At 39.3% G+C, this 61640-nt stretch overlaps 3 protein-coding genes across 3 annotated transcripts; all 3 read right to left on the bottom strand.

Moving 5' to 3' along the window:
• Positions 1-9206: 9206 nt before the first annotated feature.
• Positions 9207-17490, bottom strand: LOC120745763 (probable G-protein coupled receptor 21). Its single transcript, XM_040050903.1, has one exon. The coding sequence runs from the start codon at positions 15579-15581 to the stop codon at positions 14511-14513; it is 1071 nt and encodes a 356-aa protein (XP_039906837.1). The 5' UTR covers positions 15582-17490; the 3' UTR covers positions 9207-14510.
• A 26663-nt stretch (positions 17491-44153) lies between these two features.
• On the bottom strand, positions 44154-54019 carry LOC120745526 (P2X purinoceptor 7-like). The gene is given in 14 exon segments (XM_040050484.1): positions 44154-44540; positions 44542-44967; positions 45758-45865; positions 45965-46069; positions 46857-46922; positions 49294-49384; positions 49568-49704; positions 50218-50353; positions 50943-51023; positions 51554-51650; positions 52569-52641; positions 52791-52862; positions 52961-53108; positions 53696-54019. Coding segments are annotated over 14 exon segments (1743 nt in total). The 5' UTR covers positions 53818-54019; the 3' UTR covers positions 44154-44459.
• Positions 54020-58087: 4068 nt separating this feature from the next.
• Positions 58088-61590, bottom strand: LOC120745527 (glutathione S-transferase theta-1-like). The gene is made up of 5 exons (XM_040050485.1): positions 61402-61590; positions 60731-60818; positions 60068-60224; positions 59165-59341; positions 58088-58469 (listed from the first exon to the last, which is right to left on the bottom strand). The coding sequence occupies exons 1-5, from the start codon at positions 61508-61510 to the stop codon at positions 58269-58271; spliced, it is 732 nt and encodes a 243-aa protein (XP_039906419.1). The 5' UTR covers positions 61511-61590; the 3' UTR covers positions 58088-58268.
• Between the last annotated feature and the right edge of the window lie 50 nt (positions 61591-61640).

The raw sequence follows: 61640 nt of genomic DNA, 5'->3' as shown, positions 1-61640 counted from the left end.
GTTACCCAACATGCATGCTGGCCTCTCAGTTGCTGACCTCTTGCCGGCTAGCATCTACTCGAATGTGATGTCAGCAGACTGCATGCCACTGATTAGCCTGGGAGTGACGTCCATGGATGAGTCATGAGACCGACTCCTTCACAAGAATCAACTCTGCAAAATTTTGACACTCAGCAGTGAGCGAAATAGTTACACGCAATCACATTTTACCCAAAGTCTGACAAAAGTCGTAGACTGGGCAGCAAATACATGATCTACACGACTTAGCAACCCGAACCCACATTGGGGCGATAATGGAAAACAACAGATACTGAGTCAAGTCGAAGTTAGCGGAAAAGAGGTACATTCAATAGTGCAACATATCACTGTTCTGGCCAATGAAAGTGTGCGTTGCGTGCAAGTGCAAGCAACAGAATCCTGACTGCAGTTCCCTCCGCAGCCCTGACTTCCATTAAAAACAATGATTTTTCTGAGATTATGCAGAGCTCCTTTAAGTAAACCGAGTAGTTCAGTCACATTTCTTTTTGCACTTAGAAATGCAAACACAATGCTCCATTTTATGGAAGTGCTAGTCATCTTACTTGAATGAAAAAGTCAGGTTAAAAGTGTGCTTGACCAGTGAGAACAAAGACAGCCCATGTAAGCGAGAGAGCTGAAGAATGACAGGAAGTATGGATAATGAAGCTGGAGGGAAACTGGGGAATTTCAGCTTTCTGCGTGAGAAGTTGGCCTCATGGTGTTGCAGAGTTCAGACTACACTCTTTTAAAAAGAGTCAAGTCTGTAAATATTTAATCTGGACAAGGAAATTTAAAGTCCCGCAAACTGAAATAAAGTGATCTCGTTTGTTTAGATCTACGCACAAATCATTTTTCTTCTTTCCTACAACTTACAAACAACAATTAGCTGAGCCTCTCTGCATTAGTTACTTCTACAGAAATCTATGCTTACTTCTTATTTTGAAGTGTCTAACCCTTATTTTGAAGTTTAAGAGTCTGGACACTAATAAAACTTTTAAGTGAGGATTAGAAAACTGACCTCACCTTCGCCGCTCAGGAGAAAAACTGCAAGCACATACATAAACTTGTTTCCCCACACACCTTTTTCTCTCGTCTTCTGTGGCAGACAATAATAGAATTCATTAACAGCAGCATGATGTAATCTGTCTGTGTGTGTGTCTGTGTATGTGTGTGAGACCCAGATAACAAGAGTAAACATTGCTGATTATCAAGGCCTGACAACACTGTGCTGTAATAATAATAAAACTAATTTAAAGTAAGTCCTGAACATCCATAAATCAAATTAAGATCCGTATAAACAGGCGTCCCACTTCATGTTGGACTACGCAGCATTTTTACACCACATTTTAATCTCCTGGTTTAATTTTCTCTCGTTTCCAAAACACACGAGTCTCCCAAGAAACGTGCGGCCATCCTATGATCCTAAAAACTGATGCCACCCTATAAATGGAATAAACTGAATTTAACAGCCGCTGAAAAGAAACAGTAACAAGGGGACGTCATAAGTTAGCTGCTTATCATTATTGTATTTGGGAAAATTATAGTAAAATAAAATACGGGGAGGTTGTTCTGCATATGATCGTATCCAACCTCTGATCTGCATCGTTTCTGTCAGTTTATTATCACCTCTTAACATTAATACTCACACAGATATACTCTTGGCCTCAGACTTGCTGGGAACTGATCGATATGATTTTCTGCCTTTTACCCTTTTTATCTTTCACTTTGCTTTAGTTGAATATTTACTGGTTCACAGACAAACTGTGGAAACTTTCCACAGATAGTGTAAAAGATGCACGTACCCACCACGAGAAAAGCCAGAGATGGATCCGAGCTGTCAACCGCAGCTTCTAGCCACTGACCATCCTCTTTTCTGAAACTCAGAATAACCAAACTTTACAAAATGAACTCTTTTATTCAATCCGATGTGAAATAAGTGACTGAGCACGTAAACTCAGGAAAGTGTCTGCAGAGGTCAACTCTGAGGGACGTTTTCCCACAAACTTCTATAGGACTGGAAGTCTGCAGGGGATCAGTGAGCTTCCTGCTTAAGTGACAGACTTTGGGGCGGAGAGTCGCTTTACCCTGAAAAACTGTATTTGGCTGGTGTACTAAACTTAATCTCAACTCATTTCTGCCTTTCAGAACTGTTTACACAGCTGTAGTCTTTATGTCTGTGGTTTGTTCCTGTCTGTTTATACATACATCTGTCTGTGGTAACAGATATACAGTATGTAGCTGTATATAAGAGACTAATTAAAGTTGATGTAGCACAGCACTGGGCCACCTCCTCGTACTAGAACATCTTCAGTCCCTATTTATGAGGCACTGTCACCATAGAAAGGAGCTTATAAAAATGTATATTTAGCTGTTTCTTCTCTTTCTTGATGTTTTAAGTTGATTAGTCACAGTGGATGTCAAATAGCATTTTTGGTTGAAATGCCCATTCCAGCAATCCACTTCCATAATTTCTAAACTGTGCATTGCTCTGTTGTGACTCTTCACGCCAAGATGCTGAATGGACCCAAACCAAGCCAGCAGAAAAGCAAATTCCCTCCCTGCAGGGGTCGGATGTTTAGGTTTTCCTTGAATTTGAACGTGTGTGATAGCAGTCAGGTGAGTCCTCGTGACTCCAGGCTCTTTTCCTCGGTTCTAAGAATAACCACCAGCACGAACGGGCTGTTTTCACTGTGATTGTAGATAGGCCCAGCAACTTCTTATCGCTTTGGTTCCCACACATGCTCAGCTTCAGCACACACACATTCAAACACTGCAGCCACTTTCAAGACCACACTGCAAAAAGCAGCTCTTGTTTGTGTTTTTGACATACTTCTATCATGGGTACTTCTAATGATGATTTCCAGCCACAACTTCAGTTGACTCTACTACATTAGATTCACAGCAAATTCATCCGTATGTTACACTGGACCTTTCTGCAAAAGCTCAGCATGTATGCTAAATTACTCATTTTTTACTCCGTTCTCCCTCTCTTTAACTCTACGCTCTTCTGATTGGCCACCCCTCACAAAAAAATGACCTCTGTGTTCCCAGCTATACCTGTGCCTGAGACCTCAACAGTGATATCTGCTCTGCTTGTTTGCTGTTAGATGCACATTTTTAATTTACAAAATTGTTTATTTATTTTGAGACATATTTAATTAATTATTTGTGAGGACAATTTTTCATTTTCATTCATTGCCTTCTGTTATGGTTGACATATAGATGTCCCCATGATTGGACAGACTCTGACTCTACCCTGTTGGACTGCAGCAGATAGTCCTTCTGCTCTGGAGAGCCCAGGCGACCTCTGAGAAGATCATGCTAACCAGAACATGAACTCAGAGGTTGCAGAACATTTTGCAAAATACTATAACAATGTTTTTATTATCAAAACAAATAAGGTAAATACTTTTTTCATGGAAGTTTTCAGCATCCTTCTATTCATCCATTGATTCCCTACTGTGAGTACTAGATTCAAGCCCAGGAGTTATGGGAGGTTTTTTTTTTGTTTTTTTTTCCATTATATAAACTGTTGTAAAACATCTTTGGTTTAGTGTTAGGGACATCACGGCACCATCTGCTGTTTCACAGCATCTGACATTTTGATTTCAGGTCTGAAGCAAGCAGAAGAATTTCTAGAAGCAGCCACCTTCCACCACCACAGCCAGCTGCTTTCAGCTGTGGTTTAACAACGCTTTTAATGTCTTTCTGTCATTTTTAACGGGCGCCAAGAAAGGAGTCAATGCTGCAAATCTTTAACCAACCAATCATCGTGCAAGAAAAACTAACTGCATTGTCACAACAAATATGTGAGGTTCTTTGTGTAGGTACAGGTGTAGAGAATAATTTTAGCTGTTTAAGTCAATTCATTCCTATTCAATCAAAGCTTTCCAGTGAACACACCCCGGCTCAACTGTGGCCAGCGTGTGAAGTTAATAGAAAGTGGAATGGCATCCCTAGTTCAGCTCTGTTCTTAGTATGGGATTAGTTCTTTAAGAGCAGTCAGATGCTAATAAAACCCTGCAGTTCAGCTGTACACATTTAACCCAGGACAAGGGGAAACTCCTGAAGAAGTCATGGCAACCATGCATTGTCATTTGCATTGCCACAATTCTTGTATCATGACCATATTTTAAAATTAAATGAATTTAATATACATGCAAAGTTATAAAAGTTTGTCACAGTCCAAACATCCACAGCCCAGACTGTAAAACGCTACAATTAGACCTTCATTATGGTGCCAGTTCTAAAAAGAGCGTGGGTGGAAGAGACCCAGGATGGACGTTTCCAAACTAAATACATAAAAAAGTGTATGCACGTCTAACCTTAAAACTCCCTCCCTCACCTCTCCTTCTGCTCCCAGGCCTGGTCCAAATTTGGCAATGCTGGTCTCTGCGAAAAGGCATTTCCTCCTGGGGATCGTGGCTCGTGGCTCTCACGGTTTTCCCACACTAAAAGAAAAACAAGCCCTGACATAACATGTTTTTGAATTAGGGGATCAAAGCTGTGAGAGCAGAGGCTTCGTGGGAGCCAAGCATGCCACCCAAAAATACTCTACGTGAGAAGGGGGGGCTAGCCTCCGTTAGGTTTTAGGAGGGCATTCAGAAATACGGTCACATACTCAGAAATAAGTGATGCAAATGAAGTGACGCAACTATCGTGCCTGCGGCGGCAGAGTTATGATCTGAAGCTGCGTCACTCGGTCGGGTTTAGGATCAGCATGTGCCCAAAAAATGAGGCTCCCCAACTACATGAATATACTGAATGACCAGGGTTTTTTTTTTTTTTTTTCTATCAGTGGATTTATTTCTTCCCTGATGCTGCATTGATGCAGGATTCATCAGGCTCAGACTGTGAAAGAGTGACTGAAAGAGCATGAGAGATCTTTTTAGACATGGATTCATCCCCACAGAGAATCTTTGAGACCTGCTCAAGAAGACTTTATGCACTGGGCTGAATCTCCAGTGTAATAAGTAGTAAACACATAGATCACAACTCGGCACTTTGATGAAAGCTTTTGGAAATTGCTGCAAAATGTAGAAAAATCGTGGAACAACGCTGTTTAAGCAACTCTGAGTTTAAGCATGAAATCGAGTGCGAAAAACTCCCACGGTTCAGCTGGATGGGATAACAAAATACATCTGTCTACAAAAGCAATGTTACAAATGCAGTGGTGAAAACTTCTTTATGGCAATACTCGATGATTAGGATGAGATGATGAGCAAATATTTACACCGTATTTGGCAAATTCTTTTGTTACATCAGTTGAAATGATGATGAATCGATAATAAAAAAAAATAAAAAATAAATAAAAAACTTCTTTCAGCTTCAAATATGAATACTTTTACCTGGCAGATGTATTGTACTATAGAGGGTGAGAGCATGTGGTATGAACGTTTTCCTGTATCAGTGGAGCTGAAGGAGTCTGTTGGAGAAGCTGCCCCGCTGCCTGTTCAGTAAGTGGTGCAGAGGGTGTGCAGGGTTATTCATGACGCATCTACAGCTACAGAGCCAACGATCATTTTGTTGCTTACACTAATGGATCTCAGCTTCCTTAAGATTTAAAGGCAGCTAACCCTTTTTTCTATATACCTCTGCAATCCTCCTCCTGCCCATCACTAATACATCCAACCATGGTAGAATCGTCAGAGTATTTCTGCAGCGGCATGAACGGAAGCTGTGCTGAGAGTCTGAGGCATACAGGATGAGCAGGAAGATGGAAAGAGAGCAGATGTGAAATAAAGATATAGCCAATGCAAAAGAGCCTTAAACTTGCATCCTTTCTCATGGTCTGCAGGGCGTAACTCCTCTGCAGAAAGAAGTCAGACTGTGTAGTTTATGGTATACAACCCTACTTCTCACTTGATTTCTGATCTTGGCAAACACTTTCCTGATGGGGCTACGGGTTCATTCACTGGTTTAACACCTTCTTTAAAACAACAGTGTTCGTTTTGTTAATCATGGTCCCGTTAAGACTAAAGGAGATGATAAACACAGGCATGATTTAAGGTGTGGCTACAATGTAACTGAAAAATCGTGACTATAGTCCTGTTTAGGTATCCTCATTTTCTCAATTGGCTCCACCACTCACTCATCCAATTTCACAACACAAAGAGGGTGACAGCAGCTGGATCGATGATATTGGCAACTTTCAAAAAGTTTGGGCATAAAACAAAAAATATGTGATATAAGCAGGGAGACTGTTTTGATATGATTCAGTCCTTTTCTGGTAAATTTTAATGCTTCTTATTGATCAAAATCCATTTACATAATCACAGAATGTTCTCTGCGCTTTGTTTTTATCATCATAAACCAACTTCTGTACTAAAACGTCCATGTATTTGTGCTGAAGTAAACAGATCACATAAACCAAAGAAACATCACTTAAACAATCCCACATTGTATAAGATATTGATAGGAGGAGAGTACTGTCAACATCTTTTTTGTGAGCCTAATCAATCGCAAACACAAACAGTCCCTTCATGTGAGCGCAGTCAGCCAATTAGCTTGGCACAGAAGAACAACAGTGACGTGAGCCAAATAAAGCATGACTCTCCTCTGAGAAACAAACTGTAGACGGAGTCGGAGAAAGCTCAGCATGTGGGGGAATTACATTCATCATATCTGGGTTGACTCAGTAACCAAAACGTCCAGTCACACAGTAAGAAATCACTGATTATGTTTGTCCTTTAGAAATATTTTAACATTTATTTTTACATGCTTTGTTTTACAGTTGAGGGGAAAAGCTTAAACAAGCAGAGGATGCAACATTTTTTGTTTTTAAGTTTAAATGTTTAAAATATCAAAAGGCAAAAAAAAAAGATTTAATTTTCGAATAAATCTTATATTTACAGTACCTCTGTGGCCTGTGTCTAATTGATACCATTTCTTTGTCTATAATGAAGAAAAACTAAACAGTAACTATTGAAATATCACGACTATGAGTGAAGTACACGTGCTGGGGGCGTGTTCATGGTCACACTGAGCAGGTGTGCGTGCAGGAATCTAATCCAGCGAAAAATCACCACTGATCCATCCCAAATAACTACTGAGCAGACTCCGACTCCAAAAATGCAACGTGGCAGTTTCCATAAGCTTCATTTTTGTACAGTGGGAGGAACTGGAGCGAAGTCATCCATCTTTTTCTTTAAAACAATCACAGCCACTGACACAGAAGAATTGCATGCTAAACAGTAAACTACTGTTTTAAGTGGATAAGGTCAGCTAGGGCCCCAGTCACATAGGCCTAGAAACTGGTCAGCTATGCCCTGGCAACCTGCAGTTGCTAGGGAAAAATGTGTATTCCCTGACTGTTTGCGAGTGGAGGTTACTGGATGTCGTTAGGTGAAATTTGTTGCAATTAGCGTGGTAAACTGCACCAGCATCCGACTCACTGAGGTCTCACTCCTCCATCCTCCTGTGGATGGAAAGGGGCTTAAATTACTTTATAACCTTAGCTAATAAAGTAACCATTATCAAATTTGCATAACACAGCAAATGGACTGGCTCTTATATAGCACTTTTCTATAAGCGCTATATAAGAACCAGTGCTGAAAGCACTTTGCTCTAAGACTGCAGGCTTACTTGCTTCCAGGTCCCTCTACTGTGGAATCAGCACCCAGTTTGGATTCAGGAGAGAGTCACACTCTATACTTTTAAGATTAGAATTAAAACTTTTCATTTTGATAAAACATATAGTTAGGGCTGAATCAGGTGGCCCCTTAATGCTCACTTGGTTATGCTGCAATACTTCTAGGCTGCTGAGTGTTTCTGTTCCACTCACTCATTAGTTATTATTAATCTCTGATACTCTTCCACAGCATGTCTTTGTCCTGTTTTCCTTCCTAACCGGTCGCAGCAGATGGCCCCGCCCCTCCCTGAGTCTGGTTCTGCTGGAGGTTTCTTCCTGTTAAAAGGGAGTTTTTCCTTCCCACTGTCGTCAAAGCGCTTGCTCATAGGGGGTCATATGATTGTTGGTGTTTTCTCTGTTTACTTTGTATTGCTGTAGAGTCTTTACTTTATATTATAAAGAGCCTTGAGGCGACTGTTGTTATGATTTGGTGCTATATAAATAAAATAGAACTGAATTGAACTGAAATGAAAGTGATAGCTGGCTGACTACGAGTAGCTTTCTGCTTTACTAACATTATCACTCTATGATACTAAATTATTAATTTTAGCAAGGAAAAAAAAAAAAAAGATGTATACCAAACATAGCATATATGTATGCAGCTTGCATGCTCCCCCGCAGTCCAAAAGTCTGCTTTTTATGAGCCTCTCCGTGTTAGTCGTGTGATGGACTCCTCCCTGCACCTCACTCTGGGAGCTGGGAGAGATTCCAGCCAGAAGCAGTTAAGAAAACTAATGATTAGATGGTCTGAGATTCCAAAGTTATCAGTTTGGGAGACAAGTATTAAGTGTGTGTCACATTCAGCAATTGTATTATTATTGGAAGTTGGCAGAGCACAAGCACCAGAGATTATTTCTTTTTAAACAGACAAGAGCTACAACTTTTAATATAAAGCAAATATTATTCTCAAAACAGGTTAATAAGTGCAGTTTTTCCACATTTTCCACATTTCTTCAGTCTGTTGTTTATATGAACAGTGCAAGTTCAAGTGTCTCTTAAAAAAAGGTCCAAATCCTCCACATGTAGAATAAAAAGTAAACTAAAAATTTGCTTATGTATTATTTATTTATATAATGGTAGTGCAATTTATTTCTAAAAAAGTAAATTACTGGTCATTTCTGTGCAGTTTTCAAACTTTGCAAAGTCATCCGGTGAGAAGATAGATGGCTCGCTGTGCAACGTTTGAATTTCTTACTCTTTATACCAAATCTGTTGTAAAACCATAAAATTGCAGCATATTGCATCCAGTAAAGGCTTTCCTACTGCACTAGTAGTGCAATTCAAAGAATGTCATAATATGCAGTGCATATACTATATATAGACAGATAGAATCATTTGTGCTGAAGATACAGTCTAGTGGACTTTTGGATGGTGGCAGGAAGTTCAACCCGAACATGAAAACCTTGAATAAACTGGTTGCACTCCAGTTGCACTCCAATGCTTCGTTCACAGTTGTTAAGGAACTAATAACTAACCTCAGCTAGCTTAGATTTTTCCAACATTACTACAATATGGAGCATTGAAAGGATTTTGCATATCAAATCAATCCCAAACCACATAAACAGAAAATCTCTTTTTAATAATCAGACAATTACACATCTATTTACAATAATGTTCAGCAGGTTTTCAAAGTTCGGGTCACAAGCTGAGAAGCAAACAGTTCAACCAGAGTAACAACATTAAAAGCCCTTCATTCAGATTTTTTTCTGCTACCACTAGTGATTTGTTGTTCGAGGGGAAGCTGGAAGTTGCATCACACCCACTCCCACAGATGAGCAGCACTGCGAGGCTTTCAAGGAAAATATCAGGACTTCAAAAGATCTGCATGTTATTAACATATCTGTTTTTTGCACATGGAACTCGTCAACGTAATCATACGACTTCTAATGACAAAAATGTCACTTTTGGCAGATGAATGTGATCTTTTCCTGACAGCAGGAAAAGGAGAAGGTCATTCCTGTTTCCTGAACTCGTTGCCATCATCAAAAAACAGAGTGAGCCATCTGTGTTATGCAACAGTATTTAGAAGACAAGGAGCACAGTCAGTAAATTTCTCTCAGTAGCATCATGAGACAGACGCACTGATCCAGACTGAACCAGAATCATGCAGGTAAAGTCTGACGATGAAGCATCCTTTGCAATAAATAAACCGGAGCGTCCGACATGTCAACATTTTACATTTCAAAGCAGATTCTGTAGACAGAACGCCACGAAATAGCACGACACAGAAAAATGTGCTAAAAATCTAAACAGAACATTTCAGGGAAGTCTCCAGAAAGTCCTGCAGCTGAACCCTGACATCAGTCTGACCTCTGGCGCCTCAGCCCCCATGGTGAAAAGGCATGTTTGTGTTTCTATTGGGAAAACTAAGCACTGGTTAAAGTCACAATGAAATAAAAAGAGTAGTAATGATAATGATTTTAACAGTGTCACGTTTCTCTCGTTGAAACATTTTATAGTTCTCATTTATTTCCATGCACACTGTGAGAACATAATTAACAGTAAAACGACCAAATGCACATAAAAATATTTAAGACATCAAAGACAAAGACAATAAAACCGCATGTATACTCAGAGTATATGTGAAATAAAGTATTATTAAGAGCATGTTTCTAATTAGCACATTTACTCAAAAACAGCAGGCAAACTGAAGTTTAGACTATAAATATACGATGGATACAACCATAGTGACTCAGTTTTTTTGGGTCTGCATGTTAAGACCAACTCTTGAGCCTGGAGTGATTCTATTTGGGAGTCGGGGTAGAGAAGTAAACACAGACACCTGCTAATTAGCGTTAATTAACAGACAAATAAAATGCTAGAATCTCACCAAAACTGAAGCACAAACTTCTTGGACAGTCTGCAAACTATATCATTTGTCAGATTATTCCATTACAAACGTTCTTAAAGGCACCAACTCTGCATACACAGCTTAGGGTGAGTTCAATGAATCAAGCAGCTGTACAAATTAACGTTACAGGAGCCAATTCTAATCAGAATTTGTAAGATCATAAAGTTATTAAAGTTTGCAAATTGATTCTGAAATTGAGGCGCTGCAGTATTGTCTTACTGGCAGTTCTGGGTTCAAATTTCCTGGTCAGCTAGAGGCCTACCTGTGTAGTCTGCATGCTCCCTCACAGTCCAAAGGTGGGCTTTATGTGTTAACTAGTGATTTTAAAACTTGCCACAGACATGCCTCTCTGTGTTAGACTGCTCCCTGCACCTCAATCTATGGAGGCTGAGAAGCACTTAAGAAAACTGATCACCAAGTAATTGCATGCATATGCAGCAACTGTATTATTACTGGGAGGTGGCTGAGGTTTTTAACAGACAAGAGATACAACCTATAAAGCTACTGTCAAGCAAGTATCTTATTAGGCCTACTGTTATCTTTGATTACACATGACAACAGTCCTAAAGTTTTAAAAAAAAGAATTGAGACAAATGGAAAATGCAGTTACTTAAAACCACCTGTGACCAGTAAGTAATCACAGCAGGCTAAATAATCCAGTGCTTTATGTGAACATTGATAATCGTGACTCGGTGTGCTCTAACTATTAAGGTCTTTATCTTCGAGCTGAAAGTGAGAAATAAACTCCTTGCTCCTCTGTGCACAGAGGTGGAGAGCAGCTATGTAGCATCTCTGGATCAAGTGAAATTTCGTGCCCGGAGCCATGTTTAACAACCTTTTTTGCAACCATATTACAAAATTAGCAACTGACAAACATTAGCATTAACAGCTTGGATCATTCCAGTATCTCAGACAGTTTTCCAATTCAGCATCATCATTTCTCCTTTACTTTAAGAACCGTCTCCAGCAGTGAAAGCTACTTTTACGTTTTATTTTTTTGGTGCTATTTTGATTTCTTTTCTTTGCATGAGCACAGTTTCTATCTGACAGCTGTTGATGTTCGTGACAAGAATCTTTCAGAAGCTTTCAAATGCTTTAGCTTCTATTTGTGGTCCGATTCCCTCAAGAAAGGATCTTGTGGTACAAATTACATGAAACAAATGTGTCCAGGAAACCATTTTGCATTCTGTCGATGGTGTTATTCTCGTTACTGTTTCAAATTTACAATGAGCCATTACAGGAATGTGACTTCATGTTTTAGCTTTGTAGGGTTACTGCTCGAGTATAACTGCAAATATTTCAAAGTAAAAGGCTTGTTAAGAAATGGACACACTTTTATTGTAACTATTTCAAATTAAAGTATCCCCAGGTGTTATATGTATGTTATGATTTATTCTCTATTATATTTAAGGTTTTGGTTCGTATACTGTTGGTGGGGTGGATACTGGGTTTGACAACCATTCACATTTACACAAATGTGTGCATTATAAAAAGAGGAAAAGCTCAATATGATTTCACACTTCTGCCCAATAAGAGAGTTATTACTTCCTATTAGCTTAAGGCAACGTTGTATTTCAGCTGAAACAGTTGTTACCTGAAAACCATCACTTATGCTGGAGAAAAAGAGAAATAAAAAAGCTTGCCTTTCTTTGTGCTTGCTTTAAATAAAAGGCCTGTTTCGTTCAGCATCTGAGGTTATTAACGGCACCGGACACTATTCAAATAAACACAGTAAAAGCACTTGCTAATACAAACTGTGGCGAGCTTGTTTGAACGCTCGTGTAGTTTCTCATTCACAAAGAATGCAGTACATGGCACAGCCTCATTTTGGCTCATTTAAAGCTCTGTTTATTAATGTGAGCTCTTCTAAATGAGCCAATAAATTAATTAAAAAAAAAAAAACCCACTACGAACTATAACAGAGTACAGCCAGTGCAGTTTGGATTTTCATTCAGTTTTGCAAGCAATTTTCATGAAAACATACATTTCTTTTAAATGCATATGATAAAAAAAAAAAAAAAAAAAACTTTGATTCTACCTTTGAGAACAAACCAGCTAAATCCCAGAAAGACAGTAAGTAAACGTGTGTGGCTTCTGGTCTAATACTCTTATGCATGAAATACTTGTAATGTTTTTTTGTTTGTTTTTTGCCATCTAGGGGTGGCATATGAAGCAAAATGACTTTACAACAACACTTCCACATTCAGCTGTTCTCCAAAGATCACCCACCCACTCACCTGCTCTGAAATGACTGACAAGGAACAGGTTCCCAGAATTCTGTGCAAATGTTCATCAAGACCATCGATGAGTTTTTGTTTATTCTTTAAAAATTTTTGAAGACTGCAGTCACCTTCCACTTTGCATATCCATCCTACTTGTGCAAGTCACTGTGACACCCAACCCATCCTTCTACTTCTGTTGTTTAATGGTCACTGGCAAATAGCAAACACGTGGTAAATGGGTAAATTACCGGCACCTTCCTATCATTATTAAACCTATCCCATTCCCTCTTCTTTGTCCAACTACAATAAAGTCAAATTGTCAAGATGCTTTCAGAAATTTCATTGTGACTTTAAAAACAAGTCCTGCGAGTTTTTAAACGCAGCATACAAAGAAATGCTTTTCCTTCTACTCAACACTAAATTATTTTTTTAAATGGCTCCAATCCGGAGGTGCAGCATGTCAGACCTCTGTGGCAAATAAATAATCTTAAAAAGCTTCTACTGATCCACAAGATCATCTGGTATCCCGCAGGTCTACAATAAATCAATAAAACCCCCGAAGTTAGCCATTGTTTAAATATTGATACTCTACGTGTATTTACATGAAACCAAAGAACAAAAAACAGAAAAAATAGAAACGCACTCATTGGCTCTCAGAAACAGGCTTTGACCCCTGACACGGCGAGGTCGGGCTCGTAAAGCTGGGTGATATCCCTCTTGCTGGAAGAGGGCAGAAACACGAGCAATAAAGTTAGCTGAAACCAGATGTTAGGATCCTGACAGACAGCTGATTCATTATCGACACCGACTGCACTACAAGTCATGAGCTGATTACCTTACAATGTGCCTTTTGATTTAAAAGACCTGTACTCTGTCAGCCGAGATCAAAGGCAGACAGCACAGAGGCTTACAAAAAGAACCGCTGATAAACCTGAGGATGAAACACAAGAATAAATCATATCATCTATTGTTTCTTTAACAAGGATTCTTGTCTGCTGGCAGAAAAACTTTCCAGGCCATGTTTAAAAAGTAATGCTAACTTTTTCATGTGAAATCCGATGCGTTTTCAGATTTTGAGCTTCTCACTAACACCCGAGAGAAAAATCCTCTTGATAAAACACACACAAGCTCCTAAATTTTCTTAATCTCTTGGAAATAAGTCCATCTGTTGTGCATTTTGAACCCACACACGAGCCGATGATGTGACGATTTTAAGGTGAATGATTTTTCCTACACTCGTTGGCATCTGGAGTTCCCCAAAGGAAACAGATCAGAAGTCTGCTTCAAGTGTTTTAACATTTTTTGCAACACATACTTCCACCCTGAAAGAACCAAGACAATTTACAGATTTACAGTCAGGCTTGAAAAGATTAATAAATTATTTTTTGCATCTCAGTGGATTGGGCAGCCCAGCTCACACTGTGCTATACTTTTTTGCATTTGGGAGTCATTAAATCAGTGCAGTGAGGCATGTTTATCAAATCCTCTGAACTTTCTTCATCAGTATCAAACTTATTATCTCTGTGTCATCAGCCTGCAGCCATGAAAGAGCAGCATCACACAGAGAGAATTTGAGAAAGTCCCAGCAGGAATGACACAGCCTCCTTTTTCCACAAAAATCATCCTCTTAAAACGGCCAGAAAGCTTCTGCACAAGCGCCTCCCTGTGCTCACCGCAGGACCAAAAAGACCTGTGTCATGCTACGCAGTAGAGAGCAAAGCACACACAGGGGGGCCGATGCCTCCAAAGCGACCGGAGCGAATCCATCCTAGTCAAAGCTCATCAGAGCTCACACTTGGCATCGGGGATCTGGTCTCAGGCTGACGGGGGCTGGAGCCTTTTTGGCCTCCGTGCAGCCATGGCAGGAAGGAAACAGTGGGCTAAAGAGGCGGCCGAGACCTTTACGGAAGACGCTGTTGGAGAGGCTGTAGATGAGACAATTACAGAAGCTGTTGCTGATTGCCAGCCATGTTGTGAGGAAGGACGCCACCTCGTGGTGATATAGGCCGGCGCTCTCTAGGAGGAAGTAGAGGATGTACGGCATCCACAGCACATAGAAGACACTGGTGATGCGGAAGAGCACCATGGCATAGCGTTTGTCCGGGCAGCCTTCGCAACGCTCTCCCCGCTCACCTTTATCACCCTCGGTCTGCGGGCTGAAGCGGGCTTGGCGTTGGGAGATCTCCCTCGTATGCTGCCGGCAGATCCGGAATATACTCCCATAGGTGAAGCAGACAGTAAGTGCAGCTGGTGCGTAGAGCAGCGCCACAATGAAGGTGCTAAATGCCGGGTTGGTTTTCCAAGAGAGTGCGCACCACTTAAATATGTCCCCATGATAACCTGGTTTCCCCCAGCGGAAAAACGATGGCAGGAAAATCAAAGCAGAGTAAACCCAAATGAGCACGATGCACACCCTCAGGCGGCATGGGGTGACCAGCGTGGTGTACGACAGCGGTCGTGTGATGGCGATGTAGCGGTCCACGCTGATGCAAGCTAGCGAGGCCATGGAAACACTCTTCAGCACAGAAACCATGTAGCCGAATCCCTTGCAGGTGAGCTCCTCATTCAGGCCTCGAAGGTAGTGGAGGAGGGACATCGAGGGCACGAGGCAGCTGACGCCCACCAGCAGATCAGCGTACGCCATGGTTTGGATAAAGTGGCTGGTGGTGTGGTGGTGCAGCAGCGGGGCACAATGGAAGACAAAGATCACCACCAGGTTGCCAGCGATGATGAGCACAGTGAGGAAGAGGATGACAACCACCTCCAGCACGCAGGTATCCATGCTGTGGGAGTAACCCATGGAGCCCAGCAGGCAGAACGAGGGAGAGCCGCTTTGGTTCGCATCAGAGGAAGAGTTCATGTTTGGACTGGAGAAGAGGGAGGGAGGAGAAGGGGGCGGTTTCAGCTCAACGCAGCCATCATCCTGTCATCCAAGTCTCTTTATTTTTTTTAACCCTGAAGTTGCAGCTCCAAAAACAAAGCATGCCCCTGTTCTTCTATATCAGCATCTTTTCTCCCTCAGCGGGCAGCGAGCCTGTCCTTAAAGTAGCAGTAATCCATCGGTGCATGCAAAACGCAGCCGGCCACTGCTGCTGCTGCTGGGGGTGAAATGTGTGCATGTGTGCAACCTCGAGAGGCAGAAAAAAAATGTCCCAATGTAGGACAAGAGATGCCCGTCTAGTGGTGCAGTGCAACCCGTCCTCCCCCCCACACAGCTGTTTATCATACCCCCCTCCCTTGACTACAAATCCCGAGGTAAGCACTGTTCTCCAGCGGGCAGGAACCAAACAATTAAAACATTGAAAAAATAAATAAAAAGAGCCATCCACTGGCACTCTTCAAATGCCGGCAAAAGGGTAAAAACAGGGAGAGGAAAACGATCCCAAAATTCCCAGCAGCTTCTGCGTGCCGGCACTGAATGCTTCCTCAGCAAAGAAAGTCAAGGCGGTCCAATCAAACGGCACATCTGAAGGTAGACGCCTCATCCGCGGGTCATTAAAACACAGATTTTCATGAGCAGACAGTGTCCTGGAATCCTGGAGGCAGGCAGGGCAAACATCCAAAGGTGATGGATAATGTCACTGGGAGCTCTTCTTGTCAGGCTCAGTGGCGGCTGGTCGACTTCCAGTGTGTGTGTGAAGATGGAGAGATGTGTAGTCATGAGTGTGAGAGACAGAGAGAGATGAAGGAGGTAGACGGTGAACTGCTTCTCCTTTCTGCTGTAGTGGCAATACAGTGATGATGCAGCGCTGCCACTGCTGCTTTCCTCTCCTCCCCCTTCACTCACTCGCTTCCTCTCTCTCTCTCTCGCTCTAACACACACACACACACACACACACTTTGCTTCCCCTCCTCCTCCTCTGTCCGTTTTAATTTTTTTACTTCTTTCTGCCTCCCAGTGTCCCCACTCTTACTGTACCACAATTACAAAACTGAGAAGGAAACTTTTTAAATAAGCTTCAGAGCAACTGAAATTCATTATATATACACAACAAAATATCGAAAATCCATAAGAAACTCACAAATGTTAAGCAGAAATCATGATTATGGCCTGGTGCAAATTACATCGGTGTGAGGATCATTTGTTTTGTAAGGCATCTATTGGATTTTGTTGATGCTTGAAATTAAGGTTGTGAGACTTTGATTGCATGGCTGCTTGATAGACTTCACATCCGCTAATGTGAGTCACCGAGGGAGATCTTTTAACAGTGTTTGTGGTAGACGTGTCATAAGAGAAAACACAGTAACGGGAAACGGACGATTAACTTCCAGAGGGTAGCGGGTTTGTTAAAAGCTTATTTAGCTCTTAATTTGAAGTTTTGAAATAAACTCCAAATTAAGAGAAGAAAACCCATCATAAGATGCCTGCCAAGTGGTGACCTGCTTCAACTAAGAGTTTGGCTTGTAGTGTTGCTTCTTTTTAATTTTATTGAAGGAAGTAATAGGCACATATTAAGGCTTTCAGTAAAGACCACCCAAAGGTTTCTGCTTCTAAATAAAAAGCAGCTGAGCAGCAGGTGAAGCTGCCAACATTTAAAATAATAACTCCAGACACAACAACTGGGTAACATCCATCTTTGTTATGCAGTCCAAGTTTTTGCTACAGACACTAAAGCTCATCATTTTAACACTGGAACTGCCGAATAAGTCAAGGTACTCACTGCTGCACTGTTTAAACAATTAATACTACAATATACACTCACTGACCACTTCATTAATCATACCTGGCTAGTACTGGGTTGGACCCTCCTATTGCTGTAAGAACCGTTTTAATTCTTTGTGACATATAATGAAGTTCTTTTGAAGCATAAATTATTCATTACAGTCTTCATTTTCTCTAAACATCTTCTCTGCTCTCTTTCTTCCTTTGAGTCCCTTTCAGCATTACTCTAACCCCCCTGCAGTTCTCTGTAAGCTTCATTTTCATGGACCTCCATTTTGCTCCTAACAGGAAGCTCCTCCCCCTTCCACATCTGCTACCCAATAAACATCAAGCAGGATCCCCTCTGTACAGAGACCATTACTCAACCCAACCACATGCACTCCGCACTCTCCCCAACAGCTACACCGATCACATATCAACTACATATGTGCTCAGAGGCACTGCAAGCATAAATGTGTGTAAACAACACACAAGACAGTTTCTAATGGATGATTAAAATTTCTACAGATCATGCTTAATGTAGGACAAACACAGGAAAAGATGAAAGGAAAATAGGGATGCAAGAGAAACGAATAAAGACCGGCATGGAAAAAGATGAAGCATAATAGACCTGATTTTTTGGACCCAAAACACAGAAACTACAATAGCATTTCAGAAAATCTGAATCCAGCTCTAAATCAGAATTCATTTTAGTCATAAAAATCTTTACATTTTATTTTACACTTAAATTATTGTTTATATTTAATCAAAGGGTATATTAAAAAAAGTCCTATAAAATTACTAATTTGGCAAAATTTAAGTGAACTTACTCTGATGATGTCTGCTGTGTGAGCGGAATATCAAGAACACAAACTGATATGGTGTAAAGCACTGAAAGAGACTACAAAGACAAGTGAAACAATATCCAAATATTCTGGCGCAGCTCTACTATCTGCTAAAGCATTCAGAAAACAAACTAATCAACTAGTTAACCCACAAAGTTAAAAACAGTCAGTATGTATGAAAGATAATCTGAATTAATTGTTTGGCAGCCTTTTGTGACGACTACTGAAGTTGTGTTAGTGTGTTTTAAACAAATTTCTCCTTTGATGCATTAAATTATCATTACTCTTAGAGTTCACATATAAGCAACATTTGCAACGCAGAAGAGTGTGCGTGTGTGTGCGTGTGTTTTCTTACTATCTTGGTGGGGACCAAAATCTGAAATTTACTATACTGGTGGGGACCAAACTCCAGGTCTCCACGAGGTTGAAGACATTTTTCACACTTAAAATGTGTTTTTAATGTCCGGGTTACCCTAAACCTAACCATAACCCAATTGTAAGTGATAGGCATTCCTTTTATGATGGCTAGGGTTAGGGTAAGCGGCTAGGGAAAGCATTATGTCAATGGGACGCCCCCAAGAGGATAGCAAACCAGACGAAATACCACACCTGACATTAGAGAAGAATAGAATTAGAGTAGAATATAAGTGCACATTTGGAAAGATATTTCTTCATCTCATCTGTAATGTTTTCTTTCCTAAAGTTGTTTCTGTTAATGAGACATAAATGTGTCTTCATCCTGGAAATGACTGTTTCATTCTCACCTGAGCACTACTGAGGTTTTACTGTTTGAGCCACACACTGTGCATTATGGAATCTGGAAAGTCCAATCCTGGTTTCATGCTTAACTCCTAGGCTGCCCTCACCTTTTAGTTCTTTGTTGCTCACACAAAGTCACAAACACGTAAATAAAATTTTGGACACAATGTAACTGCTCTGCATATTTGTAATGTTTTACCCACAAAATCTTTTCCACTTTTTTAAGATTCTCGTTGCTGCTTGTAACTGTCACACCAACATTTGCTCAGTTGTTTTTAGGCTACTATAAAATAAGAAGCCCATGTCCTATATGCGTCATTACCAAACGGCGCAGTCTTCTGATTCACCACATCAAACCAAAGCATCTCTTGTGATATTTGGTGCAGGAAGAACTGGAGGGGTCACCGCAAGAATGTCGGCTCCTTCCAGCCTAATGGTGGGGAACAGAGACATCATTCAGACACTGTTTGTTTTCCTGGTACCATATGGTGAGCACTAGCCACCATGTTAGTGTCTATTTTTGCTTTCATTTCCAGGTCAAGGGTCAGAGGTGCCACATCTGCCAGACGTGAGGCTGAATGTCGAGGTACCTGAATAAGCACCCGCGTTATCTCAGTTGTAAAGTTGTTGTAAAACATCAATGTGAACACAGACATCAGCGCCTCGTGGGTGTTGCCAAGTCAACACAACAGCAGTAAACATCAGGGCAGGCCGACGGGGGAAAGCCACCTTGTGACTGATTGTTTGGAAAAAGAGAGCTTGTGATCCTGAGCCCGCTGGAGGCCAATTTGAACATCAGCACATTTTTCTTTAATTATGAATGCAAAGTTGCTGTTGGACAGCACCGTCAAAGACGTAAAAAACTACAGTGGTAAATGAACATGATTCATAGTTGGAGAGCACACACTACACTTCTTTGTCAGGTTACCCAACCAATACAGAGGGAAAAAAACTGGACTTCTTGCATAACAGCACAGACTTTGATTGCATTTATGATATATGAGAGAATAATGTGATCCGAAACGGCATCCAAGTTACTCACTTGGCATAAACAAGAGGAGAAAGAATTAGGCATAGGAGTTCAACAATTAACGGTAATATTACGTAATGTTTACAAGACTGATGAGACCTGCTATGATGGTTTGGAGACGATGGCACTGACAAATACACAGGAAGTGGCAGAGTTGAAGATTGTCACTGAGCAGGATGTACAAGTTTAGGAATCAGTAAATCATTGAACAGCTCAGGTTTAGCAGTTTGAAGACAAAATTAGAGTGCAAGGCTGGGATGTTTTGGACATGTGCAGAGGCGGATATACTGGGCAAAGGATGTTGACTATGGCAATGCCAGCCAGGAGGAAAAGAGGAATATGGCACTGGAGGTTCATGGATCTAGTGAAGGATTACGTCCAGAGAATAGGTGTGCTGAGAGCAAGGCAGGAGTAATTCTTGTTATAACCAAGGTAGGGCTGGGCAATATGGCCTAAAATCCATATCACGGTATAATTTGAAGCATGTGGGGTAACGATATATATCGCGATATATTCTTTTCTTCTGTATCAAGTATTTTACACACTATATGGCACACTTAAAATCCTTTAATTTTCTCAAAAATCAACAGTGCAACTTATGTATGAATTCTGGTTGTGCTTACTCACCTCGAACCGATTTTACGTGGTACACGGCGCTCAAAATTCTGTCCAAAAATATTTTAGTATAACTTTGGTAAGCTATGGAGGTGCACCGCTTGATGGATTGCCTGAGCATTACGGCTGCCTTAGTCAGGAGCCTTGCAGAGTAATCTGGGTCCTAAACTGTCTTCTTCAGGTCCCAAAGTCAAACAAACACTGCGGCATCACTGAAAGTTAAAAACTGTCTAAATTCTTTCATTTTTAATAAAATGAGCAGCATTGCTGCTTTACCAGGTGTAACAATTAAGTTTAACATCCAGGCATCCATGAAAATAGAATTTATTAAATTCAATGGAGTTAGAAGTTAGCAGGAAGTTAGCTTGCTAGTTTCCACCTAAACATGATATAGCATGTTCTGACTGAGAGATTCCCATGATGCATTGAGTATTTCTGCTTCAGTCACCTTTCTCACTCACTGTGTTAATAGACCTCTCTGCTGAATCAGATTTGTTATTAATCTCTGTCTCTCTTCCACAGCATGTCTTTTGTCTTGTCTTCCTTCTCTCACCCCAACTGGTCGCAGCAGATGGCCCCGCCCATCCCTGAGCCTGGTTCTGCCGGAGGTTTCTTCCTGTTAAAAGGGAGTTTTTCCTTCCCACTGTCCCCAAAGTGCTTGCTCATAGGGGTCATATGATTGTTGGTGTTTTCTATGTATGTAATGTTATAGGGTCTACATTACAATATAAAGTGCCTTGAGGCGACTGTTGTTGTGATTTCGGTCAAGTTTATTTATTTTGGTGTTGTATAAATAAAACTGAGTTGAATTGAAAATTGAAAAGTGTTTCATGGAAACACAACTGAATTGAAAATAAAATATACAAAAACATCGTGTAACAAATTTGTCCTAAAACTGTCTTAAAACTAAACAACCAAAAACAAACCCACTCAAATAATTAAGAATTCTGTCAACATCTTTGTTCAAAACTTTGAGTATATTTTTATTTATTAGGATGATAATAAGCTGAAGTCATGTTTTTATACTCAATTTTGAGCCAGCACACTGGACCTCTCTAAGAAGTCAGAAATTTAATTTCAACCACTAAAACAAATTTTTATGTTTAGGAATACAAGCAAATAACTGTAATTTGGGATCTTAATTGAAAAAACAGTAATGTGCTTTACTTTTTCCCCTCTGTTTTTTTGTAAGATAGTAAATTTGAAAATTACTGGATGATAAGAGTAATTATATTTTAGCATTAAAAACATACATATTCTAGAAACATAAGAAATTGTTTTAGTAATTACCAATACTGTTAATTTAGGGTAGCTTGACACCCTACATTGGGTGGTGTTCTATTTGGTGGGGAATTTGTTAAGCACTGTAAATAAAAACTGATTAGAAACTAGAAAAAAAACATAAATATGCACCAGTCTTCATAGATGTTCTTCTTTCTGTATTGAACAGGCCTGTCAGTACAGTTGCTGTGTCCGTGGATGCTTCTCTGCATGTATTAAACAGAGCCTGGTGCCTTATTTTTCTGCAGACTTTTGATGACATTACTCATCTTCTGTTGTTAGATTTATCCTTTGTGCATTGTCATATCCTGGAGCTGGAGATATATCTTCTTATATTGGCAGTGGTGGTATTATTTGATAGTCACAATACCAGTTTTGACCTTGTTTTTAAAACCTAACGACCCAGCAGTGTGACGGTAAACATCACTCCTGAGTAACCCCCTGCTGCAGCTGACCTTTTAGTTTGCACTTGAGCTGTAACAGAGGCAGGAAAATTAGGTCAACCTTTGTACATTACCTCTCATCCACCCTTGTTTAACAGCTCCTTACAACCTTTTTTAAGCTGATGAAGGGAAGGCATACGCTGCTTATTATGTTTAATCTCCTCAGTGTATATATTTCCTTTTTGGCAGGCACTGACCATAAGGAATATATTTATTTTGACAGAATGTTTAGGTTAATTCATGGTCTTCAGTTGCTCCCTCTGATAGGTGAAGGTAGAACAGAAAGATAGAAAGAAAGACTCCAGTGTTTTAATATTTTTAAGTTAACTTTTTTTGCAGATAATTGTTTAATTTGACATGAACCATGTACAGAGACAGAAAGGCACAAGTGCAAAGTTGCCCTCATGTGATATGTTCTTTAATAATTCGGACAGTTAATGCCCTCAACCCAAGAGACTTCTTAGAAATCTGGCCCATGTGGCCTATGGGTTGTGATAACTTGGGACTCATTGGCTTCTTTGTTAGAGATTCTGGAAAATTGTGCAAGCCAACTTTCCAGATAATCACAGTTTTTACATGAATCATTTCAAGTCAGTTATTTCAAAATAATCACAGAAACAAACCAAATGGGAGTAAATTATTGCTAAGTGTATCTAAATCTGGGTCAGCTTGTTTGTTGACCTAATTGCCGTGCATATTCATCAGTCCACAGTCTGGGTATGTGCTGACTTTCACTGTGGTTAGGCTGTTTTCTAATGATACTCAAGAAGGCCAGTGCAGAGGGCTGAAGCATTGTTTGCAGTTCAAAGTGTCACAGACCTACGGCAAAAGACTATTCTTCTTTTCAATTCCCAAATGATTTATTGTACAGATTAATGAGGACCTATCATGCTAATGTTTTTATTCTTGGAGTCTGCTAGAGTACCAATGCATGATTCAAAGCTGAAAATTATTATTATTTTATTATTATTTATCTTTTACTCAGTTCACCCTCTGTCAGAAACAAGATGTTTTAGTTTCCTAACATCTCATTTAAAGCAACTGTCTTCTGATTGGCTGCCCTTCGTAATCAGACACAGGTGGGTTGGGCTTCTGTGCTTTAAATGTCAACATTATGGTTGTCCCATTTGTATGACACAAACTTGTCACAAAGTGTTTAGACAAGTCTGAGCCTTTGGCTAAAAAAAGTTTACTTGTGCATACCCTGACATGATCATTGGCCTTGTTTATGTGTGCATCCAGCATTGCGACAGGAAATGATGCCTGTTGTACAGGGTGGGCTATTTATATGGATACACCGTAAGAACATGGGAATGGTTGGTGATATTAAAGTCCTGTTTGTGGCACATTAGTATATGTGAAGGGGCAAACTCCTCAAGATGGGTGGTGACCATGGTGGCCATTTAGAAGTCGGCCATCTTGGATACAACTTTTGTTTTTTTTCCAATAGGAAGAGGGCCATGTGACACATCAAACTTATTGGTAATGTCACAAGAAAAACAATGGTGTGCTTGGTTTCAATGTAACTTTATCCTGACTGAAACTCTTCAAATAAGCCATTCTTCTGCAAATGACCTGTTAGCTGTTTGACAACTACTCTTTCAAGGATTCTTGAGATGAAAAGAAGGTTGGGGATTGGCCTATAATTAACTAAGACAGCAGGATATCGATGCATTATTGATTTTAGTTTAGCTTTTATTAGTTTACCTTAGCTTTTTTCAGTTATTAGAATATGAAGCCTACTTGTCAGGGGCAGATTTTAGAGGTTCACAACAAAAACAATGCTGTGTAAACCCAGCTGATTCGCGGTCATGTATTCATCCTGAAGTAAACAAACACCAAAGCCTCACCAGCCTTTGACCAAACTGACCAAAGACTGAAACTAAAGGTATTTGCAGTACTGTTTTTAAATTGAATCTTATTAATACACAATATTGTTTAATCTAGTACTTTTTTCCCAGCATTCTAGTTTTTTGTTTGTTTTTATTTCAGCTAGCCAAAGTGTTTCATCACACCTACTTTCAGTTTAGTTTTACATAACTGTAAAAATCATAAAAGGCATGTTATTAAAACTACCAAAGAAGGGCATCCTAGACCTCTCCATCCACATTAGCTGACCAGAGTCAGCATTGGACTCTAGCAGGAAGGGTTCAGATGGTGCAAAGGATATGATGAACAAACCTTTGCTTTTCACAATATCCTTGAGGAATCTCAAGCATTGTCTGGAATCGATTGCATTTCTCTGCATCAACTTCAAAGACCTCAATTTAGTAAATGGTAAATTGACTGTTACTGCTTTAGCACTTTTCTACTCTGAGTACTCAAAGCACTTTCTACTGCAAGTCTTGTTCACCTAGTCACACATAGTCGCACTTGCACCCTGACAGGCTTCATTATCTTCCCCAAGGATACCTTGACATGTATGCTAGATTTAACCATCCCATTGGTAGAAAACTCGCTCTACTTCTTAAGCTATGGTCGCCCCATCTGACAATATTAATCTTATGAGCCAGTTTTACCAAAAGTTCAAGTGTAGCATCATCTTATAAAGTTCACAGATTGACATTGACTGAGAATCAATCAAAGTAAGGATGGCTGTAGCTCAGGAGGTAGAGCAGGTCATCTGCTGATCGGAAGGTTGGTGATTCGATGTCTCCATATCTTTGGGCAAGATACTAACTCTAAGTTGCTCTCTGATGCATCCATTGGAGTGTGAATGTTAGTTTGAAAGCACATAAAAGCACTGAATGCATAGAGTGAATAGGTGAATGGGTGGCATGTTGTATAAAGTGCCTTGGGTGCTATGTAAGAAGTCCATTTACCAAAGTATTTCATTGTGATGTCCACAGACATGGTTATGTGTGAAACCACAGCAAATGTACAAAGTAGTATATAGTAGGTCAAGTTTGAGGACCTGAATTATTAATAAACATAATTAGTAACAAGACAAGTAGCAAAACAGTTGGCGATAGGAGAAAAACAAGCATCTCACCAGAACACGGTTACAGTTACATCAAGCTTGAACTTAAAAATCAAAGATACAGACATAAACACAGTCCTATTTCCTCTAGTCTAATCTTTTATCCAGTCTCATTGGGCTTAAAAATCCATTTTTCAAGGTTAATTTGACCAGAAGAGCAGCAGAGACTGTAACAAATATAAACATAAATTTAAAAAAAATAACACATGACACAGAGTGAACACAACATCCAGATCATATGAAATAATTTCCCCCAGGGATCAATAAAGTATTCTGATTCTGAATAAGATATCATGAACAAGAGCAATTTCCAGAGCAATGACAAAGAGGACCACTTCCTTAGTTCTTTATAATGTCCTAAAACGCCTCCACAGTAATCACTTGTGATGGCTTCAGATCCTACGGCAGATTATTCCAGGAAACAGAAAACGCATGTTTAAAAGCATTTTTTCCTGATTCTGCTCTGACTCTGGGGGTTAAAACAGGGCTCTTTGAGACCAAAGGTTGTGTGACTATTGTTTTTACCATAACCAGTATATCCTCAGATAACAGTCAAGCAGAGATTTATAATTTCCCACGCGTGGGACTAATAAAGGTTATCTTATCTTATATACAAAAACCATGTAAAGGGAAAGTGTGGCCTTACAGAGACAAGAGCATACAGAGAACAGAGTTGTGAGATGATAATGGATCAGACACACATAATTTTACAAACTGCACAGTTGCAATGAGGGACTGAATCTAATAGTAATAATTTGATTTAATGCATTAAATCGCCTTCATTGGCAAGCTACTGATAATTACTCTGACCCGAGATTATCGTCCATCAGCATGACCTTAAGAGAGAAAGTAATCTGCTACCTTAAAGAGTGCGTGTTAAGCTCCCCCGGACAGAGATCTGTTATTAGCAAACTTACAGGAGAAGGACGGGCCAATGGGACTAAAGAGAGGATCACCCAACCCTTCTTCTTATCCAACATCCCAAAAGGTCACCGTTTCATAAAGGGAACTCCTAAATCATGCAATACAGACTAATTAACTTAAGTGATTAAATTACCTATACAACTACAACAACTACAAACCATCAATAGCTGCTGAATTGTTCGTTTGAGTTCTTATTGAACCTTCAGTCAGTTTCGGACTGACGGCAGCAGGTAGAAGAATCTTTTCTTTATTCTTTAAATAAGTAATGAAATAAGTGTTCTCATCTGAAATCATGAGGGATGGCTGTTTGAATGATCACATATTAGTCAAATGTACAAGCCAATAAGCTCACTTTTTTTTCCACCGGCTCATACATGATTCATGATGTCATAAATTCACGCTGATATTTTTTCCCCCCGTTTTAAACCACCCTCTCTGTTTTTTACCCCCTCGGAGAAACATTGTGACCTGCGAGAACTCCAGTTAAAATTGAATTAACCTCAGGCACATGGTTCATTAGTGGAAGGCCTGCCTGGTGCCATAGGCAATTAGCTTTTACAGTCCAAGTCTGCACAGTCAGTTCTGTGTTCTGGATGTCACACAGACACAAACAGAAACACACAAATGCAGGATGCAGCCTATTAGCATCAAAAAAAAAAATAGAGAAAACAAAATCTAACATGTCACATCCTCTTGGTTTTCAAATCTTTCTGTTCTTCTGAAGTGAAGCCTTACTCCTGATCAGAGTAGCCTTGCCTGTAGATTTGCATCTTTGAAGCATTTCCTCTTCTGGAAGCAGCAGAGGAAGTAAGATAGAGACACACACAGCGAATCAGATGTTGTCCAGGTGCTGGCCCACCTTGTTCTGCTCACTGCGAGCTAGAAGGCCGCTCTAACCAGAACCTGTACATGATGGAGAACTGCTGCTGTGAGCTCAGATCAGCATAGCTCACCAGACTGCAGAGCAGACGTGGGGAGTTCCTGCTGCAGTGAGTGCAGAAAGAATCAGGAACTGACTGCAGCAGACTTTTTGCACCATTACTTATTGACACATAATGGAAATGGTATTATTCAGGCCAATCACATAATGTTCATAACTGCAGCTTCTCTAATGTCCACTTGAGGATGTCTTTAAAAGAGAGTTAATCCCCACAGACTCCCATGGTATAGTCCTAAATTTACAGCACAGTTAATCATGTTACTGCCTCACAAAAAAAATAATTTTGATCTCTGCAGATAGTTTCCAACTTCATAACAACTCTGAAGAAGATGAATTTTTCTAACTCATTCACCTGAGTACTAGAGATAGGCACATAGTGACTCTGACAGCTGCCCCATGGTCACATCAGGCTCCCAACATGGCAGCAGCTAAAACATAAATGTTCAAAACCAATCACATCCATCTTTAATACTCACTATGGGAAATCCAACTTGGACACTACTTGGGCTGCTCTCTCTCCCCCCCTACCCTTCCTTCACTGTTTCAGGAAATCTCAATATCAACATAGACAGGCTTCAGAAATGTGAACCTAAAGGTCTGCAAATATGGACCTCAAGCTAAAAATGTAAAACTAACAAGCTCACAGTGAATAGCTAAAACTAAAGCAACATGAAACCTCACGACCCTCAACATTATGACGGTGAAGTAACCGTCCAAAGACTCTGCTTGAGTTGTAAAATATACAGACCTGATGTGCTGACAAACATTACAAATGATGAGGGAATGAAGGACACTAAAAGAAAACAGGTAAGCAGACAGTACAGCAATGATGGAGTTGGAGTAAAATAAAAAAAGAATTACACTAGACCTGCTATTAAATAGTTCCTGCACCTTAAAAAAAAATCCATCATTCACCAGTGTTGGGTGCATTTAAGTTTTTATTTATGATTTTGAAGCCTAGTATTTAATCAGCAATCAGGTTGACACTAAACTGGCCAACTATTTTCATGACCAAATAATATTTCTCTAAGCAATGGTGGTAAAATTTTGATGCCTTCCTTGTCTTCAAGAAAACTTCTTCATCTTTAGATAAATAGACAGACGTTTTCTATCATTTTCTATTTACTCTATTAAATTGTTAAGGTTAAACAGCTGAACACAAAATGAGGCTGTTTTGAAGCCAGATTTTGTCAGACTGTTTGTAGTTAAAAGGGGAAAAAAATCCGACCATAAACATCCTTTAAAATAGTGACTAAACGTTGCCACAGAAGTCACAAAAGCTGACTGTGTTGAACTCCCCACCAGCTGCTGAGCAGTGCAGTCACATCATGCAGGGTTTGTTATGTTCATGGCAGTGGTTTACATTTTCTGAAAGGTGTCAGCAGATAAAGGCCAGAGGTCAGCGGTGTTCATGTAAACCTACCTGAGTGATGTGGACCAGAAGACAGAAAAAGTCACTGTGACTGCTTAATGAAACCTTAAGTCTTAAACTGAGTTAAGGTTAGATTAGAGTTTTCTATAAGTTTGTTTGGGTTTTTTTTTTTGTATTCTTTGCACACAAAAAGCTTAATTTAATAACGTAGTAATGAAGGGTTCGCTCATTTCAGTAATACAGGGTTTGTTCATTCTATGAGAATGTTTAGCTTGGTTTTTATTAAAAACAAAATGTTTTGGAACTTTGTGAAGGCAGCTGACTCAAGTCAGAAGTGGGAAGTAACGAGGTACAAACACAGTAGGGACGGGAATCAATGCAAATTTAGCAATTCTGATTCCATTATCGATATCACTTATCAGTTTGATTTCTTATCGATTCTCATTGGATTCTCATTAGCTTCACTTTGAGAGCCACCACTATCGTTAAGGCATCAAGCGAATTAATTGCATGCCTTGCAGTTAAATGTTAGGTAACTTACTATACATGCACTAATTACTCCCAGGAGAAAGTAATTTGTTATACCACTCGTTACATTACTTTGGCATTTCTCCGTAAAATGAATTGACAAACACAGTCTCATAATTACCATTTAATAATATAAACATATAGGCTAGAGTCTCACAGACCAATACATATTCCCATCATAATGAGGACACACATATAATCTTTCTCTTAGCATCTAGGTATGAACACAAAGCACAGAGCAAATATGGGAACCAGCACAAAGAGACTTCAAAGCAATCGCCATGGTGACGCTGGAAAAACTTGCCACCTGATATTCGTACTTCAGAGTCTATACAGTCTTTCAAATCCCATCGTAAAGCTCACTTTGTTATGTTGGCTTTTAATCAGAGTTCATTTTGAGTACCATCAGTTTCTTTTGTTTATATTAAATATAATGCATTTGCTTCACCTCATGTCTTATTCTTCTGTATTTATTTTTATAAGGTTTCCTCTTGTTCATCAACTAACTTGCGATGCACTGTGGTCAACTTGCTTTTAAATGTGCCATAGAAATACAATTGACATTGACCTTGAAATTTTACCAGAGCATCTTTTTAGGTGCCTGTACTACTTCTTCACTATACAAAAACTTACCTACTTTTTCCAATTATAAATGCTGTATTGATTGTAAACAGATTTGACTAATCCTACAAAACTGATTATACGCTAAAACTGAGACGTTTATTTCAGCTCACGCACGTTTGGAGGGTTTCATGGATACTCTATCTTGGAATACATTAGGTCTCTTAGTAGCACCTGAGCATTAGTTAAATGCCAGAGCCTGCCGGAGCAATATTGTCCACACCTTTATGACCAGTACCCATCGTCTGACGGCTCATTCTGCTGCTCATTTCAAACTGATTTCTTGAACATGAAAAAAAAAAAGAGTTTAAATAAGTGAGTGGGTTCATCACCATCATCCACCTCCTCATTATCATAAGCTGCAGTGCACTGAGTGGAGCTGAGGAGTTTGGTCATTCAGGACCTCAGAGCAGACCCACTACTCCTTCACGTCAAAAGGATCCAAATGAGGCGATTCGTATTTCAGAAACTGCTGATCTACTGTGATTTTCCCACACTACCATCTCTATGGTTTACAAATGTCAGAAAAAAAGAAAATATCCATGCAGTGTCAGTTCTCTGAGTGAAAATGCCTGGTTGATGTTCAGATCAGAGGAGAATGGACCACTTCAAGCCTATATGATGGAAACAGAAGCTCAAATAACCACTTAGTACAACCAAGCTATGCAGAAGAGCATCTATTCACGTTAAACCTTGAAGCAGATGAGCTACAGCAGCAGAAGACCTCACCCGGTGCCACTCCTATGAGCTGAGAACAGAAAATGCAATAGAAGACTGGAAAAATAAATGCTGCCTGGTCTGATGAGTCCTAATCTCTGCTGTTATATTCAGACGGTATTGTCAGAATTTGGTGTGAACAACATGAAAGCATGGATCCACCCTGGCCACAGTTTACCCATCTTTTGATGCCTGTTTCCAGTATGATAACACATTATAAACAAAGCTCAAATCATCTCGAACTGTCTTCTTGAACATGACAATGAGTTCACTGTACTCCTGCGGCCTCCACAGTCACCTGATCTGAATCGAACAGAGAACCTTTGGGATGTAGTGAAATGGAAGATTCACATTATGGAGTGTGTAAGTGTCTTTTTACTTTCTGCTCACTGATACCAACAAAAATCAAATGAAAAAAGACAAAAACTAAATCAATATCTGCAGCCAAAATTAATTATTCCTTATTATAGCCGTCTAAAATAACACCAGTATCTCTGTTGATCTTACAATCGTGTGTGTGTTATACCTACGGAGCAGTAAGAAATATAAAAGAGTGGAAGCCACCCTCTACACATTTCTGAAAATCTTGTGTTTAATGGGATAAACATGACAATTATATTCTGAAGCAAATTTCTAAATAGTTTCTAAGCATTCTTGGACAAAACATTCCACGAATTGGACAAAGAAAAGAGCTGATACTTCCAAGTTTGGTTTGTTTGATATGAAAGCATCCACTGAATGCCTTTAACTTAATTTAATCATGACTTGGAAATTCTCCACCACTGCAGCTGCTCACCGAACCAACATAATAACTTAATAATCATAATTGCATTGCATTGTTTAAGTGGAGGCCTGTAAATTAGACAGCTCCCCGTGGGCTAAGCACACTTTTCCAAACGGGCGTTTCAGCTAATGGTTCCCTGGAAAGAGCGCTGTGCTAAAGGCTGATAAATGAGCATCTCCATTTATGGCACTCAACACACCCAAACACACACGTGTACACACACACAGCTGGCAGACAAGCACTAATTTTAGTTTTAATTGAATTCACCACCTCTTGAATTCATCTCAGGGTTGTGATTAAGAACAAAAGCTGCGCTGTGAAACAATCACGGCTGATTTCTCCTTCACAGCTCAGAAACACCTCTGCTGTTCCCCATGACTGATTTTCAGCTGAAGTGTGCAGTGAGGGGAGGAGACCAGTTTGTATAACAGGCCTGTGTTTCTGTCTTTCTTGTTAGCAAGAAGCACATGTGTGGGCATGTGTTCATGAAGACACCATGTGTTTGCATGCTTGAGTGTGGATACCCGTCCATCTCATGCATTGTGCTTTCAGCAGCCACAGTTCTTGTCAAACTTGGCCCGGGTTCCTGCACTATTAAAAGCCCTAAATCAATGCTTTTTTAAGACCTTTTTAAGACTTCAATTAAGGAAATGCACTTGTGAAATGATGACATATTGACCCAGTTTCCTGCGCTTGGATGGAGCCTCTCGTTTTTTTTAAAATTGTGACGCAGTTCTTTGTCTTTTGTTTTTTTTAATAAACACAAGCACCCAAAAACCATTCAGTTGCCATTTGGAGCCTCTCTAGCTTATTATTCATGCCTAGCACATCTTTAAGCTAACTCACAGTGTGCATCCAATATTCCAGACACCAAAAATTCAACGCCAAATATTCAGAAAGCAATCGTACTCAGGCTGAGTAAAGTGTAAATGAATACACTAAGTTTTGGATTAGGACTTTTTTAAGTGCAAATAGTCCAAACTGGTAAAAAGATCTTAATGACCACAATGTTGTGGTTTGTTTTGTTTTTTGGTGAATTCTTCCTGCTATATGTTGTTGTTTGCCAATCAACGACCCTGGATATGACCTTTTATTAAGGACAACGTAACCGTCATCCTTTATATTAGGGTGACTACAGCTCTGTAGCTAGAAAATAAGGTTGCACTAACCCTCCAAATATTGCTGGTTTTTAGTTTGTGTCCGAATCAAATAATTTAGTAAGAACATGGTATATCATATAGCTACTGTTAGCTTCTAACTCAGCCGAATAAAATTCCTGGACATTAAGCTTTACAAAACATGTCTTTCTAATAAACAAAATCAAAAGCAACAACAATACTGAACAAGTGAATATATAAATATGACATCTTCATCGCATGTTGAGAAAATGTGACATTTTAGACTCTTGTTCTTGCCAATTTAAATTTTGGATTAGATGGGAACACACACTGCCACAAACACAGCAACGTAACAAATGTTTGTTTTTTCTGCAGCTGAGAGAAAGAAACATATCACCCGAAGCATCAGAATATCCGATTCTACAAATCATCAAATACTGGTCGGGCTTTAACCCCGTCTGCTGGTTTACAATTTACCATTTTTTACAACACTAATCAATAAGTGCACTGAGGCTCTGGGACATAAATATACTCAGTTTGAAACCAGAATAAGTTAAAACATCAATGTTCTGTCATGTGACTGTAGAACAGGGACTATAAGAGAAAAAAATGGAAAAGGACAGTAATGACGGAAAGAAGGATTCATTTCAGTGACTATGATGTTAGGAGAAAAAAAAAAAAAAAAAAAAACACACAACACACAGATGAGAGACTGAGGTCCCAGAGTGAAATATCTCATTAACTCCAGAGGTCAAATGTTACAGTACCTTGTGCCACATTTAGTGTTCTGTTAAATAAAAACCAGGTGTGTGCTAAAGCTGAACAGACCTGGAGATAAGTTGGGGCCTAAAAAGATTACAGGTCCCCCCTGGGCTGGGTCTTGTTTGTAATGTATACTTGAGCAGAGGTTCCCAGGCGCTCCGGTCTGACCTACTTCCACAGTCCTGGCAGCTGAACTCAAGAACCCCTGCATCGACACCGCCCATCACACTCCAGATGTGCTGATCTGAACTAAACTGGAAGCTATTTAACAATGCTTACAACATAAAAATCTATATTACTGTAATAAATCTTCATTTGGTCTAGCTTGCTCCTTTATAACAGCTAAACAGTGAGCTTTTCTTCAAACATGAAATGTGAACTTCGGTGAATCTTAAAGTTAGTGACATGGCTGCATACACAGCTGTATGCTAGGACTCACCTTCACTAACTTCAGTTTATTGTCACTGAGCCTTACCTTTCGATTGTGTTTTTACGTTTTTTGAGCAAGGAATTCTCTAACAAATCATAGCCTGAATGAGTCTAAGCACAACTCGTGGGGACTCGACTCAATTGGTTTTATTCTACTTACATTCCTGTTTAACATGAAGGTTACTAAGTGCAACCGTAACTGTTAAATATTAATTTATGTAACGTAGACACATGATTTTCACTGATTTAATGAGAGTTAATTTCTGTTTTACTAGAAATAGATTGTATGTAACATAATCAAAACCCTTTTCTTCTCACTCAGTAGGGGCTTCTAGCTCATGAGTCATAGTTTGTTGTTTGAGAAGACCGGTACTTTCTTGGAGTAAGTAAAGATCTTTTTAAAAAAACCTCACTTTCCCTCTCATAAACAGTTTATCTACATTCATTCACATCATACAAACACCATGAATTTGTATTCTCTAGTGCGTGCATGAGACAAACCCAGGCATGTCTGAAAGCCAGAGTCACGCGTCTTTTCTGAAACAGACTTAGCATCTGAAAATGAACTACTTCAAAAAACTGTTCCTGCTAAAAGTGGAAACAACAAGGTTGTTTCACCACTTGAGGCAAGAACATAGTGTCAAGTACAATCTGGTTAGGAAGGAAGTGATAGTGGTAAGACACAGCCATGCTGATTCATCATGGAAATTACATACGTGGTTAAATCATGGAAAAGCAGTGCTTTAAGCAGCTAGTTATAATATCCTAGATATAAAATATTTCTCAGTGTTATTGTGTGAATATATAGCGCAAATATATAACGCAGGCATCTGATGAGTTACAAGCTTTAGCTACTTTAGCTGTTGTTAAACTAAAGTGTAAATGAGTTATTTTAAACTTCATACTTCAAGTTTGCTGGAACAGAAACTGCAAATGTTCTTGAAATATCATGTCATAATTATGCGGCTATATCGCTGCCCCCCAAGCATTAGCCAATTAGAAAAGAGAGGGATTGTCAAATAATAGTAATGGAGACACAATAATATTTGGAAACAACTTACCACTCTCACTCAGAAAGGAAACAAAGACAACAACAAAAAGCATGAGCACAGAGGCGACGGGGTCTAATTAGCAGGATTCTGTGGCCCATGCAGCAATACAGCAATAATAAAAATTTAAAACATGAAAATCTGGTAAACTTACCTTTAACACTGCGACATTACTGCGACTTAAATCCGGACATAAAAGCCACTTTGTGAGGTCACTTAAGAGCTTTGTAGCCTCTTTAGCTTGTTAGCAAACATTCCTCTTCGTGTTTTTCTGATATTCATTTCCTGTTATTTGTTTTGCTTATTCACTGTAATGGATTCAGTTAAAGGTCCGTCCGTATTTAATGAAATCCCGCGTGACACCTGCGTCATAGACGCTAGCCCCTATATGAACTTTAACCTTTGGCAATAAATACTCCCACAAAAGTTGAAACAAGCCAAAAATACTTGAAGTAGAAAAATAACATAAAAGCCTTTTATCTAAAGGTACATATGAAAAAGTGGATTTTTTTTCCCTTTTCTTTTCTTTTCTTACTTTTTTTGCATTAAAAAATCAAATAGCTGTGAGTTATCAAAGTGGTTAATCACCTAATCATTTTAGTTTGACTACTAGGGTGGTTAAGCAACGCAACAGAGATTAATATTTTATAATTTCTTCAATTTTTTTGTTTCTTTTTGTGTTTTTGAAGGTGTGATTGGGTAGTATTTTTATAAGTAGTATTTTTTTTGAAAAGTGTTATTAGTTGAAGAATGAAGGCGTACATAATTTTAAAAGTCTACGTATATTAAAGGAATTTTTTAAATTGCATAAATACATTTAGCATCTTTACATTACATCCACAGATCAGAGTAATCCTTTTTTATCTTCTAATGAACCTTCGTCCACTTAGTTTTAGCCTTTCCTTCTTTCTTTAAACCAATTTTCTGAGTGTTTAGAGCTTTTGGTTCACATTAGATTACTTGTACAAACACTGACTTTGTTATTTTAAATGTTGGCATGTTTCATATGAGCATCCACCATTGCAGTAGTTTGTATATCACAGAAAGTAGAAGGAGAATAATAGAAAAATAGTATTTCCTGCAACCTTGAGCCCTTCACTTGGCTGACTGTTTAAGTCAGGCTGAAAATACAATAATAGTTTATATAAAACATTAAACACAAACCTAAAAAAGGAGGTTTTAATGTAAAATCACATTGTACAAAAAAAAGCATGTGGATGTTTGAGTGCAGGAGGAAAAAAGAAATGATATTTAGACTGAATGTAATCATTTTCTCACAGGTTACATTTTAATATTTGGGTCCCACAGGTCACTAATAAAATGCTGCATTAAATATTTACCTTTGACTTCTTTTTATATAAAGTCAACAAGACATTTTTGTTCTTATGAATATGCTGTTATATAACTACTGAGAATCTGTTTTTCTTATTCTTATTGTTTCTAAAAACCTAAAGACCATCTTACTCCATGAACAAAATCAGGATTTTCCAAGAATGATGAGGCTATTATCCAGAGAACTGACTGGTCAGGTGCTGGTTTTTCACCTCTTGAACTCTTATCTCGACCTAACCTTCTCTGGATCATGTTAGGCCACCTTTATAAAAAAAAAAAAAACCCAGAGTTAAATCTCAGGTAAACTCTGAGGTTTTTACTCTGAGTAAGCAAAGCTAGAAAGGAGCAATAGTTCACACTTACTGGACCTTTACGTTATAGTTCATCATCATGTTTTATGTCCTAGTTATTCATTCAAATGTATTAAATCCAGCTGATATATGGTATTTTAGAGTACTTTAGACTGAGTCATAACGTTTTTTTGCAGAAACTCCACAGGGGCATCTCCAGTTTCACCCAAAGTTTACTTTTTTACATTCATAATAAATGGAGTAAAAACAACATTTTTAACAAATTATTCTCCCCAGGACACTGATATAATGCTTTAAGGTTTTAATGTGTGTTGGCTTTGGAATATGAGTCCAGTACTGTATAGCTGACCACGTGTGATTTTATTGGCGGACAAATTGCTGATGAAAGTAAATCAGCTTGTTATGTGGCCATTAATTTTATTAGCAGAGTTACATTTAATGGTTTAATTTAATTTGATATGAGCCTGAGGGGATCGTGAGGACATGCCAGACTGGGATAGAAAGGATGATGAGCCAGAAACAAACAAATAACTGAAGAATCATAAAATGCAGCATTAGTGCTTTACAATAACGACCCGAACCTGAAGCAACATCAAACCTTTGAAATTCAGGTTGCTGTGATGAGGCGCTGCAGGCTTTGAATCTGCCTCAGACCCGTTCCTGTGAGCTGGAGGACCTGAGGTGAACCAAGGCAGGCATGGGAATCCATTCAAACTCCACACAGAAAGGCTGGAGCTAGCTTTTTAAATATGCATGTTTTTATATATGTTTTTGTATCAAAACAACAAATAAAGATTAATCTTTTGACATAAGTGTAACACGTGTTTGTTCATTTTTAATTTTCATGTCAATCATCTCTATATCCTGACCTCTCAGGGGCCAAACATGGCTCACAGACTGTCAGGGGCTCAGTATAACCTACGATGGACATAACTACATCCAGATGTGCGTACACTCTTTTAAAAAAAAATCACAGTACAGGGCAGCTGGAAATCATTACTGTATTTTCCCAAGGATAATACAGCCTTTCCAATTTCTATAGAGACAGATAATCCAGTATGTAACATTTGACTGAAGAATTCCACCTTATGACAAGTCAGTGAGCTCAAATATATAGGAATTACTGTGAGTAGAGATAGAAGAAAATGAAGATTTAGATTGCAATTGCAAAGAAAGCATTCGCTAACTTAGCAGAGACTTTATTCAATCGACAAATTTCTTTCTAGATGTCTGAATTATACCGATCATCACGTGCTGTATGAAAGAAGAGCATGGACAACAAACAAGAGAACTGCAGATACCATCCATGTATTATCGATATAATGAGAATATCACACTGAAAATTCTACTTTTCTTTACTCTTAGTTTGGTACATGAATACAGGCCCACTGTCTTTGTGATTGACAGCCAGTCAGAAGAAAACTGGCTTAAAAGCGGTGTGGGCGGAGCTAAAACAGTTTGATTCAATAAGAAAAAGAAAGAAATTAGTTTATGCAGTTAATCATACGAAGCTAGTCTAGCAGAGTCCAAGAATGTAAATGAGAAGCTGTAAATGAACAGGATAGGTCTATCTGAAGTCTTTTAAGCCCCCATAAATGTGTCCAGTCCAGCAGAGACAATGCACGCTTTTAATGTTCATCCATTTACACGGTTAACTGTGCTTTGTCCATCGTCCATCCATTTGTAAATACATCCATTCATCCGTCCAGCTGCCCACACTGTGAATTAGAGAATCCTTCCAAAATGGCCTTAAATCCGCCCACATACACTCCACATGCCTCCACCCACAATCTGCATATTAACACTATTAGCATAATTAGAAAAGAGTAAATAATTATTTATATTTAGCTCTACAGGCTGTTAGTAAACACACTGCCTGATGTGGACGTAATGAAAACGCACATTCTTAAAATATATTTCTTCAGGAGGAATGTAGGTTAATCTAATTACCTTGAAACCAAAGAGTGATTCCTCTTTCCAGGCCTGTTTCAAAATAAAGTTAAAAAGACACATGCTAACAGATTAGCCACCTTTGGCTCCTGCATCCTCCTGAGGCTAGAGCAAACAAAAGTAGGGGGTCAATGGATGAGTAATGGGAGGAAAAAGGGATATCTGCTACTGAGACCAGTCATGGAGGCTATTTCAGGCCAGGGCCTGTTTAACAAAGAGTCCTTATTCAGTTCAAAAAGGCCATTTATAAAAACAATGGTCAAAGTCTGGAGCCAGACTCTGGAGAGTGAAGGACTGAAAGTGCTTGTATATGTCAAATAAGCCAGCTGAAGAATGGCAGCGGTACAAACAGCTAATATTACTCCAGCTATTATTGTCCTGGATCGGACAGAGGAAGTTAGGGTTGTGTAAAAGATGACGGCAGAGCTATATTTTAAAACTAAAGTGGATTTTTGCAAAAAAATATGGGAGGAAAAATCAAAAGCTGGAGCTTCAACAAAAGCCATCATCCAACAACCAGCTGCAGATCTGATCCTATTCATAACTTTTACCATTGCTTTTTGAGCTACTTGCAGTCAGACTGGGTGTTTTATGCTACGGCGGTTAAGAAAAAATACTATTAGTACAAATTTGATGAAATTAGAAATGAAGACGTGGCATTGAGATCCCAAATGTTAGCACATACCAACTTAACTTATTATCGGATTGTCAAGGACCCTCACTGTTCATTTTCTGGATAAAAAAAAATGTCTGCTTGATTACAAGCTGGATAATCAATGATTTTTCCATCACTGTTGCACATCTCAGGGTGTGATATGAGGCCATTTTGTCAGGGAGGATTCATATGTAGTTGTTGTTTCAGACTTTACTGTATGCATGCTGGGCACAATGTTTATAGAGACAACAGCCAGTGAGCCTGAGCAGCAGGCAGGTTATCTTAGAGATATGAGACATGTGCAAAACCACCACCCACTGACCAATAAATTATCTGGATAAAAGTGGTTCAAGTGTCGTCATTCCTAGAAGATCCCTCTGATGTCAATGCACAGACAATAAGAGAAGATTTAATTTCAAGAGACCATCTAAATCCTTTGGTTTAGATTCTTAGGGGAAAAATTATTCCTTCCAGTTTTTCCCTCCAATACATTTTATTTATAGATATATTTAGCGTTTCTATGAGATACATGGAGATGTAGTCCTTAAGTAGGGCACCTATGTCGGCTCATAGTCAATGAAAAAAAGAGTTGATTCATCGTCAGCTTCTTGCAACCAGTAATCATGATTGATGATGTTAGGGGTGGGTGAAGCCAGATAGGGAACATATTTCCTGGATATGTTGGACTTGTTTCAGAGGACAAGTCCCAGAGAATGGTTTGCATTGGAAATTTTCACTTTTCTGCTGGTTTGCATCTTTCTAAAAAACTGTCAAGGCAGCATTTGTTCATACCAGCTGTATTTGTCCATGTTAGGAAGGCTTGTCTTCAATGCACAGGAACAAATACCATCCAATTGTTCTTTTCTGTTTCTAAAATCACAATTGCACTCTCCTTGGAGTCCCAGGGCTGAAGAGGCTCACCTGTATTCATATAAATAGGTGCAGGCAGAGCAGCTGGGTTTCTTCTGCATTGCCAGCAGCCTTTTGCTTACACTGCTTTTTGCAGTTTTGACTGCAGTCCTGTTTTTACACTCAGTTTTATTAGTTTGGTTTATTAACATACCTGCTGAAACCTGTATAAGACAGCACATTTTATGGTTGGTTTAAACCATTTTCTCCCCCTCTCTCTCCTTGCTTTTTTTTGCTGAAGCTACAATCTCACACTAACATGGCTCCATAGTGTATTGGTTTACCCAATAAGCTTCCCAGTTTGAGCCCAGATGGAGAGATCTATCCCTGGTAGGGTTATGTCCAGAAGGGCATTGTTGGGTGTAAAAAACAAACAAAAAAAAAGACAAATCTATCAAATCTTGTGGATCACACTGCTGCAGTGACCCATGGTGAATATGGGAGGAAGTGAAACCAGTTTCTTTCTTTTTCTCCTTTCATAAACCTTCCCTCCTAAAACTTTTTTAAAGTGCAGCAAGGTTTTGTAGCATGTCATATGCTGAGTTCCTTTGAGCCACAGATTTGGGGACTCCAACAGAAAGGGCTGAAACTAAAGACAATTGTTCTCTTTTTGTGCCACGATTTTCTAATAGATCCTGAACTGCAGATAAGTGACATCTCTAGGACTTTACAGTCTTTCCTTACATTGTTCTGCAGGCACTGGTTGTCAAAGGCAGCACCTAAATGAAGAACCAAAATATACCATGCATCTGAAAGAACTGAAACTTGTTGCCGTGCCTGTGCCATTTCTAATTGGCTGATTATGAAAATTAAATAGAAGAATAGACTAAAAACTTACATGGGAAAAAAAAACAAAACAGTTCAGTGAGATCTTCTGTTTTATTATAAATGTATAATATAAACATTAAAGTGCTTGCATCTCTATCAACACATTCAGATGTGGCTCTGTAAAATTATGGCGTGTCATTTCTCATAAAGCGGGATTACGGCTGATGTATGACCACCTTCTGCTATCACCCCGAAACCGTGTCACTGTATAACAAATGAAGCGTCTTATCTTTGTGTGAAGATATATGTACTTATTTTGGACTGTTAGAGGTGTTTTCTCTTTCCCAAGCCAGAGCAGCTGCTCCAACTTTTTTAAGCCAACTCATGTGTATTCTGCAAAACTGCTGATTTCAACACAGTTTTCACACCAATCAAACAGCTCTTCCCATTTATCATCTATTCAAAACAAATAAACAGGCTGAACAAGGGAAGACGCAAAAGATAGCGATCAAAGATAAAACAGCAAAGGTTTAAAGAAATAGCTTCATTCTTTTTTCTAGAATCTAAAATCAGATGAGTGAGTCTAAACTAATGTCTTGGTACTGAAATTTAACAGTTTGGGGGTTAAAAAGCTCATTTGTTGGCTGAGATTAGGCGACAGGACTGAAACCACTTTACAGCAAATACACAGCCAGCAGCTGATTCACTTAGCACCTCATTAAAGGCGTGAATACAGGAAAGAGACAGTTTGACTCCCTTCACATGTGACAAGAATCAGCAGATTGAACCTCAAAGTTCAATATGTCACAATCTGTTAGTATAAACAACAATTAACTCTTTATGTACAGGGCCCATGAATGTGAGGGCTTAGAAGGACATAGCAAGCATAACATGCAACAGTGACTGCACTATCAAAAAGAAAATGCCAGATATTTTAATCAACATAAAAGCAGCAGTACAAAATCTCTTTGTAACGGTCACACCGCATATTAAAGATGGATCTGAGCGTTGTGACATCACCCTGAAGGCTCAATAGCTGCTACCATGCTTTTTAATCTTTTAAGAGACCAGTGGCATCCAAATGGACTACATTGTAACATTTTAAAGGGTCCAGCTTTGGTGAAGAAGTGCCAGATGTGTAAACTTTCGTGTACAGCATTCACTGACCTTAGATAAGGATAAGATGTGTTGCTGTCAAAACTAAATTATCAAGATGGTGTATTAAAAAAAAACAACAACAAACACACATAGACACATACACATTAAAAAAGGGTGAAGAAGATGTGAAAAAGCTGGAGTCCCCAAAGTCCTGAAACTAGCAGATTTGGTAGCAGAATAATGCCACGTTTAAGATAATAAAAAGCACTTTGAGTCACCAAAACTGGAGCACAGACCCCTTATACATGCTGTTAGTACAGTTAACCACAAGCCATGATAATTACCCATTCAACACATTCAACAAGAATCACCAGTTCAAATCCATCACTATCTGACTAGTATGGCATCAAGTACCTACAGGGAGTGCAGAATTATTAGGCAAATGAGTATTTTGTCCACTTCATCCTCTTCATGCATGTTGTCTTACTCCAAGCTGTATAGGCTCAAAAGCCTACTACCAATTAAGCATATTAGGTGATGTGCATCTCTGTAATGAGAAGGGGTGTGGTCTAATGACATCAACACCCTATATCAGGTGTGCATAATTATTAGGCAACTTCCTTTCCTTTGGCAAAATGGGTCAAAAGAAGGACTTGACAGGCTCAGAAAAGTCAAAAATAGTGAGATATCTTGCAGAGGGATGCAGCAGTCTCAAAATTGCAAAGCTTCTGAAGCGTGATCATCGAACAATCAAGCGTTTCATTCAAAATAGTCAACAGGGTCGCAAGAAGCGTGTGGAAAAACCAAGGCGCAAAATAACTGCCCATGAACTGAGAAAAGTCAAGCGTGCAGCTGCCAAGATGCCACTTGCCACCAGTTTGGCCATATTTCAGAGCTGCAACATCACTGGAGTGCCCAAAAGCACAAGGTGTGCAATACTCAGAGACATGGCCAAGGTAAGAAAGGCTGAAAGATGACCACCACTGAACAAGACACACAAGCTGAAATGTCAAGACTGGGCCAAGAAATATCTCAAGACTGGTTTTTCTAAGGTTTTATGGACTGATGAAATGAGAGTGAGTCTTGATGGGCCAGATGGATGGGCCTGTGGCTGGATTGGTAAAGGGCAGAGAGCTCCAGTCCGACTCAGACGCCAGCAAGGTGGAGGTGGAGTACTGGTTTGGGCTGGTATCATCAAAGATGAGCTTGTGGGGCCTTTTCGGGTTGAGGATGGAGTCGAGCTCAACTCCCAGTCCTACTGCCAGTTTCTGGAAGACACCTTCTTCAAGCAGTGGTACAGGAAGAAGTCTGCATCCTTCAAGAAAAACATGATTTTCATGCAGGACAATGCTCCATCACACGCGTCCAAGTACTCCACAGCGTGGCTGGCAATAAAGGGTATAAAAGAAGAAAAACTAATGACATGGCCTCCTTGTTCACCTGATCTGAACCCCATTGAGAACCTGTGGTCCATCATCAAATGTGAGATTTACAAGGAGGGAAAACCGTACACCTCTCTGAACAGTGTCTGGGAGGCTGTGGTTGCTGCTGCACGCAATGTTGATGGTGAACAGATCAAAACACTGACAGGATCCATGGATGGCAGGCTTTTGAGTGTCCTTGCAAAGAAAGGTGGCTATATTGGTCGCTGATTTGTTTTTGTTTTGTTTTTGAATGTCAGAAATGTATATTTGTGAATGTGGAGATGTTATATTGGTGTCACTGGTAAAAATAAATAATTGAAATGGGTATACATTTGTTTTTTGTTAAGTTGCCTAATAATTATGCACAGTAATAGTCACCTGCACACACAGATATCCCCCTAAAATAGCTAGAAACTAAAAACAAACTACTTCCAAAAACATTCAGCTTTGATATTAATGAGTTTTTTGGGTTCATTGAGAACATGGTTGTTGTTCAATAATAAAATTATTCCTCAAAAATACAACTTGCCTAATAATTCTGCACTCCCTGTAGATGTAGAAAAGCATGCTTGTGTGAATGGGTGTGAATGAGGCATGTTGTTTAAAGCACTTTAAATGCTCCAGTAGGGAAGAAAAGTCCAGTCCAAAAGAACCAGTCCAGTCCAAATCATATAAAAGGCACCAACAACACAAAAATAGTCAAGTGTTCCATTTTTGTGACATGAATTTGCTTAGTGAAGCCCAGCAGACTGCCTATATGGGCGCACCTGTCAGTAAGCTTGATAAAAGTTAAACTGGTCAGTTATATAAAAATGTACCCTCTGTGCAGTAGACAGTTTCTTTACATGCAGAATGAAATCAGGAGTACAGAGTGAAATGGCAATACTGAAAAACATAAACCCCAATAACACGATGACTTTCCATTAACCCAAAAAACCAGCTGTTGTTTTTAGTCTCATCTGTGTACAAATGAAAATACACACTCAGGCTCCCCACCTTACTGCAGTTAGTGAACCTTAGCGGAGATAGGAAAAATATGTCAAATCTACTCAGGGCTGTTTCTCTCCCATCCTGGAACAAAACTCTCCATCTTTCCATATAATTTGATGAATGTGAACACATTCCTGGCAGGAGAAAATCTTTGTCTGAGCCCGATTAGAGTTATTCCTGCCCTATAAAGGCAAAAAGCAGCATAAAGAGAGTGAATGCAAGAAAAATGGCAGCCAAGCAGCCAAACGACTTGACAGATTTGAGAAAATGCAGTAATTTATTGACTTAGTGAAGTTTTCCTTCACCAAACACAAGCTGACAAACTGATTAAGTTTCATTTTCCGGACAAATGAGTAAAGTTGTTGCATTTTTGTTTTGCTTTGTAAGGCAGACGGTACATGAACATTGTTAGTAGGTCAGTTAGTGAGGGCTTCCCTGCTCTGTAAATTGAAAACACTCCTTTCATAGTTCTCCGTTTTCACAGGCTTGCATGGAAGTCATCTTTACAGGTCTGAAACCACTGTACTGTCCATCTGGGCTCGGGGTACTCCCTCCTGATTCTCCACACGCAGCAGCTAGGAATGGCAGGATGGGTGTCATTGGGTGGGACCCCAAACCGCCAGCTGATGTACTCTCTGTAGGCACAGTGACGCAGGGCGGCAGTCTGAAGCTTTTTCACTGAAGGAGACAGGGGATCCTGGTACAGGAGCACTGCTTCCAGCAGGGAGCGTCGCAGCACCAGCTGCCCAAACAGAGGAGACGAGGTGATGCAGGTGCCCTCGGTCCGCCTGCAGCACAACTCCTCCTCTGGGAGGGAGGAAGGAGCACAGGAGTCACACATACACCAGGCTGGACGATGGGGTTTGGCATTTGGATCGGTTTTCTTGCCAAGGGAAGGCTGAACATCATCATTGGTGTCATCACTTGGCTGTAGGAGGCAGAGAATGGCTCTCAAGTGTCCTGGATCCTCCTGCAGAGATGAGAGCATCATTTTAAAAATCTGTCTCTACAGCGAGAAATAATGTTGCATGACATCACACACAAAAAACACACAATTAGGTTTTGTCATCATCTTTTTTTTTTTTTTTTTTTAAATTGTGCTTATTCCGGTCCCTCAAAAAGGACCGATTTGCCTTAGGAGATAGTACCAAGTTCCTGGGATCACCTAAAACCCCTAAAACACAATAAGTTAGCGATTCATGGAGAACTCTGGATGCCTCAAACAAGAGGAATTCTTGGAATGTCCAAGTGAGAGAACTCAAGGTCGACCCAGGACACGTGAGAGGGATTGTGTCTCTCAGCTGGCATGCAAACATGTCTCCCAACAGAAGAACTGGTGAAGGAGGAGGTCAGGGTATCTCTGCGGATGGATGGATGGATGGATGGATGGAACTTCTTTTTGATGAAGATGCTCAAAACTTTCCTTATATTTACATCATGTGTCTATCAGATATAATTAAATTCACAATAGAATTTTCAGCGGTAGGGTATGAATTACGACCTCTTTGTGTTTTGGGAGTAGAAAAGACCTGCTGTGAGAGAAGAATGTGCTACAGGTGAGCACAGATATTAATCTCATCTCGCTGCCATTTATAATCTGGGTTTGCTCACATGGTGTATTTAAAAGCAGTTGAATTAGCCATTAGCATCTCCCGTTTCTTTCTGTAGGGTTGTATGTGCAGGCTACTATCAAGCATCTTTTTTTGTACATTTTCCTCATTTACACTTTGATTTCTGCACTCTGTGCTCTGTAGGTTTACCTCACGTGGCTGAACAGACATCGGTTTGATGACCTGTAAACTTTTCTTTTGTGAGCGTTTTACCAGTCGAAGGTTGTTCTCATCAATGTAGGAAACACAAAGGATGCACTGCAACACACGGTCACATGAAATAACATTAATCTATTACATTCTTTGTCACTGGTTCAGAGCTGCAGTAAACACAAAATCAAATCAAAACACCTTCACCTTCACTTGATCTTGGATTGATTCCACTTTCCTTTCAGAGTAGTTTTGACCGACCTCTGCAGAGTAACAGCTGGTTACAATCAACCAGTCGATCAGGATGGTTGTCTGGACGGAAAGACAGACTTTCACATAAATAGAGATGAGGGACACTTTCCTTCAGTAAACGTGAACTTTACACTAAATACGATAAATTACATTAGACATGTACAAAATACAAAGTTGTTTAAATCAAAATTAAGTCAAAAAGTTACAATTTGGACATAAAACCCACATTTATGACCAAACTTTTCTTGCCAAATTAAAAGGTTCACTTGCCATATGTAAACAAAACTAAAATTACTTAATTTCTTTTTTCTTTTTTTACTGTGGATATTTGAAAGGTAAGCTTTTAACTTTTTGAAAATTTTATAAATTTTTGTAAAATTTTATTAAAAATCTGTCAAAAGACAATTTCAAAAGTTTTTAAATAAGTTCTTAAAATGTATTAAATAATAAGGTAACTATGACATTCAAAGGACAACATCATGTAAAAATGTTATAAAACTATAATTAAGGTAAAAGTATACATACAAAAATGTTTCTAATGTTAAGTCTTACGTTAAAAGACACTCTACACATGAAACTTATTTGGACTTTTTACTTTGAGCAATTAATACAATATAAGAAGATTAAAATCATGTAAATTTTATGAAATCATGGATAACTTCTCGATTTTTTAATGACATTAATAAGCTTGCTTTGATATTTATGGTTGCTCCCCTGCATCTGCAGAGGAGTTGAATATATTTTCCATGCGCTGCACTCCCACTCTGGACTTTAACACTGAGTCCCACTGTGCTCACTCCTGAAGGAGGATAAAAGCATGAATGGACATGTGTGTGTGGTCTCTCACCAGGGCGTAGTAGGACAGCGTTGAGCCGATGTAGATGATGAGTTGAATAAAGCTAAACTTTCCCGCCTGAAAAACAAATCACATTTTCCCCTTTACATTCTCCTCTCGCCAAAAATTTGGATATACTGACGCCAGAAATTCCCAAGAGCAAACGGGCAAGCACAAATTGAGTTACTGATAAAATACATCTTGTATGACTTGTCAGTAATTTTATTTCACTAACAAGATACAAAACTTTTTCCCTTTCAACTGGAAAAAAAAAAAAAAAAATGCACATAGCCCGCTAAACATAAAAGCCAAAATTCACAGATACCGAGTCTAAAAATATTACCAATCATATAAATCTGATTTGATTACATTTTGATTCTTTGTCCAACATCAGTTTGAATTTTCCAGTGTTAAACTTAGATTATTTCCTACAGCATCACACAATCAGTCCAATTTTAAGCATTTTTTAATTCAGATTCCAGCTGACTTGACATTTGCACAGTTTTAAATGGAGTCAAAGTTGCATAACAGGAGTAGGGAAGAAGTAAATACATAATTACATTTAAAAAAAAGGGGGGTGGCAAAGAAAGTAAAAGAGAAAAAAAAGAGGTTATGAATGAGTTTTTCGAGAATAGTTTGAAAGAGTTTTTCAAAAAATAAGTCATGTTAAAAAACTGGAGGCTTATGCAACCGATTTCTTTGAATCCAAAAATTGTTTGACATGCAAGGTCAAATGACCCAACTGTAATACATTATACAGTGAACTAATGGTTTGCAGAAAATCTGATCTCCTGGAAGTACATCTAAAATGACCACAATTTCTTCACACAAGGCAACAAAATGACAGGAAGCAGGTTCTATTACAGCTGTGTGAAGTCCAGAATTCAGAACATATCAGAAATGACTGGTATGAAATAGAAAGGTTAACTATTAACATTTACATTTGTCAGTGATGTTGACTGTTTAAAGGAACACCTCATTGCTGTGCATTGCCGTTATCGCCTTCTAAGTGTATTCACTGCTAAAAGAGCCTTCCTGAGAAAAGTTCACTTTTCAGCCACAGTCCTGGAACTTTTGTCTTAATGAGGGCTTTTTGATAAATTATTAAATAGGAGGAAAATATACGGTGGCCCCTGAGAGGCCAAACGGACTGCAACTTAAGAAAAACGGTGCAAAAGCACACAAAACACAACGGAAATAGGAAAAACGAAAACAGAAATAGGAAAAACAGATTTCCAAAAGCACAGGGGAAGTGATTCTGGGGAGACAATAACCCGACGGACCAGTTGCAGGAACCAAAATATGCTAAGAATTGCGCTGGGAGACACTTAAAAGAAGTAGAGGATCTATCGGTTTTGTGAGGAAAGAAAAGATGAGAGGTAAGTGTGTTAGCCTAACTATTAGCCTAAAAATCCATCATCAGTATTATATGAATCATAATAAAACACACCTACTATGTTTTGGGTTCCTGCAAATGGTCCGTCGGGTAATAGTCTCCCCAGAAACACTTCCCTTGTGTTTTTTCCTATTTCTGTTTTCTTTTTTCGTATATCCATTGTCGTTTTTCCTTTTTTCCCCCCTATTTCCGTTGTGTTTTGTATACTTTTGCAGCGTTTTTCTTATTGTTGGTGTTTTGTTAAGTTGTAGTCCGTTTGGCCTCTCAGGGCCACTGTAAAAATAAATAAACTCACATTTTTCCCCACTGGGAACCCATCAGCTGATCTACAGCAAACATTTCCCAAATTAGCATGCCAGTGTGGCTACAGTATGCAAGGACTATAGCAGTGCAGTAGTTAAAACTGCTGCCTTGCAGGAAGCAGGTTGCTGGTTCAAATATCCTGGTTGGCTTGGACCTTTCTGTGTGGAGGTGTGTACAGTTTGCATGTGCTCCCTGTGCCTGCGTGGGTTTCCTCCCACAGTCCACAGGCATGCATGCTCGATTAACTGGTGGTGCTAAATTGGCTGTAGGTGTCAGGTAGTAGTGTTTTAGGTGAATACTGTGAGTGTTTTGTTCTAATATGATTTGTAATCTGAAGTTCTTTGACATTACCATGATCGATATCATGGTTTGGGGGGGGTTTTTTTATCGTTTCTTGCTCATTTAATGTGAGTCATGCTAATATGCAGTAAAAAAAAAAAACAACAACAACAACAGCAGCAGATTGATTTCTCCCAAAACAATCATCTCAAGGGGGGAATAATTAAACTATTCTGAAAACATGACAACAAAAGAGAAATTTTCAGTTTTGTTGTGGTGTCTTATATTAATATTGTATTTTTTTACTCCTCTGGGCCACAGTAGTACATTGTTAGATCGATTCAATGGCTCAATACTGTGATTTTCTAACGAAGTCTTACTCTTTGATGAATTAATTGTTCTGCATTAGCAGTCAGCTTTACTTTAACCCTTTAACAGAGGGATGAAACAATAAGGAAATAAAAACCTCACCTGTCCGAATACCATGACATCAAATCTGATCCCAAATGCTTTGTAGAGTGTTCGCTCCTCCACTCCATTCACAGTGTTGTACTTTGCAAACCTGGTGAAAAAACACAGGATGTGACAGATGCAATAACTTTGAAGGGCTGACGTAAATATGAAAGCAAGAGAAGGTTTGTCACCGCTTGTGTATAGCTTTAATTGTTTTCATTGTTCCTTTAGTGACTCTTGATTGTCCACTGCACACAGAGCACGATGGAGGTGACCTTTGACCCGCGCTCACCTGAAGTTGAGGCCTGGATAGAGCGTCTTGTTGCTCTCTTTTTCATCTAGTCGCTTGAAAGAGTATCTGGGAAGGCAGCGCTGCATGAGCCTGTCGAGGTTGCAGTCCCATTTGATCAGGATGCCGATGACGCCTCCCTGTGGTCAAAAGCGGGACTACAAAGGCTCAACATTTACAGAGGAAAACCCAGAACTGATTTTTTACATCAGTTCATGTTTCAGAATTTAGAGTTTTTATTGATTACTGTGCTTGTAAGGTATATTTTTCCAAACATATTAAACTTCAAACCTTCAAATAAGAGTATTTCTACTTATGTCTGAGAAAGAAAAAAAAAAAGCAGGACAATAGCAGCAATTAAAACAAAGTGCACCCTGAAAACAGAACATAAAACAAAATTAAACTATTTCTTTATTTTTATGTCCACACACAGTTTGTTGTGGCAACGCTTCCTTTTCTTTCTTTCTTTTCGCCCATCAGCGGTTTTTCATTTCTATTTGATGACAGAAATGGCTCACAAAGAGGAAGGAGTGTTGATGTCCATTTTACTGACTTTAAAGTTAAAATCTCAGGGTGGAGAAATATTGTGGTACCAAACCACTTGGGGATGAATTCTGCTTTCACCTGAGAGACCCGTGAACACATTAACTCACCTCCACTGACATCTCAGAGAACCTTTCCCCGGCCTCTCGGACGATGTCTCCCAGTCTGAAGATGGGGCACAAGGAGTCGTTTCCTCGGTGGCAGTTCCTCAGGTAGGCGTCGTTCATCTCTGGGAGGATGTTCCTTCTGTAAAAGAAAGCGGACTTCAATATTTCCTTAAAAAATCTGAAGTTTCAGTTCCCTGGTAATGAAGAGGGTCTTTCTGAATGTTTTTTTTTTTATGCCAAATGCAAAATATTAGCATCATTAAACACAATGTGCAGTTGCAGCAACCCAGCAACAAGGAGCAAAGGTAACACAGCAGCATAGGGATTTCTGTGTGTATTTGTGCAAACAGATTTGCAAATGCATGGACTGCTGAACAGTTTTGCTCCTGCACAACAGCACAGTAAACCTGAAGTGAAACAACTGTGATCAAATTTAAGTGATATAACATCATTGTTTTCATTGAAGATAAAGATCTGCAAGATGAACTGTAAAAAAAAAAAAAAAAAAAAAAAAAAAAAAAAAAAAAAAAACATTAAAAAGAAACTGTCACAATGATCAAGCTCCAAGAATTAAAAACTAACTCCAAAACTGCTGATGCAAGAAAAAAAAAACCCTGAAAGAAAAACAAACTCATTGAAAAAAATACAAAATCTCTGCATCTCTTAACTGAAGCAGCTGAAGGGGAGAAACTGAATCTGCTGTATCCGCAGGCACAGAGCAGTCTCACCTGATGTAGTTGAAAGCTGGGAATCGGATGTTGTTTTTGATGAGGACAGTGAAGTTCTCAGCTGCTGCCAGCAGAGCAGGTCTGCGTCACATGAAGCGATGATTATTAGCCAAAACGCTTTTGAGAGCAAACTAAGCCAATTAAAAACTGCTGGGAAGTCCTGTCAGCTTCTCAAAATGCTTCTTGCTCTGTATAATCCATAGATGTTAATATTTATATGAGTGGTAAATGTATGACTCTAGTATTCGAAGATTGTGTGGTGGTTTAAACTTGGCTTCTACGTATTGGAGGGGGTGTGATGGCATGTATTAGTATGTTTTTCTCCTGCTTTTCAGTCCAAGCTTTTGCAGAGGACTACTTGTATGATGTGTCTTCCAGCTGTTATCATAACAGAGCCAAAGAGGGCGTGGAAAGAAGGGAACAAATCATGGAAGAATAACAGCTGTGTCTCTTGCTCCCGATTGAGTTGGTATAACCACTGCACAGTCTACATGCATCTAACTAGATGTTGTACCCATGTTTTTTAGATCGAGCTCACATGATGTGGCTGTCAGTGAACTTCAAAGACTTCTGAAATGTCACATTGTGTAGAAAAAAATCATTTCTCTTACCTTGGAGGAGTCGATCTGGTTTCGATCGGACACCACGCAGAAACTTCACAGGTTTTCTTCGATAAATCAAACTTCACACACGATCCCGTTTGAATCCCTGCAAAAGGGAAGCAGTCGTATAAACCCTAAAGGATGTTTGATTCCTGCAGCAGACTCAGAGCTGCACAGAACTACAACCATCTGAGCTGCAAACCAGAAATTATTAATTCCTCTGATTTCTGCGGACACAGGACGTCACTCTCATTTTGGGAACAGCACAGGGATCCAGTGGTTAGCAGAGTCACGTCACAGTGGGGCCTTTCTGTGTGGAGTTCTCCCTTCACATTGGGCCTGTGTGGGTTTCTCCCAGCTTCCTCCCACACAAAGATATGCATGTTAGATTAACCGGTGATTGTAAATTGGCCGTGGATGTGAGTTGTAATGTGGGAAGTAACCATTATATAATATAAACACATGGTTAAAGGTGCTTTGTAGTCTAAAGCACTTTGAGTGGTCAGTATAAAATGAAACATACAATATTTTTAATGCTGTGTTTTTATGTCTTGTTACTCTTGATTGTCTCACAGTTTCACTAAAATGGTTTAGCTGCTCTACTGTTGTGTATGAACCACCTGAAGTTAGTTTTACATTTCTAATCTTTACAGAAAATCTATTTAAACTGACAAAAGCGGGATAAACTGACACCAACAACGTGTCAGTTTATCTTTTAATACTTAATGATGTCTTTATTCTTAGCTTCAAGCTTATTTATTGCTACTGAATTTCTAATTAAATACTAATTAAAAACTAAAGTTGGATCAAAAACTGCAGTTCCCATATCACTGGTGGAGGCTGACTCCAAGAGTGAGTGAAACTCCATAGACTCTCATGTTAAAATGCCCAATTTCAAAGTAGAAACAAACATGTTTAAGGTGAACTGGACCCCTTCTTGTTTGCTGCCCTTCTAGCAGCTAAAAAACCTGCAGTCTGTTGGCCCTGGACATGAAACAAGGTGTATTGAAAGAAGTCACTGTACCGTGTTTCTGCTGGTCCCAGGCTCCTTTCTCACAGTCCTTATCAGTGTGACAGAATCTGCCTTTGAGAGGAACCTGAGAAATAGACAGTGCAGAAAATTGGAGTTACTCTTATTAACGACATCTTCTATTTACTGTAGTCTTTGTTAGCAATACAATATGTGATGTCATTAAAACAAGATGAACACAGATAATAATAAAAAATATAAATGATGAAAAAGCACCTGCGCACATTTCCCCTGCTTCTGATTCTTTGTCACAATGGCGTTGGTCACCACAAAGAAGGTGTTCTTCCCCTACAAAGATTTTAAAATAAATAAATAAAGGAATTTTTATTTTTAACAACCACAAAAAAAACCTTCACAGCTCAGCACCCAGAGGATCAAGTTCCCACCTTCCAAGGCCCGCTGTAGTCCACCTCATCCCAGACCATGTTCCCGACCTCAGGCAGGGGCGCCTGAGCCACACCCTTTACCTTTGTGGTAACCGAGCTGACCACCAGGTCAAACTCCTGGTACTTCCTGTTCCATAACATCATGATACTGCAAGATAGGAAATAAATGAAATTTTTAAATGATTAGAGCTTGGGGATTATGAGTCACATTGTCTGGTTTAGAGGATAAAGACTCAAAACTGAAGGAATACGTTCAAGTTGTAGATATTTACTTGACACTGATGGTCAGCTTTTTGTAGCTTAACCAGTTTTAGGCACAAAAAAAGCTGCAATTAGCTTTTATGGTGATTAATCAAAGGCCATTTTGATATCTTCTTGTCTAATAACAGAAAGGTCATGTTTTCCTGCAGCTGTCTCTGCTACTAGCTATGCTACTAGGATGTTTGGTGGGAAGCAACAGAAATGCTCCTTTTCCAAATGGAAATCAACCAAAATGAGTTAAAAACTTGCTGGATATGAAATTTGTTCCTCCACAAATTGAAGATAATTTTAAGGATCTCACACCCAAACTGGAGTTCAGACTCAGTCAGATATTCATAAACGATCACTCGTGTCTGTTTCTCCCTGCAGACGCTTCGAGCTTTAACGGGACTTGTGAAAGTGCAGAAGTGAGAAGTGTCAGCTGAGCCGCACTGTGCGTGTGTGCGTGGGCTCAGATATTTCACATCCACTCACCAGATGAAGAGCAGAATGGCTCCGTTCAGACTCCACTTGAGTGAGCCGAGCCGGACGCTCTGGATCCGGACCAGCTTGTTGGTTTCATACTGACACAGAGCGCGCAGCCTGCAGCACGGCATGGTGATGATGGAAAGGCGCTCCGGGCTGGATTTTTAGGACTTTTTGTCTGATTTCTGTGCGGAGGAGGAATCTCTGACTCATTTCTCAACTCCTCTTCCTGTGTGGATGGTCACATGGCCACACTTCTGCAGATGCACCATGCGCTCTCACGGAGGGAATTAAACTGCAGCGCATGTCACGATATCAGGATTTGTATGTCTAACAAATGTAAAAGGTAACCTAGACATCCAAATTAGTTTTCTCTGTCGTTATTTAGTGTTCCAATATTAATGATAGCCCTTAATTTCATTTACTGGGAAAAGCTTCCTACGGTTCCCAGTCTCATTCCCCTCCTAGATAATTTGTTTAATCTGTTCTGCTGATTTTAATTGTGGTGTTTAGTTGAAATGTTTCCTGTAATGAGGGATCATTAAGTCTGATATCGGGCTGCTTTTGACTCTTTTTAGCGCGAATTTATGAGCTCAGGTGTGTTTATTCTATAAAATGTTTGCATGTTCATACATATTTATGCTTTTTGTTTATTTATTTTTGATTCATCTTACTGAAACTGCTGTTTTGGTTTTTGTTTTGTACATGATAAAGGTCGGTTGGACCGGAACGCTGATTTAATAAAATAATAATAAGCGAGAGTGTGTGGAGGTTAGAATTTATCATTTATCCTTTTACTAAGACTGCAACGCACTTATTAACTCACAACCGTCACCGAGCAGCTTAGAGATCAATGTGCACAGATGGTTGAGTCTGAGCCGTTTTCAATAACTGGAAGTAGCATACCGGACATATACAGGATGTTTTTAAAATATGGAAAATGAAAAGTGACACAAGAATAAAAAATCATTAAAAAGTATTTTAGCTTTTCCATGTTTGTTATTCCACTGCAGTTGTGAATTGCTGCTGCACCGCGCAGCTCATGTTGTTGAATATTTTCTCAACAGTTTTGGAAAATATACGTTCATATTTTTAGTAATATATAATTTCAAAACACAAAATTAACCAGGTCTTTTTGTGTGTGTGTTTATTTCTCGTCTCTCTTGTGAACAAACTTACTTGATTTTTAGAAGAAGAAAAAAAAATCTAATTTTTCCTTCTGGCGTCTTGCCTTTGTCCACCTGCCTGTGTACACAGAGCCAGAGGAGAGGAAATGCTGTGCCACTGCTGACACTGTGTTTGTGTTGTTGTAGAGGAAAATACATTTACCTCTAGACTCATTCGATTGTTCTGTGAACTCATAGTTCAAAATCATGAAAGGAGGTTCAGGATGCGGAGGGGATCGGGAGAAACCACTTTAGGACTGTCAGAAAAGTTCCAGATGAGGACATCAAAATGATTTTTGAGAGGACGAAGAATAAAGAAGGTGTGAAGCTCTTATGTTCAATGTGTAACACAAACATGAAAAATAAAGGTACCAAGACTTGAATCTTTCTTCTGTTTTTTTCTTCTTCTTTTAAATAAACGCCTTCCTGTACTCTAGATGGCAGTGTTGTCTCAAATGAGTTTAGGGGACTCTAATCAGATCACTGTGGAAGGATTACCTCTCTCTGTCTCCATGCAGGCTTATTACAGTTTTTTCTGATTGCTTAAGCACATTTTTTGTAACTATTGGCTAATTTTGCAAAACTCTTCACACAAATAAGAAAACCTGTCACCCAATAATCAAAACATTGTAGTTCTCTTGCAAAAGCAAACACAGCTAGATTAACTCTTCACACCTTCGTAAAAATGGTGTTTCCGTATCAAACAGTACACACAAGCCATCATCTACTAAGCACACAATGCGCCAACTGCACACTGATGGTATGAATACAAAACACATCTGGCTTTTGCTTTCTCTGTGCACAAGGTAGGCTATGTCAGTTTGAGCTCATACTTCTGTCATAGATCCATAAGCATAGAGGGATCCAAACTTCAAGTACTGGTGTTTATTCAAACACATCAAAACAAACACAAGTGTTTATTTCCAAGTATAGGATTATTTGCAATCGCCATAATGACTATATGGGTTACTTGGTCTGCAGTGAACATGCTTCCTCTGCCCCCAGCATCTGGTCATCTAGCAATTCTGTAAAGTAACAATTTCAGTATTTTTACAGCAATGGTATTGGTGTGTTTCTCATTGGCATATGGCAGTGCTACAAATCTTTGTGCGAAGTGACTGTACTAACCGATTCTCATTTCAAGATGTCCTTATGGTACTTGCTACAGTGTAGCGACTCGAGTTAGGCTGGACCCGTTGGCCAGCTTCCCTCAGGGTCATTCCACGGTTGATTACATGGTCCACTATTGTAGCTCTGATGTCATCAGCAATTCTATTTCTTACTCTTCCTACCCTTCCTCTCCCCCCTCCTCGTCTTCCTCTTGCTCCTCCTTGTCCTTGTCGTCCTCTTCATCCTACTTCTTCACCTCCACGTCCTCTTCCTCGGCCTCCTCTACTTCTCACTCCATTGTACTCCGCACACACAGCTTACCTGTATTATAGTGCTTAGGCTGATTGCAAAGTGAACTAATTATCTAAAAAAGTTTTCACATGTGAAAGTGTGCCAGACAGTTGGCAAATTAGTGTTAATGATAGCCATACATGTGTATACTTTTGCTAGGAGTGTGTTGGAAATTTGGTAATTGAGTGTTGTGCAGTGAATTGTGCCTACAGTTTTGCAAAGTGTGTGTTACAAAATTGCAAACTGAGTGCAAAGCAGTTTTTGTGCTTTTAGTTTTGCAAACTCAGTGAGTGGTTTTGCTATAAGTCTGAATAGTTTTAGAGATTGTGCTACAGGAATCACAGTTAGGGTTTAAGCATTCAGAAAAAACTGTAAAATTATTTTTAAAAATGTATTAAATTAAAAAATACCAAACTGAAACTTCTTTCCATGCAGCAAAGAGAGAAAACTAAACAGTAACAAAATGAAGAATTTGCTTGTTCCATGTTTGCTTATCTTCCAGATAAAGAGCTTCTTGTCCCCAGCAGGACAAATGGATTGTTGTGACGGGACAGACTTTCCCATGAGGAAACAATGAAACAGTCATGTGTGCAGAGCTGGAATGTCAGTGAGAACATTTTACTCAGGTCAGGGTTTCTATCAGTGCATTAAATGTCAGACCTTTTCCTTTCCATGCAGTAGTTTAAAGCAGGAACTATAGAGCCAGTATCATATTTATTAAACGTGCCTTTAGCATAAATAAGATCAAGGTGGCATCCAGAATTGAACCAAAAACCTCTTGATTTGCAGTCAAATTCTCTACATCTGAGCTCTACCCTACATGTCCCCAGCCCTGTGCAAGCCCATCATACAGTGTGGGTTACAGCGAGCCTGAAGGCAGCACTTTCGTAATCATACAGAGAAGAGGACACACAAAGAGCTCCTGACATCTCTTCTCTTAGTGGTATTAAAAGTATCACAGAGCCATGGCATCCCCTCGCTGCAGGATTCAATAATTCATTTTTTTGTCCATTTTGCCCAAAGTCCCTACATCTAATTTTCCAAAAAAGAAAAATAAAACCCTGTTGCCCCCTCTCATTTCACAGTTACAGCTCAAATCCTGTTTTCCCTCAATTTGAGAATTTTTTGGAATCTACACATCTTACACAATATTTTTTCATCCTTTTAAAATTAGATCTAACCTTTTTGCTTTAGACTTCCCAAACAGAGTTCCATCAAGCCCCTCGGTGCATGAACGGAGAGGGAGACTCAGCTGTCACCCTCTCCAATCATGCTATAAGGGACTCTTATTTTAAATCCAGGGGCAACGTTTGAGTTTGTTGAGAAATTTTTATAATTTGGCTTTTTCTTGGTCATTCACCTTGTTTGTAAATGCACGTGTGTGGTGTACAAACACATGCAAAAACCTAAGCTTGTGTCAGTGTATTTAGTTTGGGATATTTTTATTACTGTGTAGAATTTATCTAAATTGTGAAGCATTTTTTAACTGTAAGTTAAAAAAAAGTGATACTGAAATTAGGTTATTATTGTATTTTTTAAAAGGCTGCGGATCTCCTATAATGAGCATCAGTTTTCTTAAAAACTCACTACAAATGTTTGATTTCAGACGTTCACTGCTGGAGGATGGTGTCTGTCAGTATCACAGATCTGTGGGGGAAAAGCTGAAGATCAGGTTTTAAAATATTTTCTGGGGAGGATAGCCTTCTTGTGACCTTATCTTGACTTCGTGATAGCCACAGGCTTTGTTATTCAAAGTATTTCACCCGTTACATTTGTCTAAATGGAAAAATGTCTAAATCTGTTCTTACATAAGAAGTGATTTCCAGAAATTCTGTGACTGGCTGACAACTTAGTTTTAATCAGATGTAAATTTATTTATTTTTTCTTTGTACAAAGTGCAGATGGTTAAATGTTCATGATTTCTTTAAGTATGAAAACATCCCAATAAAAACAAACTGGACTGATCAGTCCGACCAATAAAGTTTGATTTTGTCGGTTTGCATACAGAAACCTCCTCAGCGGAAAAGCTTCTGCAGTATAGGTTTAAGCTGGGCAAAATTGCCGCTGTTCTTCAGCTTCTGTGGCATGTTGCTGGACTTCATGAGCGCCTCGTGAGCTTCTTCAAATAACTTCTCACCGAGCTCTTTCTTCACTCTGTCCCTCCAGGCGATCAGCTTCGGGCGACCTTCAAACCCATCAAAACCAGTTCCAAAAGGCTGCAAAACAGACAATAGTGCAGTTATATTTGTGGAAATCAGCTGGCAATTGTTAGAATTTAACAACAAATAAAAACTCAGAAGACAAAATAAAGTTAGAACAATCCGAGCATATCATTTTCATTCAGACAATTCACCTGATGGACTATCCTGCAGTTATGACTGTCTGCCAGGTACACGCTTATCATCTGGCCCTAATGTGCTCCATGTGAAGCAGGCTTAATGTAGAAGTGGCCCTAATTTAAATATGGTTTTATATGCTAGACATGCAGATGAGTTGAGGTACCCAAACTCATCACAAGTCAATGCTGCCAGTCAAGGCCAAAGGTTATCCATGAAAACAGTTTGAAACGACTTTTGACCAAGTCCAAGGGATTTAGACCCGGAGTAAACTGCAGTTTAAGACAACTTAACTCGACCACAATGGACTGGTAACACAAACCAACTGGGCACAGTACCATGGGTATGACTAAACTAAAGACTAAAGATTAAAACCTGTACACACGAATGATTTCAATTGGCTTAAATGTGACAAGACTCTTGGAGAAGAGATTTAAAGCTCCCTCTTCACACATGCTGTGGGAGTTTTAATGTATACGCAGTGTTTACTTATAATTTTAGTTTTAAAATTAGTTACGACAGGCAAAGTAGAAATCCTGCGACAGAAGCAGCAGTAGTGATGGAAATATTAGTACCTGCATGATCTCCACTATGGCCACCACATCAGCCGCAGAGATTTTGTCCCCGAGGATGAACGGTTTACTCTGGAGGAATTTCTCCTCCAGCAGGTTGAGCGACTGCTTCACATTCTCAACAGCAAAGTCCATCGTCTCCTTCGGGATTTCAGAGTCCATGACAATCTGATACAGAGCCTGCCATCACAGACACACAGAGATTAACTGTTGGCACCGGCAATGCAGTCAAGAGCCTAAGAGAGGTAGTTATTGCTGATCCAAAGAAAGAGCTTCAAACTTTTCTGTTTAGTTTTGTTTCTGTTTTTCTTAGTTCACTCTTTTAAATGTTTTTCCGTGTGGAATGTGCATAGATTTCCAAATGTTCTTTTGGATATCGTTATGCTTAAAATCTTTAATTGTTAGTGTCTGACTGCCAGGTGGTCATAAACTCAACATTTACTGGATGGACATTCATAGCACGCAGAGGATACACTTTTTGACTTTTCCTTTTGTGGCACCAGCAGGTGATCCTGTGAAGTATCTCAATATCCTGGCACACTGTTTACTGGAAAGTATTACTGTAAATATTACAAACAAAACATTGTACTAATGGTGCTTATTCTGTGGTTTTTTTTAGAAATGCCAGTTTTCAGCTCAGCCACCCTGTGTCATTTAAACTTCATGCAAAGCTGCTGACTTTGTGCCACATTGTGCCTTTCTCTGAAAGAAGAGTCAACTCTAAATTGGTGCAAAAGTCTAAATCCAAAGTGAAACTGGTCCACTGAAACGTCCAAACAGACGTGTCAGTGGGGACCGTAAATCATATCATATCTACAAAAGGAACCAATCAGACAAACGAGGCTGATGAAATGTGTGTGTTGAAAAGCGTCAGGTGAGGACAGTTGATTGAACTGGGACACGAACCCTGAGCAGGAAGACCTTTGAACAGTGAGCTCTGAGGTTCATGTGCTGCCAGGAGAAGTATTCGTTCACACGTGCTCGCTGCTGCAGATCAGCAGGAAACCAGTGATCTGCCACTGACCCCGAGTATTTCTGCATAAGGTACTCCAAGATCGCAGTACTGCAACACAAGAGAGAACAAAAACAAATGATGTTTTAACCCCTACTTGCTAAAGTGTTGAATTTAACGATTCTTAATTATCTTTTAGTTTGAGAAACTCTGTTTTGTAGGTTCAGTTTTAGCATTTAGGATGTCACAGTCCTGTTTTTTGAGCTGTAAATGACCATATTTAGATTACTCTCACAAATATCTGCCAATTACTGCCAAGTATCAAACAAGTGAAAAACTCAAAACTCACTGAGCAACACTGAGGCATAGACTTCTTAGATGTACTCTTAGTACAATTACAGTAAATGCACAGGAAGCTGTTTAACGTGGCACAGAACTGCATGCACAATGGTCCAAAAGCACAAATGTGGAACATGTGATATTAGCTATGCTGCAATCTAAGTAAAGTATGTCAGAGATACAGGACAAGTAAAGCATTTCAATTAAATTATGTATATAATTATATCATTTAAATAATGTGTAAAGAAGCCAGACCAAAACTCAGACGCCCGATGTACCTCTCAGTCAGAATGAAGCCTCCATCCTTCATGACAGGAACCTTTCTCACGATGCTGAGGTCCCCAAACTCCTTGCTGTACTGCTGCCCTGAGACAAACACAGAATCCATGCACACATTACAACACGTTAAAAAAACAGGTCTAGACTGCACAACTCCATAAATTGTTTCAGAATGTGGGAAAAGAGATCAAACAGACTAAACTGTCTGGAAGCAGAAAGCATTGCAATGTTTCTCTGTTCCTTTGTCTTGGGTTTTTCTCTCTCCCTGTTTTACTTGCTTGAAAAACGTCCCTGTCTTAAAAAGTCGGGTATCTCAGAGTTAACAAAACTCTTTCTGGGTGAAATGTGAAAAATGTAAACTGATATCCCAGAGGGAGATTTTGTGAATGTTGGCAATTACAGCACAAGTTAAAAGCCGCGGGGGCATTCATCTCCTCTGAACTCTTGCGAAATCCTTTTCCAGTCCAAATTATTCGCAGACAAAGAGAACAACTTGCTATGACTGCAGTCATGCGGACTTCTATGATAAGTTCAAAGTCTACAGATCATTTAGCTCTATATTTTTTTCCAAAATATACAAATGCTACTATTTTAGAATGTGAGCTGAAACTTTTACAAAAGCATGCATGAGTCAAATATAAACTATCATCTCTGTCCCCAGCAAGATTACCTGTGGCAAGGTCGACAACCTTGAACTCAAAGGGAATCCTGAGCGCTCTGGCAAACAGAAAGACAGAGCGGCAAGGTGGGGATATCAAATCGAGATAGAGCTCCATCATGTCGGAGTGTGACGGCTGCAGATGCTTCCCTCTGTGTTGTGGCTACTCTCCTGCCTAGCCTGATATAGTCTATCTGACCAGAACTCCGCCTCTACTTGCTACATGACCTACTAACGTTTAAGTGATAGTG

The sequence above is a fragment of the Simochromis diagramma genome, unplaced genomic scaffold (assembly GCF_900408965.1).
Source record: "Simochromis diagramma unplaced genomic scaffold, fSimDia1.1 OVJJ01000131.1, whole genome shotgun sequence".
Taxonomy (NCBI): Eukaryota; Metazoa; Chordata; class Actinopteri; order Cichliformes; family Cichlidae; genus Simochromis; species Simochromis diagramma.
The sequence above is the reverse complement of the archived record's forward strand: the minus strand, read 5'-3'. Positions and strand labels throughout refer to the sequence as shown.

What these genes read in the sequence shown, in the direction of transcription:
- LOC120745763 (XM_040050903.1), bottom strand. Translation starts at nt 15,581, where the DNA reads ATGAACTCTTCCTCTGATGCGAACCAAAGCGGCTCTCCCTCGTTCTGC.
- LOC120745527 (XM_040050485.1), bottom strand. Translation starts at nt 61,510, where the DNA reads ATGATGGAGCTCTATCTCGATTTGATATCCCCACCTTGCCGCTCTGTC. An exon ending in CAAAGGTCTTCCTGCTCAGG is followed by an intron (nt 59,342 to 60,067) that starts GTTCGTGTCCCA and finishes CTGTGATGGCAG; the next exon opens with GCTCTGTATCAGATTGTCAT. An exon ending in CCATAGTGGAGATCATGCAG is followed by an intron (nt 58,470 to 59,164) that starts GTACTAATATTT and finishes TCTGTTTTGCAG; the next exon opens with CCTTTTGGAACTGGTTTTGA.